At 38.0% G+C, this 67,749-nt stretch overlaps 2 protein-coding genes and 1 pseudogene across 2 annotated transcripts; all 3 read right to left on the bottom strand.

Moving 5' to 3' along the window:
- Positions 1–13,801: 13,801 nt before the first annotated feature.
- On the bottom strand, positions 13,802–21,608 carry LOC122138435 (cyclic AMP-dependent transcription factor ATF-2-like). Its single transcript, XM_042730764.1, has 4 exons — positions 21,546–21,608; positions 18,871–18,957; positions 14,896–15,075; positions 13,802–13,988 (listed from the first exon to the last, which is right to left on the bottom strand). The coding sequence occupies exons 1-4, from the start codon at positions 21,606–21,608 to the stop codon at positions 13,812–13,814; spliced, it is 507 nt and encodes a 168-aa protein (XP_042586698.1). The 3' UTR covers positions 13,802–13,811.
- A 1,084-nt stretch (positions 21,609–22,692) lies between these two features.
- On the bottom strand, positions 22,693–26,914 carry LOC109081508 (cyclic AMP-dependent transcription factor ATF-2-like). Its single transcript, XM_042730742.1, has 6 exons — positions 26,732–26,914; positions 26,071–26,140; positions 25,593–25,689; positions 25,389–25,507; positions 24,153–24,278; positions 22,693–22,875 (listed from the first exon to the last, which is right to left on the bottom strand). The coding sequence occupies exons 1-6, from the start codon at positions 26,770–26,772 to the stop codon at positions 22,693–22,695; spliced, it is 636 nt and encodes a 211-aa protein (XP_042586676.1). The 5' UTR covers positions 26,773–26,914.
- A 374-nt stretch (positions 26,915–27,288) lies between these two features.
- On the bottom strand, positions 27,289–30,482 carry LOC122138431 (annotated as a pseudogene).
- Positions 30,483–67,749: the final 37,267 nt, after the last annotated feature.

Below are 67,749 nucleotides of genomic sequence, written 5' to 3'. Positions count from 1 at the left end.
GTACAATATACAAAAGCGGTCACTGGGAAATTTATTTTTCCCAAAAGGACACTTTTGGGTAAACTTTTTTACCACCCCTAAAAGTGCATATAGTACCTAAAAAGCACCTAAATAGTAGGCCCCCTAACCGTTTTGAAATACATATTAGTATTAGTTACCTTTAGGTAGTTCCATAGTACCTTTTTTTTCCCCCCTAAAGAATGTACTTTCAAAAATTGCCTATATATCTATATTATTATAAATATATATAATATATATATATCTATAGTTTTGGATATATTTATATTTCATTAGGTTACTATATATTAGATATATAATATATATATATAGTATATATATATATATATACTATATAAATTATTATATATCTATCTAGTGATTTTTCAAGGTCGGACTAATTTTACACGTGCGCAAATGGTGTTACTGTTAAAACATTGCAAAGCAGCAACCAAAGATTTATTCCGTGCTTTTCATATTTTGCATCCTTATGGGACAAATGTTTTAAGAGAAAAGAACAGTCTTACCGAAATACATGTATCAGTATGCATTTCCCAAACAATATTTCGTATCATTGTCTTAGTTGGCACCTCCCAGCAACCCTTTTGAAATTAGCCTGCCAAAGCTTGGTACCTTGCACTGGTTTACAAGTAAAAACAAACTCTCCCCAGATATGTGTTCCCCAGATGGTGGTGTCCGCCCTGAACATGACCAGAAAGTTTTTTAGAGCAGTACACACAGTAAACAGTAACACACACAATAGCCACACCAGCGCATACTGGCCTCAAGAAGAGTTGGAGCCCCACTGGACACTGCATGGTATTGTGCAGCTCTCATTTCCTGCCGCTGAATAAAAGTACAATTCTGACTATTTTTTTGAATACGACAGGACTAAAAAGACATGCAAGATGTGTCAGAGCATCGAGCATAAAATATGTTAAGGGACCTTATGATGATATATATATTTAATTTGATTGTTCATTAAATCATCATCTAAATAACCCGAAAAGAAATGGAATAATAAGAAATCACAACTAAAGGTTGAAGAAAAATTAGTCCTCACCAACTGTCCTTCACAATGCAGTTTGTAACTAGTGTATTACTAGTTTGAATGTCCCTTAAATTATTCCATCTTAATGCGTTCTAAAGATAGCCTAAACAACTTGTGTCTCAGCTAAACGCATGGGTTGACATAATACACCCCCCCGACTGGAAAAGCTGAGTTGCCATCAGACTGAAGATGCCTCTTCACCATAAACATTGGAAGGTCAGTACATTTTACACTGTGGTTTATGTCCATCCTCAGTCTCGTAGGCTAAAGGTTCAGCGGCTGAAGAAAAAAGATGATGAGTGGAGCAGTAAGTTGTGCATTTTACTGTGCATGTACTACTGTATTTGTGGGAAAGAAACGAGAACATCAGGCGGTCCTTACGGTTTATGGAATTATCATATCTCCACAGAGATGAATATTCTTTTCCCCTTTTTCAAACTTGTACCCTGAAAATAAACGAGCGTTTGCACACAAAAACTCAACTTACCAGCAAATCAACCGCTACAACAGTTCACACCAAATTTTTTGCACAGCTGTTGAATGTTCCAGGATTCTCCCCTAGGTGGAAGATTTACAAAGCAAAATTATCAACACAAGACAATTAAAAAAAACCATCACAGTTTCCCATCCAATTGACAAGTTCTACAACTGGACCGATGCCTTGTAAATAGCTATTAAAAGATTTTATGACAACCATTTTATTAATTTATTATAATTTTAACAAACGTTCACGAGGTAAAGCTTGACACGCCAACACAATAATTACCACATCCTTTTTTTTTCCCCTTTCCCCCAAAGTGGACCTATTAATAAGAAACAAAAACCACCCAATGTAAGCTTGCCCCTTTTCTGCTGAAAAGCTAAGAGTAACAAGACATGAGTGAAACACTGCTCCGAGTCTCTTAGAGAATTCAGTCATGCCCATGTAAAGGTCAGCCCAATTCACTTTGAAACCCAGAATCCAAGTTGCACTTTAGAGCAAGAACCAATGCAGCCCCCGCCTGTAGAACTACACGAAGTATGAAGTAAGCCAGCAGATTTTCAAAGAAGAAGAGGCTGATCACAGAAAGACTTCCTCTATTTTTCTTACTGGGCGTAATTGTCACTAACTTAATAGTAGCACTTAAAAGAGAGACAGTAGGAGTTTTATATCGATCACATCCGTGCAGTTTTGTGGATTGAATGCTAAAGACAGAATTGCTGAAAGAGTTTCACAGGTTGGCCAGAGAAGCCTTTGGCTAAGAGGGTTGTTCACGGTGATTTTTCTGTCGTCCATAGTACCAGTAGAGATCACATACATCAGGATGGCATATACAATGCTTCCTTAATACACTGTAATCAGAAACCATGAACTCATTTGTTTCTAGAGTCAGAACACCACAAATTACAAAGTCAGCCCACTTGTAAGTTTGAAGACAGAAAAAGACACCTTTATAAAAAACATCAAGGGTTGCTTATCAAAAAAAGTCCCCATGAAAAGTCGCAGGAAGGTCTATTTTCACCTAAACTCAACTGTAATGAACATAAAAGAAATTTGGTGTTGTTGTAATTTCAGTTAACCTGCTACCAAATAAAATGGCACATATCGAAAGTAAGCATTTGAAAAGTCACTGCCCCAGTGAACAATCATTCATGTCTGGAATCTGCCCCGTTAACATGCCTGAAACATTCCACCCACAACCCCACTTCACTATTTCTACCAGACTTGTTTTAAGGCCTTAACTCCTGCCTTGAACTGGCTTGGTGTCACAGAACTTAAAAACAAGAGATCGCCTTAATAAAAAAACACAACAACAAAACAACACATTTCACTCGCTTCGTGTGCACAAATAAAAATGCGAATAAATTATAAAGTGGCCAATTCCTTCGGTCGTCCACCATCTGATCGTGCCTTGGGGTAAGTCTCTTTCCTCTCGCTATGAATCCGGAACACTCGTGAACCGTTCCGTCCCCGTCCTCAATGAAAACACCACCAAACATGGAAAAAAACCATGAATACAATCGGCTTACAGTTTCTGCATAAACCTCCCAAGTTGCCTACTCACAACTCTTTGTAAGAATGCGGCTGGATTGAAAAGAGATCAACATGAGAACAGCTCTCGCCATCCCCTCCCATTGGACCAACAGGCAGCCGGGAATCAAACCAGCGACCAATCAGAGGCCCGGATCAGCTTTCAGTAAGATCTGGGCGCCTGGAGAGGAAAGTGCGAGCGTTCCAGTCCTCCCTTCCTCCCACCCGTTGCTGGGGTCTTCCGGCGGCGGGCCCCAGAGCGGGGCCGTATGCGAGGGAGCTGAGGGCCGTTGGGATGTGCTGATGGAACCCCCTGTGCTGGTGTGCCTCGCTCTGAGGGCCTGCCTGGGAACAGACATCCCCCCCCCGCCAGCCCTGTCCACCTCCCTTCTCCCAGCCTCCCTTGACAACACACAACACAGACACCCATTCAAGGCCACTCTCGAACGCCTTTCCAACACGCAGTGCAGTCTGTTTTTAAGTTACTGTCTAAAGTAGTGGTGGGGGTAAAACATGTGAAACCAAAACTTTTTTTTTTTAATTGGCCAATCCGGGGACCTGGGTTGTTTGTACAGCTGATTGTTTACTCCGATCTCCCAGAGATCGCACTTGGTACAAGTATTTGGGGATTTTGGACAACCAATACCACCCCCCATGTATAAAGGGAAATTTACATCCCAGTGAAGTGGTTCTGTATCCCCACTGGGTCTTGTACTTACAAAAGGGTCAGGATCCTTGGTAATTAGATAATGGGTTAATTTGTTGACAATAAACCCCTGATATTAAAAAACACAAAAAAATGTAATTTTATTTTTATTACCCGGTTAAATACCACACCCATATCATTGTAAATAATCCATTTGCCATCTCCCTGTTGATAACTCCAAACAAAGGTACCTTGGGCCAACGCCCCTTTAATTTTTAACATGAAACTTGAGAAATTTGGAACAAATTGAGCCAAAAATTTCCTTTGTTTCTTTTTTAATTTTGTAATATTTGGCCCAGTTATTGTTCTTAGAAAATTAGTATTCAAATGTGGCACCCAAGTTTTATTTTTTATTCCCCCCCCCAAATGTGTTCTGCCTGCCCTACTGTTTAATGCTGTTTACTCCAAAAATAAACTTCCCCTTCGTCTTGCAGTATATATTGTTCCCCCTCTTTTCCTCTTCTCTAAAGATGTGTGTTTAATTTATTTTATGTATTTATGGCAAAATTTGAAGCGCTGCTCCAGTTTGATGTTAAAAAAACATAAATAAATAACACCATACCCAAAATACAAATACAAAACAAAGTAATAAAATAAGAAATATTGAAAAAGACATACTAATTTACTAAAGTGCAATAATTAGAAGGTATCCCATCCCCTTTGTTGATTATATTAAACTGTTACATTGATACTAACCCTGGTGTACTTATTTTGCCAAAAATATCATGTAGTAAAAAAACTTGATATCATACACCACTAGTTAGCAACCGATGGGTTCAAAGTTGAACTTGTTAGAACTAAAGCTGGTGATGTGACCTGTTCTGCCACATGATTCACAATGAGCACATTTTTCAAAATGAGTTATGTTTATTTTCAACACCTTAAAATGATGGTGTTTTGTTGGAATTGGATGTGAAAATGACTGCGGTTTCCAACTTGAAGTCGATTGAGGCAGCAAACTCAATTCTGAGAAAAATCAAGTTTTTGAAGGTTCCAAGCAGAATCAATGAGCAACACTGCATTTTTCCTCCACTTCCTTGCTTAATATTAATGCCTATATTAATAATCACCCATTTAGCCATTTTTATTTTATTTGTTATTAAAAAAAATAAGAACAGATGCAAAACCAACAACAACAACAACCACAACAACAACACCAGTAGAACAACATATAAGAAAGACAACAAATAGGCCTAGTGCATAACCTTCCACGCAGGTTTGAGCTGGAGCTAAACTCTGCAGAGCTGTGGCCCTCCAGGGTAATCGAGTTTGAGATCAACTGGTTTAAACTGAACTGAGCTGGACGAAGACATTACTGAATCTCCCCCCCCCCCCAGTGACGGAACTGCCTTTAACTGAAATGAGTGTTTACTATTGTTCATGCATTATTACCCAATAGTGTTCCATTTCGTTTAACGAAGACGATGATGAAAAATGTTGTGGGGAGATGTTCTCCAATGACTAAGCTAGGACGACAATTACGGTCCAATAACTATAACTTGACTACATCAACATGCAATTATGACCAAATAAGCAAAACTAAATTTATTGCAAAAAATTAAAAAACTTACCAAAATCTATTGCGTTCAAAAAAAAAAAAAAAAAAAAAAAGACCACAAAATGTCTGTTACTCTGTCTGCTACGAGAGTTTCATGAGTGAGGTGCCAGATATCAAGAGCTCTATCCCCGAATCACAAGCTTACGTGTTAAATTGATACATGTTCTGCGGTGTTTTGCTTATGTAAGCAATATGGCAAACCATGGCACACGCTCGCTCATCATTGTGGAAGTGATCTGGAAAAAAAACTGGAGTTTAGTGACTCTAAATGAAAGCGTTGTTCAGCGGGTACTGGTTCTGTAATGAGATCTCCACTGTATTGTTGGATTGTGATCGCGAATCAATGCACTCATCAATCATTGTGTTTAAAAGAGAAATGACTCTTGCAATTGGTAAGTAGTGTGAAATTACTAGGAATCAGTGTTATACTATTTTCGTTTGGTTTTCGCTGTTTTCATATGTAGGGCAGAGAGAGTGTAAAGTCGTTGGTATTAATTTATATAATAAAAAGCATAGCATAAATCAGTACACTAGATGAGGTAACCAAACCACGTGTACGCGCGCCCTTCTGTTGATTTGTGCTTTCGTCGAGGAAAGTGCAATGTCTGGAAATGCAAAAGTAAATTTCTGAAAATGACAAATCATTACGCATTAAAAATTTTTACTTGTGTTTAAGCATTGACAGAGAATGCTGAAAATGTGAACTAAGATTTCGCACTGACTAAACGCTCATTACATTTCTACATGAAAAACCCAAAAACCAGGACAAGTTTGTCTAAATACTTACAAGCTAAACTGGACATTTGGAGTAAGAATAAGACTAAATTAAAGATGGCTACCAAAACTAATACTGTTGTCGGTTAATTTAATAATTCATTGATAAAAATGTCAAATTTTGGCTAACACTAGACTAAAATGTTTGAGAACATTTAGCAACTAAAAACGTGACTTAAACTAATAGGATAAGCTTGACTAAATATGATAAACTAATAAGGAATTTTTACATGGGACTACGACTAAGACTGAAAATAGCTGACAAAATTAACACTACTACACATATTTTCTTTGTGTTTGTAAGCGCTTTGAGTCAATCTGTATGTAAAAGGGCTATATACGGTAAATAAAGGTGAACTTGACTTGAAAAGATTATGTTTGCCGTGATATACATACTTAAAGACTGTAATTTCTGTGTGTGTGTATATTTATCAGGATCGTGTGCCATTCATGTCAGCGGCAGCCTGAGAAGCGAGCACAGAAAAGGTACTCCTCTCAGAAAAGACATTTTAGATGTTTAAGCACAATTTGGAGCATTGGGATCACTAGACGAGGACTTAATTAAACTAGATTTTTGTGAAAACTTGAAAATCTACCAAAATCGTAATTTTTTCACATTTTTTTTTTTTTTTTTCCCTGTAGCTGCTGAAAACTAGAGGCCACTGCGCATAACCGACTCATCTTGCCAGCACGGGTCACATATTTATGTCCATAACAGTCGCTCAGCTGGCACATACCCCCTGAAAGTGCGACGCATCACCTGACCCTGTATCACGCCTGTGACTGATGACTCTTGAGCTGCAGTGCTGACATCTACCGTCAGGCACTAACTTGTCTATGCTAAACAGCCAAATCTGACCCCCCTGAGCGATGGTGTGAGCTGGACCCGCGAACATCTAAAGATCTATCGCAGCGGATGAGCTGCTGGCATGATTGCGAATTAAAGACTTTCCCAGTCCAATGCTTTGCTCTTTATTTAATCCCTGTGCGTGTTTGCCGTTTTAAACCTTTAATTCAAAGTTACAAATGTCATTTTTAACTCCAACATCATCAGGGTATATTAGAGGCTGGTAGCGTGCGGGCCAGGCTCGCGCACACACCTCCCTACGATCCCCTCTACGTCCTGCCAACTACTGCCGCGACAGAATAATTTACTGCACCTGATTTTAATGATACACCCACGCGAGAGCGGCAGAAGTTCGCGCGGTACCAAATGCCACCATCTGGTCTGCAGTGCACTGAATTACTTGGCTCCTGATGCGGAAGCGAATGAAACAAGGCATCTCAAGCTCTGAACTCGCACAGAAATGCGGGACTACCAATGATACTTAATCTAGCTAATGAAGCAAGCACGGCTCAAAGGGAACTTGGTAATTAATGCGGGGGATACAAATTGAATTGTGTGTGACGCGCTTTGCTGGAATTGCCTGGCTGGCCGAATTCTGGTGACGTTGCAAAACCTCTCTGCTCCATGCAGCTAACGGACGAGCTCAGAAATCAGAACTGGTATTTCTCCCTTCTTTCTTCGGCGACCAGGTTCAGGCATCTGTAATTACTCCTAATGGTATTAAGCAGGAAAAGGGAGTGATATATTATCATACATCAGCCATACGCATGCTCGTGGAGGACATCTACTCTCGCATCATCTCTGCTTGCGCGCAGATGGGGCTGTGCAATGCCAAGCCGGAGTCACGGCCTGCACTGTTTTTGCAGGGAAGTCCTGGGTAATTTCACCCCCATGATACTAGGGCACAGGAGATTTCACGGCCAGAAACATACCTTTACTTAAGTACACAATACAAACGAACATTGCTTTGACAAGCAAGCCCACGTCGGCCATATTTTCCACCTGTCCCAACCAGGTACACTTGCGATTAATATATTTAAGGCTAACCGACTGGAAATGAAGCAACAGACGGGCGCGCTCATGTGGACTTGAATGACACCTGCACTTTTTCACCGCATTAAGGGACCGTTCTTGACAGGTGATGACCATCTGCGGGCTGCTCCGGGTCCTGCGGCTGAATGTGGCAAAAACCGGCGTTGTTTACAAGTCGGAACGACGGTTAGAGTCTCATTTTGCAACAGGTGGACTAATATATGACCCTCACGGTGGTTGGGCGACCTTGGCAGCATTAAAACAGGATTGAGGAATGGTTTTCGCTCATCTCCGTACCCTCCTCTTCCTCGCCACGACCCACCAATGCAAACCGCTCCCTGCAACCCAAATCTCACCCGGACACGCATCCCGCTTTCATTTTTCTTTTTTTCTCATAATAGCCATGAGACCTTGTCAGTCAAGCTGCTGTAACAATGCCGGCGCCAAGTGAACTGCACTGGCTGCCCGCGGCGCATCGACAGCGTTCGAAACAAGCAAACTTCTTTTTTTTGTCAGGCTCTTACGCTAGCATTACACTCATTTGGGAAGCAATTCATTGTCAATACAAGGCCACAAAATGAGGCAGAACACATGCACATGCAAAAGGGCCAGCAAACGTATCAGACAATGGTTTGGCAATATCAAAAGTTTGCAACAACTAAGAAGGCTTGCTTATGCACCGGTGGTAGAGACGGTCGAGGGCGGCCGTTAATCTGTTTTAGTGTCACGGAAGTGCTGCCAGCACATGCAATTCCTCTCCCACCTACCGCTTCCCTCCTCCGTCCCTGTGGACAACGCTAATTGATATGAAGTGGCGCATATGGCAGACAAACCCTCGGTTTTCTGATGCCTCTTTATTCACTTCATCTTAAAGAGGACAGCGCCCACATACAGCGGGGATCATGGTTGGTTAGCGAACATCGATGTTTGGCAAAAATCTATGAGTCACCTCTGCGTTTGCGGTAAATAATGGGAACGAGATGAATATGTGTTATTTCACACTCAGGACCCGTTCATCTTCCACTTCACATTTTCATCAAACTTAACTCGTTCAAATAACACTCGTCTGTTTATCGTCAAAAAAGGACCCAAAATACTAATTTAGTTCGAAAAAAAGAAACATTAACTTTACAAACCCTTAAAGCACAGCTGACAGTCCAGAGAAGTTTTTGTTCACTGTTTCAAAGAAAGAAGTAAGAGAAGCAGCATTCAGTGAGATTAGATCTGGTTTTGAACTCTGAGGAACTCATTTGCCAACTGAGATTAAGGCATATTGAATGAAATATCAGCTCTTTTGACTTATGCCAGTAAGCAAGCACCTAGGACAGTCGTTCTTAACCCTGTTTTTGGAGATATAGCAACTGTAACAACATTTGTATTCCTGACCCTTACGCTAGCCATGCATGTCCGGTCTGGTTTCTATACTCTAATGAGTCGACTCACAGGGTTGGGAAAACCACTTGCCCCAGTACCTACTAGTGGTCCATTTACACATTTTCATTAGTAATATGCTGATTCAGTAACTGCTTATTTATTGAGTCAGTTCAGTGAAAACCAGTAACTCAAACCAGTAACTGCGATTTATGAATGTTTCTGAATGAATGATTTATTAATAGTCATGTATTTATGATTATAGCCTTGTGGGCAGTGTGTGGTTACACCTTGGGCAACAAATCTAAATCGTTGTCCTTTCTGGCCTCGTTCCAATCTCAGTTTCACTTGGCAAAATTGGGCAATGGCAGTGTGCCAGTTTTTCTTTCCTTATAGTGAACCACTTGGTAAAAAAAAGCAAGAAAAAAAAGGCAAAAATGTGATTTGTGAATTTAGACTGCAATCATTTGCTGAAAAATCCTGAGGTTATCTTTACATGCCTTCTGTTGTCGTGATTGATAGTTTCTTACTATATACTAAAAAAAGCAATCTTAAGGACCATTTTTATATTTAATAATATTTCAAGAAGAACAGCTAACTTTAGGTTTACTTGAATATCCATGCATCTTTTTATGCTATGCTATCATAACATATGATACAGCAGAATTCTTGAGCATTTATTTGTTTATCTCTGCGATAATCATTGTATTCCGTTATAATAAAAACTACAATCTTTGATCCTAAAAATAAGCATTAAATTATCAACTAAAATATGCTGTATTATTTGTGAGATACGGGGTGACAACGAAAATTTATATATGCATCTTTTTGCAAGTATGCTGCACTATTATATTTATGATATCTCAATCTATTTATAATGCAAGCTATCAATATGCCATCTACTTTGGTCGTGTATAAACAAACAACATCTGCACAGATTTTTGCTCAGTTTGGGGCCTCTAGAATTTACAAAATAATGTGGTGGCTTTTTTCTCCTCCTTCAGTGATGAGCTCCATATTCTTACTGCATCATTCTATGAGCAATAAGAGTCTGGTGCATCAAATATTGAAAATCAAAAATTTGGTCTAAAGGTTTTAAAAAAAACATTGTTTCTGTTTCAATAAAACTCTTAGATTTTTTTCTAGACTATATTCAAACCATGTTAAGTTCGCAGAGTCAAGACGCTTTTTCAATAAATATCACTAATTACAAAACACATTTATGGCGGTTGTGATCCATAAGGTCTCAATCTTAAATGGAGAGCTCTGGAGTCTGAGATGGACGAAGCAAACGTCACGCACGTCTCACAATGTGAAATTGCTGAGTCACTCCACGGTGGGTGATCCTGACTTCGTTCTGCAGGAGCGTCACGGGACAGTCTTTGTGAGCCAGTAAGAGCTGCTTCAGCTGGGCCAAAAGCACCTCGCTTCGCAGAAGAGTCACACCTCATTATGGACAGAGAGGAAAGAAGAAAAGCATGTTACCCGTCAAGATCAGTGAGGAGGAATCAACAGAAAAAACAGATCAGTAGCTCTTCTTCACTTCAGCTTTTTTGGGGACAACATTTTAGCTGCTTAATGGCAGCGTCCCAGGAGGAGAGCGCGCTCCCCCTCCGCCCAGCGAAACCTGTCGCCCATTCTGGCTGAGATTTACTCTGGTCTTGCCGTCCGCTGCCCCCCCCAGTGAGGACTTCCCTGGGGCGTGATGTTCTGCATGCGCTAAAGGACAGGCTGTTGTTACAGCGAAGGTGGACTTTAACAGGATTTACAGAGAGCCGAACGGGTTGCGAGGAGAGGCAAGGGCACAATGCCGCCGGCAGATTTAAAAGCTTTACAGCGTTCTCTCTTCCTCAGGAAACACACGGCCGACCACCCCTGTTTAATATAGCAGTCTACACACACCAGCCAGTGTATTTCGTTTCCATCTGTTTTTATCTTGGCAGAGCTGGTACGGTGTGCAGGAAGGAAGAAGCTTCTTGATTTTAAACACAGCTGCTAAAACACTATGGCGATGTTCCCCACAAACTGCCATCCTTCCCTCCCTCCTTCTCTTCTTTTTCTGTATTCCACATCACACCAAAGTTGCAGCCACGGACCTCCAATACGCTGGCCACCAGGACAGGCTATTATTATTAGTTCTGGAAAATAACAAAAGACATAACACAAGGCTCCGGGGCTATGTTAAAATATTTACTAACATATCCTAAAAAACAAGACGGGTGGACTGGGTGCCATGTGCCTATCTCCAGAGCTTCCAGTGTGTGGGCAGGTGGTGATAGATACATATGACGGGTAATAAATTACTGTAATACAGCCTAGCTTCCTGGAACGTGACTGATTAACTGCGGTCATTCTGTGGTCAAAAATGTAGCTTCTTTAAATTTTTGACGTTCCAGGCAATGATTTCCCCTACGTGGCTGTGTTGTTTCATGTCTGTACCTTTTTCTTTCTAATATTAATAAACAATTTCAAATCAGTATTTTTATGTAGATTTATTGATTATCTAGCAGGCGAGCAAGCATATTATAAACGAGCGATAAAAATGCAGTTGAAAGGTATTTGACACAAAATATAAACTTTTAAAGGGGAGGTCTGTTCTTAAACTCTGAAATCACCCTGATTGACTAAATCTCAAAATTTACAGTGCTTTTCAATTGAAATTTATTCCATTAATGACCAGCAATGAAACATACAAATTATAAATCTTAACGGACCTGTACTCTCAAACCCTAAAATCTAAAATTATAAAATAAAATACAATTTGACCTTTAACCATTTACATAAAATATTAAAAAATGGTTTCCAATAATAAATAAAAAAAAGCATCAAAATGGTGTTCCACAGAAAAAAAAAAAAAAAAGTATTAACCAGCACAACTGTTTTTACCATTGATAATTAAAAAAAATGTTTTTAAAAAATTAAATTGAGCGAAGCACAATCAATCATATTTATATGATGAGTTCTGAAGGATCCATGTGATCACTGAAGACTGGAGAAATGATGCGGAAAATACAGCCTTTGAAAATCACAGAAAATTAAACAATATTTTAAAATAATTTAAAATATAAAATAGATATTAAACTGTAGTAATATTTCACAATTTTGCTGTTTTTACTGCGTATAGTAACATAGTTAAGACTTTAATTGAAAAACAGTTGTTTACTCTAAAAATATTGAGAGGTGCTGAGAGGGAGAGAGAGGAAAAAAAAAAAGGCATGGCACACCTCTGGTAGCAGACGTCTCTTAATTGTCCAAAAGACAAATTCTTAAAAATGCCATTAATTAACCTGTAATAGGCCAAATATTCGTCTCTAGTCTAGATATCAGACAAACAAAGAAAAAAAAAGAAGAAGCATTTAACAAGCATGCTGGAAATTATTTAGCTACAAGGTATTTTTATAATTCAAATGCATACAGTCATGTTATTATTTCAATTGACCATGAACTATTTTAAACTGACATATGTCTTCAGGTGCAGTTCTCTCCCCCCCAAAACAATTAAATAAAAATCAAACATCAAACGAATGTAAAATCAGATGAATCTCAGCTGTCCCTGATGCTGTTTTCAGAGAGACGGCGAGGCAGTAAGATCAGGCCGGCCGTTAAAGTGTTTAATGGGTCTTCACAGAGCGGCTGCATCCATAAAAAAGACAGCACAGGTGGGGGGGGATTGTTTGGCTCGAGTGCCGCCGTGTGCGCTGGTCGGGCAAACCCCTGACACCCACGTCGTAAAAAGCCAGTTAAGGATGATGTTAACGTAATTGAGCATCATTAGAGCTCTACGCTCCGATCAGCTGGGCCAACGGGGCAGAGAGGGACAATTACACCAGCGCTGATAAATGCACTCATATTAAACACCTTCTCTCCGATGAAACATACTGTCCCGAGCTTTCTGTTCTACACCCTTCTTCGCTTCTCCATCTGTTTCATGTTAGTTTATTCCTTCATATAACCCACACATTAATCGCACTTCCCCCACCGCTTCGCGAAACCACTGCGCTTTGTTTAAACGGACAAATAAAAAAGACAGCGTGCAAATAAACAGTGGCACATCTCATTAAATTGTCTGAAATGTGCCAGCGCCGAGCCGCACTCTCCGTTATCAGCAGAGACAACGGTTACGTGAACTGTTTCGAACTTGTCAGCGGTGGATCCTAATTGCCTGCTACAAAACGGGGGTTGAGAAAGAGACGGCTTTCCCTGGGAGAGTTCCAGGGCAGCTCAAAAAACGCTCCGACAGAACAGACGACACGCTCGTGTGCCGATGACATCTGGAGGGAAACGTCTTTATTGACAGGGCCATATCGATGCAGGAGACTCCAAACAATCACGCCGTGGCTGTCATGCAAACACACTTCTTAATTTACATTAATGACTTCATCACCATCTTTGTCTGGCTCTCCAATGCACACACTCGAAGATGTGTGTGTGTGTGTGTACCTGTAGCTGTCCGTTCATTGCTGCTCAAGTCTTTCCGCTTTTTTCTCCCAGATTCTGCACCCAGACTTTCCTCTTTTGCCTGCAGCGAGACGCAGCCGCTCTGTTCCTTTCCAGAAACTTCCGCCTCTTCTCGTCCGGGTCCTCGCTGGTGGTTCTCCGCCGCCGCCCGCCTGTGCTGGAGCTGTGCTGGGCCGGAGACACCTGCACAGGCCCACAATCAAACACCAACACCTTTTAGAAGAATTAAATCAAGGGCTGCACCTGCCAAAGCATGACGAAGACAGAAACGCACTAGACTTCAATGCACCACGGAAAGCTTATAAGCTGTTTTGTTAAATTTTAATAATTCTCTTTTTAAATTTGCATGTTTTTAAGCAATTATTAATAACACTTTACCATAAGGCTGAATTCGTTAACCTGCATTAGCTATCGTGACATCAGCTAGTCTACATTAATGCTAATTTATACATCTAAACTACCACTTAAAAGGTAAGAGTTTTCAATATAAAATAAATAAATAATTATTTTAATCAGCAAGGATGCATTAAACTAATAAAAAATGACAAAAAAAATACATTGTTATAAAAAAATATATATTTCATATACTTTTTTATTAATTAAAGAATTATTTTCGCATAAATATCGAGTAGGGCAACTGTTTTCAGCATTAATAATTATAAAAAAAAATCTTATATTAGTCTGATTTCTAAAGGATCGTGTGATACTGAAGACTGGAGGAATGTTGCTGAAAATACAGCTTTGATCACAGGATTAAATTATATTTTTAAAAAAAATTAAACTATAAAACAGTTATTTTTAATTGTAATAATATTTCAAAATATATCACTGATTTTTATTGTATTTTAGATCAAATTAAATGCACACAAAAAAACTTTCATAAACTCTCTAAACCCATAAGTTTGAACGGAAGTGTACGATCCTTCATTATGGATTCTCATAATCCATTAACTACTGTTAAATTTGAAATGTTAAAATTATACAAAATACATCAAAATCAAAATACATTTTTAACCTGTTGTGCTGTGTTAGTTATATGATACCTAATAACTTTCAGGATTATTTGCAGGAGACATTTAATAACACATACAGGTGTTTCTGTTGTGGATGTGGCCGGCTGCTGTAGTGACTGTGGGCGTGGCTCCTCAGCTGGAGGCGGAGCCGGGGGCGGAGTCTCGCTGGCCGAGCTGCTCTGGATGTTACCTGCATCGCCGTTGGTTACCTGAGGGATCTGGTGACTGAGGGCCGCTGCAGGTGAGAGAAAGTCAAAAAGACACCACAACACATATCAACAACTACTAAAAAATATAAATAATATACATATTCTTAACTTGCTTTAAATGTCACATTCAAAACACTGAAATGTCACATTCAAAACACCGAGCTGCGATTGGACATGTTTCATGTCAGTCAGAGGGCCATTCCTGAATAAGTGGGAGTTTCTGGCCACAATAAGCTGCAATGCTGCAATGTGCAACAGACTTTATGCCGACGGTCAAAAATCTGTCTATTTGCATTGCGTTTAACCATAAAACCTCGCTCTCTTCAGCATGTTTGTCTATAGTTCCAGCAGCGAAATGAGGAAAACATGCTGCTATCTCTCTCTCTCTCTGGGATCAGGAGGCTAAACTAGAGGCGAGAACTGAAGATTAGAATAATTAACTTCTGCGGAAAACCAGAGGCAGGGATTAAAACAACATATTCATCACAGCTTTAAACAGATGCTTCCCTCAGAGCTCTTCCACAGGAGTAAGAGCTGTCGTAGCTAATTCCCTATTCCCCGGAGATGCCTGTGATTTTCTCTTGTCAGGGAAATCTGCCTTTCCCTGGCGTACTCTAGCGTGTGCAGCACACAGACCTCAGCGCCAAGAGCTTTTCTCTTCACTGTGAGCAACCTACGATAATAACAACAACTAGGGTTTGACTACTTAAAAATATTTTTTCAGTATTTTGATGATATTGACTCTCAATAGCCACTGCACTAACACCGATACAAAAGTTTAAAGAAGCATTAAAATCATTTATTAAATACATCTATTAATTTACTGAAAATTGTATTTAATTTAATAAAAAAACTAAATTAAAAAAAAAAATTTAAATTCATTAATAATAAAAATTATATAATTTTGTGACAATGAAGTGTTGATTACATGGAAGCTGTAAATAAGTAAAATAAAAAAAAAAATAAAAAAAAAATAATCAAAAAATTTATAAAAAAAAATTAAAATAATACAATTTTTACTATTTTTAACCAAAAAACCAAAAACATGTTTACAAAAACATTTTAACCACCACACAGGGACTTCTGTGAACATTTGAGCAATAATGTAGATAAATCAATAAATTTAAATGTCTAATCCACATAAATTTAGACACAATATTTTTGTTTTTATTATTTTGAATCAGTTTTTATATTAGTTAAATTTTCTGTTTGTTTTAATTTTAGGATTGAACATGTTTTAGGTTTCATTTTGATTTTAAGTTTAAGTGTGTTTTTGTCATTTGCCATTTTTTCCTTTTTTTATATCTATACAGATTTCATTTCATTTTTTATTTCAGTTTTAGTTATATTAGTACATCAAGTTTAACTAAATTAAGTTTATTTAGAAATGCTACCTTGGCAACCCTCTCATACATGCATATATAAAGTTACACCAAATATGTATTTTAACATTTTATCTCAGTTTATGTGAAACGTAAACACAAACAGAAATCCAGTCTTTAGAATGACAGACGCTGAGAAGTTTTATTTCTCCATAGCTGACTTTTTTTTTTTTTAAAAAGCCTTTGTAGGAAACCATGATGAAACCATGGCCGAGAGTTAACAAACGCCCCCCCCAGCAGGTGAGGTGTGTAACCATGGCCACAGGGACGGAGAACGCATTCATTTTCATGAAAAAACAAGAAAAGAGCATTACTTTAACAGCTATCCTCGGCAGACCGATCTATCTGGCAAATTAGTTTATAGAGCAACACCCTTCCAGAACTCCACGTTTCTACACGACTAAAAAGAAATGAATCACGTGGAAAGAATCACGCAAGGCCTGAGCGAACGACTGCAAGAGAAAGAGAGAAACAGAGGGACTGTGAACGATGTGTGCGGGGCATGTCAGATTCATATTTCATATCTGCCATCGGAGCCCCATCAGAGCAGTAGCCCTCCATCTCGAGGGCTTTATTCAACCATCTGCTCCTTTATTACTTATCTTTATTTTGCAACTAATTAACAGCATAATCTTCTAAATTCAGCAAGTTAATTATCATTATTGTGGTCTTTGCAGCATCATCAGTCCTTGTAAAGTGCCGTGTCTGTGTGGCAGGGGAGAGAGAGAGAGATGGGGGGGGTTTGCTTGATGAGGACTCATTAGATGTTTTCTGATGAGTTGAGGTTTTGTGCGTGAGCTTCCTGTAGATGGAGGTTATCTGGAAGGTGCATGTGTATGGATATGTTTTATGTGCATATGTGAGTATGCTGACATGGTGCATGTTTGGTCATGGGGTAGATGTTTGGATGCATGCATGCAAGTACTCATTTGATCAAATGCATATAAATAAATACCTTAAAAAATAAGTCTAATTTCTTAGTAAAAGTGTTAGTAAAATCAGGTCATGTTAAATATTATGTGGCATTTTATTAAAATTTTGGAAATGACTGAATACAGTTTAAAAACTTGACTTTTTGATGTTTTTTTTAAAGAATGGTAATAGGGTTGCAGACTTAGCCCCTAATTTAATTTAGCTCTAAACCTGACTAGTTTAACCCCTTTAGTGTCACCTTGGTGCTCTTTTTCGTTGTCTTTTTTCTCTATCACATATTTTAGTAATCATCATAAATTATAAATCATTTGAAAGCTTAAAACCTCAAAATTCATCCTGTGAAAACCATTTTGAAATCAGACACTGAGTTACCATCGAAACTGTACTTTGACATCTTTTTGAGTTTTGATGGCACCCGGTGGCTGTTTGTGATGTAACGTCCTAAATAAAATCTCACGGAAACCTCACTTTTTTTTATATCAACTTAAAATTTGGAACATAAATTATTTGGACATAAGGCTTTAATTTTATTGCAATTTTGGATTTTTTTATTTTTTTATATTTATTTTATATAAAATAAAATTATATATATATATATATATATATATATATATATATATATATATATATATATATATATATATAAATGTAAATAAATTGGTACAGTGCATTTTCTTTACAGTAAATGCAAACTTGTATAACTTTTTGATTAACTTTAATATTTTGAAATGATTTTACTTCTGCAATAACCTGTAGACTGTCTTCTTAATTAAAAAAAAAAAAAAAAAAACCTTAGGTCTTAGGTTCCAAAGCGTTCATGAATTATAACAATTTAAGCCCAAATTTTGGTCTGTAATAACTAATAAATGTATAGTTCCCAAATATTAAAGAATAAAACATTTGTTTGATAACTTTTTTTTCACAATAACTTTAGGGACAGGGTTAAATGGTTGAGCTTGAGATATGCAGATGGCAGGCAATTTAAAATATAATTTCAGCTTTGCATCACAGGAATAAATTACATTTTTTAAATATATTAGAATAGAAAACCATTATTTTAAATGTTAATAATATTTGAGAATATTACAATTTGTTTACATTTCACCTCACAGGAATACATTACATTTTTGCTTTTAAACTTTAAAAACATTCAACACTATATCTATTATTACTGCATTTTTATCAAATAAATGTGGCCTCTGTGAGAATAAAATACTTCTTTGAAAAACAAAGAAATCATAACTTGTCCAAACTTTTGGCCAGTACTGCATGTTCAAATTTCTCTACAGACGTGGAAATAGCTGATCTCTAGATTTCAAAGTTAATGTCAGCATCTACTTGAACAGTCCAGCCAGATGCCCTCTTGTGCTCTTACACAGGAACTACACAAAGCTCAATGTTGTTGTGTCAGTGTTGTGGACTGTACATCCTCAGTCCCTCTGGGCTGAAAAAAATCTGCTTACACTAAAACATGCTTGCAAATGAGGTGCATGTGGATGCATATGTAAATGAGCGGGGCAGAAATTACCATCTTGGCTTCTGATTGGACTGGCTGTGGAGAGGAGGGGCCAGGGATTCCAGGGACACTAGGCACTACGGTGACTGGTCTGACAAGCTGAAAACACACAATACACAATACATTGTCTTAAACACACTAAATAAGAAAAATAAAAGATGCAAACAGAACTAAATAAGACACAAACATGCCTCTCACTATCCCACAAACAAACACACAGTAAGGGCTCAGACCATATCTGTGGCTAAGCGGCAACAAGAAAACAAAAATGAACCATCTACAATAATGTATCAGATAATAACACTACAGTATTTTTATATTAAAAAAATAATAATAATAAAAAAGGCCTCCTGCCAAAAACAAAATCCTGTCACACATTATTTTAAGGTGTCCTTGTTACACGTTACATGTACTTAGTTACAATAACAATAAATTATGCATAATTACATGCAACTAACCCAAAGCCAAGCCCTAATCCTTACCCTAACCAAATACTAAATGTATAATTACCTGTAACAAGGATTTCTTAAAATAAAGTGTAACCTAAATCCTATAGAAACCACTGCAGTAGGTATAAGGGAATATATTTCTTTGTTTCTTTTTATCCCATCTCTCTCCTTTCCTCCTGCTGAAATCCTACGGGACATAATCATATGCTGCTCAGTGTTCCACACACACACACACACACACACACACACACACACACGCACGCACTCACACACACACACACACACACACACACACACACACACAGGGTCTGAACTGCCCCAGACACACATGTGTGTGAGTGATAATGTGTCTCTGCATACATTACTGCACACCTCACGGGGCTGACGTCATGAGAGCAGCGCAGTGTCCTTCATCACTAACACACTCTTAAACACACTCAATGCACTGGAGCCGTGTTTAAGAGTGCTTAGATCACTTCCCAGCACACCGGTTTACATCTGGTTAGGGGACAGACTGCTTTTTACACATGTAGTAACATGCGTCGCAAATGTGTATCCAGTGACCTCTTGATTTTGAGGAGAAGGTTTTTAAAGAAAGGAAAACATTGGAATCTGAGCATTCAGTGTTGTTCTTGTTGAGCCTCTGTGTTAACTGTACTTTGGATGTGTGTGTGTGTGTGTGTGTGTGTGTGTGTGTGTGTGTGGATCACACCTCTGATAAACAGCAGTCAGGACAAACCGATCTACTTCATCATAATTCTGCAGAAATGGAACACAAAGGAGATGACCTTAAAATGTCTAATTAGCCAAAAAAACGAATCTGCCCTCTACAGGCATTTTGGATATGAAACAAAAAACTCAGGAGAGGAATTGTTGAATAAAATCATTATTTTTGTTTTCTTTGTGTATAAAAAGTATTCTCATTGCTTCATAACGTTATGGTTAAACCACTGATGGCAGATGGACTATTCTGACGATGCTTTTCATACTTTCCTGGATCTTGACAGTGTTATTTACTTGGCAGTCTATGGGACAGTCTCAAGCCTCCCTGTTTTCATCTAAAATATCTTAAATTGTGTTCCGAGGACGAACGAAGCTTTTACGGGTTTGGAACGACATGGGGGTAAGTGATTAATGACAAAATTTTCATTTTGCGGTGGAGTAACCCTTTAACAGCACACATCTTGTTATCAGGGGTTGGTGGTTATGTTAATGAGCTCATGGTTGTAATGCTTATGAAACTTTTTTTAATTACCTATTTTGTTAAGTCCAAACCTTTTTGGTCCTTGTTTTAAAATAAGCACAGTTATGGACAGACATGGAAACTATGGGAGAGGAGAGGAGAGGAGAGGAGAGGAGAGGAGAGGAGAGGAGAGGAGAGGAGAGGAGAGGAGGAGGAGAGGAGAGGGGAGAGGAGAGAGGGGGAGAGGGGAGGAGAGAGGAGGAGAGGAGAGGAGAGGAGAGGAGAGGAGAGAGTGCAGTGGGACTGGGAAAGTATCTTGAGTCAGGAATTAAACTCTATTTGCCCAAAGTGTTATTGCTGCAGATGTAGAGGCCGCTCACAAGGCTATGCCTCCGACACCATGTCAGTTGCTGAATTACCCATTTTTGTTCCAGAGCTTTCACAGGCTGTGTCTACATAGCCAGTACCAGACGTTTATTTAAAAAAAGCAAGGAAAATCATATTTACCATGTAACGATCTCTTTAAAAATGAACAAGTTCACTGATTTAAAGGGTTGGCTCACCCAAAAATGAATATGCTGTCATTAAAGGGTTCATGATGTGAGAACCTTGATCTTTTGATACAGAAGAGGTCTTTGTATGCTTACTACATCCTGAAAGTTTCATAACTTAAAATAGTCCATGTGACATCAGTGGTTCAACCGTAATGCTATGAAGCTACCAGAATACTTTTTGTGTGCAAAGAAACGTCAAAGCGCCGGCTCCAGCAAAACATATTCTTAGAGCTTCATAACATTACGGTTGAACCACTGATGTCACATGAACGTGGTAGTTGTGTTGCTGTCTATGCAAGGTCAAAAAGCTCTTGGAATTCATCAAAAATAAATTAAATTGTGTTCTGAAGATGAACAAAAGTCTTACGGGTTTGGAAGGACATGAGTAATTAATGACAGAACTTTCATTTTTGGGTGAACTGTCCCTTTTATAATGTAAACTCGTAGCCCAGGAGCTTTCTCTACACACTACAGAGTGAGGAGTGTGTGTGGGACACTCACAGGGATGGCAGCGGGTATGTGTACGCTGGAGCTGGCGATGGTGGCTGGAATGGCGACTGGCATCGTCTGACCATTAGGCAGCTGCAGCAGAACCGGAAACGTTCCGGACACCGGACTGAAGAAGGACAGAGAGATGGGGGAAACAGAAAGAAAATTCAAAACAAATGTTACATTAACATTGCTGTAGCACAGAATTTACACGCAAAGGCTTGTAACATAAATAAGCTACAAAAACAAGCTATACATGCTTTAAAGTCAACATGAAACAGCAATTGCATGGTATCTTACTTCTGTAATGTGACATTTTTAATGAGGAGAAACTATATAAAAATATATTAAATGGTAAATAATAAATGTTTCTTATCAGAACTCAGTCAGAAGTGACTAAGATTCAATCACATTCACAATGCGTATTTTTAATATCTATAGTTATTTGCTACTGTAACTATATATTTAAGATTAATCTCATCCAAAATAAGTTTTTGTTTACATAATATATGAGTGTGTACTGTGTATATTTATAATGTATATATAAATACAAACACATGAATGTATATATTTTAGAAAAATAGGCTGTTTATACATTAAATATGTTTATATATAATATTAAAAAAAAAAAAAAATAATATATATATATATATATATATATATATATATATATATATATATACTACTCATAATATTATATACTACTGTAAATTACATTAAAACTATTGGCAAGATTTTAAAAATAGAGATAGAAAACTGTTTAGGGCAGGGCAATTATTACATTTTAATTACATATTACAAACTTTTTTGTGATAAATCATGCAGTGCAAACAAAAATTTGTATTAAAAGCAAACAGTGTCAATAATTTTGTGTTCATGTTGACTTTAAGTGATAAGAACATAAACAACAACAGCTAGAATTTTCTCTTCAACTGGTGTGTGAAACAAAACAAAAGGCTCAAACAAAACCTGTCTGATGGTCGAGCACTTGTCAGTTCTATGATGTAAAAGTAAAGGCACATGGATCACAAGCAACTGAAACTAAATCATGAATTCTTGAAGTAAATGAGTGACAAAAACCAAACACCGAATGAGGCGTAAAAGTAAAAAATGATGGCAAACTAAGAGAGGAGCAGAATAAGTAACATTTAGAAGTTACTTACACTATCGGTCTACTAGAGGATGGGACCTGGGTTATAACAGAGCTAGATGTTGGAGATGGGAGAGCTTGCTGAATAACAACACCAGTCTCATTGCTGGCCAGTAGTACATTGGGGACTTGGAGGGAGGCTGGACGGACTATAGTGGATGGAGGCAGAGAGGTCGGCTGCAAAGAAACCTCCTGAAAACACCACACGAGAGCCAAGCTGCATCAAGCGCTCACACAAAACTACACTGTCCATTATACTGTTTCTGACAGTGTCTGTAGCTTTTACATCACAGGGAGCACATACATTATTCATCTAAGAATTAAAAGACTGCAATTTGTAGTGATCTACAGTTGATGGATGCATCAAAAAATTACTTCACTGTAATGAGAAGTTTAGGAGCAGGTTTTGTTTGAATGCTTTGAAAGTTTAGTCTCTTATGCTTTCCATGGCTGCATTTATTTGATAAATATTATTACAGTTTAAAATAATTTTCTACTTTAATATTTTAAAATGTCATTTATTTCTGTGATTTCGAAGCTGTATTTTCAGCTTCATTACTCCAGTCTTCAGTGTCACATGATCCTTCAGAAAGCATTCTGATATGATGATCTGATGCTCAAAAAACATTTCTGATTATTATCATCAATGTTAAAACTTTTGTGGAAACTGTGATACATTTTTTCAGAATTTTTATTTGATAAACAGAAAGTTCAACAGAACATTGTTTATTTTTAATACAATTGTATCAATTTACTGATCAAAAGTTACCATTTATGTATCAATTTATTTATTTTATTTAAAAAAAAAAAAACCTAACTGACCCCAAACTTTTGAACAGTAGGGTAACTACCGTAATTAAGAAATATGTATATTTTCAGCATTTTGTGAGTTCACATTAGAGACAATGATTAATAAAATCATGCTTCTAGAGATCACAGAGCGCTCAAAGTGAATGTTTATTTATTAAAATTGTTACAGCTTCAATCTTAAAGTCAGAATCTGTGTATTTGCTGACTCAGGAAGGAAGTATCATCTTTCTCACACACTCTGGCCAACAAAGAGGTTTCTTCATTGAGCTACAGGAAGGAGGGATTTCTTTTTTGTTGTTGTATCTCTATGAAGAAATGCATTTTCATCTAAAAGCCAGTAGCTCTGGGAAAAGCTACATTAAGCAGCAAACACATTTCACTTGAGGAATGAGGGGAGAAGGCAGTCACACAAACCTGGACTGCTAAAGCATAGGCTATAGGTAGGAAAGACCCACAAACTACGAATTACCGACAAGACAGTTCTGCACAATATGAGCCTAGGATCCTCGAGGTGGACCTTCTCTAACTTTGCTCTACTACAAGCTCCTTTGCATGAAATATTCTTACTAAACACCTTCAAGTAACTACCACACATAGAGGATCTTAAAAAGTCCTACCTATTACTGCAGCTCTCTGTACAGCAGAGTCCTGAATCTCACCTTGTCGTCAGTGGTTGTTGACTCAGGGTGGGGAAGGGGGCTGTCTCGGTGGGACTCAATGGATGTGTGCTCCTCTATTTTGTTTCGAACAACAGGAGTCGCAAGGGGAGACAAGTCCAGAGGCAACTGCAATAACAACATGTCGATCAATTTTTGATTACACACACATATCAGAAAACAAAAAAGGGAGGAATGTGCTTTTATCCACTGGGATTGACAAGTATTTTAAAATGTTATGTTAAATTTTACATTTTGATGGTTATGCTGACATTTGGTGCAGAAAAAAAAATGCATTTCTAGTATATTTTACAAATAAAACAGCAAGAAGCACTTTGAATTAACTTTAGAATTAATCTGAGTTCCAAGTCGCATCAACTATCTACTGGGGTGCCTCAGGGCTCTGTTCTTGGACCATTCTATCTATTGGTTTTCTTTTTTATTTATTAGTCATTATGTAGATGCATGAACCATGCATAGTAGTATGAAACAGAAAATGAAAAAAAGCATATAACTTGATTGGATTGTCTAATTAAAAATATCACAATTTTGAAGTAGAAAGATTGACATTGTATTTTCTAGTCAAAACACACTCCAATAATCTTTGTTTGTTGAATGTACAATTTCATGCGTAATGCAAAACAGCACCAGGAACTTACTAAAAGTCTTAATATGTTTTTTTGTTATAAAAGACATTTGTGTTACAATGCCTATAACCCCCACTTTCACCTTTAATCCCCTTCAAAAGTTTTGGGCGAGTAAGATTTTTTTTTTTAAGAATTAATAATTTTATTGAGCACGCACAATAGCTTTTTGTAACATTTATAATGTTACAAATGATTTATATTTCAAATAAATGCTGTTCTTTAAAACTTTCTAATCATCAAATAATCCTGAAAAACAAATATAACATTATATCCACAAAAATATTAAGCAGCACAATTGTTTTCAACACTGATAATAATAATCATGTTTCTTGAGCAGCAAATCAGCATATTAGAATGATTTCTGGAGGATCATGTGACACTGAAGACTGGAGTAATGATGCTGAAAATACAGCTTTGATCACAGCAATAAATTACACTTTTAAACAAATTCAAATAGAAAACAGTTATTTTAAATTGTAATAATATTTCACTATATTATGCTTTGGTGAGCATAAAAAGACTCCTTTCAAAAAAAAAAAAAAAATCTTATCAACCCCAAATCTTTGAAAATTTTATAAATTGGCATCTTTACCTTCTTAATGTCATCCTCCGTGGCCTTTTTAAAGTCATGCTCAAACGGGCTGGTGAGCTCATTAAACAGCCCGACCTCCTCGCAGTTCTTCAGGAAGCGGGTCGGTGTCGGTGTCTGGTCTGCAACAGCACCCCATAAAGCCATGAACAATAATAGTTCATGTTCACTTGCTTTTATTACGAAGCGCTGACTTTTCAGACTCACCAGCGATGATGGCACTGTCATTGCGTGCTGGACCAAATCTCAGGGTCATCTCATGCTTGTGTTTATGCACCGCCAGGTGGTCTTCATTTGTGAATCGCTGTAGCAGACAGACAGTTGTTATATAGATGCATGAACCATACATAGTAGTATGAAACAGAAAACGAAAAAGAAAAAAAAAAAACCTTTTATAAAATGCATTTCTAGTATATTTTACAAATAAAACAGCAAGGAGCACTTTGAATTAACTTTTGAATTAATCTGAGTTCCAAGTCGCATCATCTAACTACTGGGGTGCCTCAGGGCTCTGTTCTTGGACCATTCTATCTATTGGTTTTCTTTTTTATTTATTAGTCATTATGTAGATGCATGAACCATGCATAGTAGTATGAAACAGAAAATGAAAAAAAGCATATAACTTGATTGGAGTGTCTGTTTAAATATATGTCAGTGCTTCAAGTGTGTAACAGTGATCACATGCCTGTCCGCAGCCAGGAGCAGTGCAGAGGAACGGTTTATCATCACTCATATTCACAGCTTCAGTCTGCCACCTGATAACACGACAAAAGTCAAACTTGCAATTTGTCATCAATAATATAATAATTTAAAGCCACACCTAAGAACAAAAATGTGTGATTTATATATCAATCAGCATTATTCAAAATCCATAATAATGTGCAATAGTAAGTATTATTCTGTGCTACTATTACTAAGAGCTTAATGATTTGTGTTGTGTCAGACAAAGCTTTCAAAGCAGGTTTGCCAGGACATAATAAATATGTATTTTATAAGATTAAAACCAGAATAACAGGGATTATGCATCACTATCTGTATAATATGAATGTAAACACTTTATATTGGCCTCTGTGTGTTCATTAAACCTCTCAGTAACTCGCATACAGTAATGAAATGTGCTGTAATGATCAGGCTGATGCTCATTGATAATAACAGCACAACCTATTGTCACTTTCTGCTTTAAATCCCTCTGAATAACACTGTATCTCTATTTTCCACAGAGCCAAACTCAAAGCGATTGCGTTTTTAACCACAAAGCCGTGTATTTCCAGCGACACCAGCACTGTATCATCACTTAACAGGTTGTTTACATCAGTATCAGCAGGCTAATCAATGCTTAGCCTCACCTCTCATTTATTTCTATGGGACCTCGGCTAGCTGTTAGCATGCGTCGCCATATTCATAACAAAGAAACACCGACAAGCTTTCAATATGTCAAAAAAAGCATTTTATGACGTTACATAGTCAGACGATTCTGCTAGTCACCCGAAAGCTTGTGTAAAGAGGCGCGTTTGTTTATAATTACTACGCGTTGACGCGCGTACTCACCCGCAGGCTGAACCCTGAAGAGCCAAAGCCCACTTATCCCACCTCTCGCGAGAGTTGGAACTCCGCTAGACTTTTCAGTGCCGAGATTCTCGCGAGAATTAGATACTCCGCTCAACCCAGAGCCAGGCCCTTTAAACTCTAGTCTCGCGATGAATAAATGCTCTACAGACCCCTTCACACTTCAAATCTCGCGAGTGATGAGCTCTGGTTTTGACAATTTAAACTCGTTTTAATGTAATGCATAATATTTGTGCATAAGCAACATATTTTTCACTGCAGCTCTCTTCACAAGTGTAGCGTATTGTATTACACCAAGTATTATTATGTGAATAAAAATAAATAGACAACACAAAAATATGGTAAACTGTGATCTAAATTTATTTAATGCAATTTACAAAAGCAATTGAGGTTTAAATTGGCTTTCAAAGACTGCTCTAAATGTACAGTCATACTATCAGCAACAGTTTAACCCCTGAACACATCTGAATGGACCCTTACAGTCTACAGACACAACATTATCCCTGTTCTGATGCACAGAAAGTGCTATCAGGATCTGTATATCCATGGTGGCTAGTAACACTGATGGAGCTGCTGCTTCTCTAATCCAGTGGCATGAACAGGATTGAGGGATTAAATGGTTGAATAATTTTTAATTGTTACATGATTTCATTTAACAGAGTGGACTTTATATTCATACATTTTCTCTCTCAGAGACCGACAGCAGACGTTTGGGTAGCAACAGCAAAGATATGAAGTCACAGCTGTACTAAATGGGTTTACGAAGCTAGCAGATCTTCACATGGCGAAGAGGATCAAGAAAGCCACCATCAAACAGAAGAGGCCCATGGCTTCAGACAGAGCAAAACCCAGGATGGCGTAAGAGAAGAGCTGCTGCTTCAGAGACGGGTTCCTGCAAAATAACACACACAACCTTCTTACTAAACCTTGCTGACATCTGCAAAACATCTGGACAATTTATAATACTTCAGTTACTTTGAAAATTATTACTACTTTGTAAAAAACAAAGCACAAAAAATTCGGATAATACTACTTTTATATGGGGGATAAATAAATAAATGCTTTTTATTATTATTATTATTATTATTTAATTGATTGATGTAACAGCAAATTATTACATACTCTTACAAATAAATGCTGTTCTTGTGAACTTTCTGTTCATAAAAGAATCCTGGAAAAACCAAAATCAGTTTCCACAGAAATATTAAGCAGCATTATATTACTAGATATTATATTAATATTTTCAGAATTGATAATGAGAAATGTTTCTTAATCAGTATATTACAAGCATTTCTGAAGGGTCATGTGACACTGTAGACCGGAGAAATTATGCTGAAAATACAGCTTTGGTCACAGCAATAAATTACAATAAATGAGGACTCTACATTTTAAAATATTTATATTTATATTTTAAAATATTCAAACAGAAAACATCTTACATTATAATACTAATAATAATCATTGTATTACTGTTTTTACTGTATTTTGATCAAATAAGTGCAGCCTTGTTGAGCAGAAGAGATTTCTTAAAAAAAAAAAAAAAAAAAAAAAAAAGTACTAACCCTAAATGTAGGGTTTAAAAATGTAACATCAAATTAAATTAAAATTAAAACATAATCTGAAATTTCAATGTCTCTTACCTGGCATATCCGATGATAAGGCTCCCGAACACTGTTCCGATTCCAGCTCCGGATCCAGCCACTCCCACGGTGGCAGCTCCCGCTCCGATGAACTTGGCAGCGGTGTCAATGTCTCGGCTCACAGCGCTGGTCTGGAAGCTCCTGAGGGCCGACTGAGGCAGGACCTACAAGAGGAAGAGAGGACCGAGTGTTCAGCTGCCGCCCACCGTCCCTCGACAGACAGAGAGCTCAAACATCATTCTACTTCAATGACAAGAAATCACTTTTCTGACCGCGGCTAAACACCAAGATCACAAGAAGCAGAGAAGTTATTACAATTAATTCAATTACCTTAAAGAGACAGTCACACAGAAATGAAAAATGTCATCATGCCGTTACATCATTGTGTTAATCTTTGAAACACATTAATAAAAACGGAGAGGTTTATTAATAGATATTAGTGCTACGCAACAATTAATTGCATCCAAAATAAAAAAAAATTGTAAATATGTGTGTACTGTCTGTGTATTTTTATTACATATATAAAAACACACACACACACACACACACACACACACACACACACACACATACATTTAAAATTTTAAGAAAAATGTGTTATGTTTATATACTTAATATATTTATATATAATATAAATTATATTAATATATAGATATATACATACACGTGTAAATATTTTCGAAATATATTCTGTATGTGTGTGCCTTTTATTTTGGATGTGATTAATCGTTGCCCAAACTTAAAAAAAGATATGAATAGCTTTTTAATCCAAGTCATATAAAGAGATACAATCGCTGAATATGATGAACAGATTTAATTTAGTCTTAAAGTATTTAGATTCCACAATATGAGGGTGGAAAAATGATGGCAGTTCTAAACTATCCACATAACATGCTTGCAGTGAGAGCTCTATTTCAAAGAATCAAGCAGATCAAGTTACTCTTTATCTTCCGTGTTATTCTGACTCTGACGCCTTGTACATCGTCTACAAAGCATGGCCTTTAAGAGAGATACTGAAAATCAAAAGGCAGGTTTGACAGTCACCTCTGGTTTGACCTCTGGTCTGGAAAGAAAAGCAGCAGAAAACCGGCCTGGACAGGGACATGGATCCCACACGCACCTAAAACACACACACACAAACACACACACACACACACAAACACACACACACACACACACACTGCATTAATGGATTGGAGAAGAATAACCTAAACAATATTGTGGAAAATTGGTGAATGCAACCAGTGGTGAACAGTAGTTAACTGTCTTCTGAAAGGCATGTATTCTGGCAGGCCTCTTTCATTCACACACACACACACACACACACACACACACACACACACACACACACACACACACACACTCTCTCTCTCTCTCTCTCTCTCTCTCTCTCTCTCTCTCTCTCTCTCTCTCTCACTCACTCACACACACACACACACACACACACACACACACACACACACACACACACACACACACACACACACACTAGCAGACGTCACTCACCAGGGCAGGTGTGGAGACGAGTCTCGCGCAGGTGAACATGTTGACAGGTGAGTGATTCTGAGCGGCCTGGGACTTCTGTGAGACAAAATATGAGGTCAGAGATTAATTAAACGAAGAGCTGGAGAAATAGGTCTGTCGTACGCACCGAATGCGTGTGCAAACCCTATCCCAAACAAACCCGAGATCACACAGACTGAAGATGAATGTAGAGTTGTGTAAACGCAATGATTTCTATCCAACTCACCGAAAGCAGAGGTCGAAAACACCGGCTGAACTGCGCCTGCGCACAAGCGACACTGCGCGGAGACCCGGATATTGTCGTGACGTCAACGCAAGGTCAATGCTTTCGAGCTTTATTGGAAAGAGCTCAGAGATAATTCACAATGCCACAGAAGTCCAAAATCGTTTTGACTTTATCATAAATACGCCAACATAAATATAAAATATATATAATGTATTATACCACATATGTGACCCTGGAGCCAAAACCAGTTAGAAGTAGCACGGATATGTTTGTAGCAATAGCCAAAAATACATTGTATGGGTCAAAAGTATCGATTTTTATCTTTTTAGTTTCAGTTTAATTTATTTATAGCCCATTTAATAACGACAAAGTGCTGCACAGAAAAATGGAATTAAAACTAAAAATAATTTTTTAAAGCATTTTTTTTTTTGTACAAAGATCAAAAGCAGCCTTAAAGTTTTTTAAATGTTCATTTGAAATAATTGTTTTATTTTTATTTTTTATTTTTTTATCTTATCATTTTTATTTGAGGATTGTTTTTGAAATTAGAAGCATCAAAAAATATTTGAGCTACATATAAATCTGGATTGCATTAAAAAAATATATAGCCTACAGAACTTGACGGCCTCATAAAACATTAATGTAAAATCCAGAGATGCTTCTTTTATCAGAGTCCATTTCTGCCACATTAGAAGAAAAAAATCATGCTTTGGTAAATCTCAATTGTTCTATATTAATAACTATAAATGTATTATATTAATTATGACTTTAAACGTTCAAATGATGTGCTTAAAATTATAATTAAGAAACCATGACAAAAAAATGCTGACCAAAAAGCTGATAATTATAGTATAAAAAGTCGAAAAAGTGATGACAAAAAGTAAATAAGATAAAAAGTCATAATTATGACCAAAAAATCAGCTTTTTTTATGTCAGATCTGATTAAATTTTTTGTCATAATTTAGACCTTTTGTGTCCTGATTTACCAAAGCATGATTTTCTTTGCTGGAAATGAGCTTCTGTGCTTTGAGTAATACTGACCTAATTATTTAATGTATAGTCCTGTATTAAAGCTTTAGAAAATGCAAACATATAAACCATTTTAAATTTATTTAGATCTGTTCAGCAAATAAAAATCAAAACATTATTTAATCCAACCATGCAAATCTAGAGTAGAGTGTACAGTAGATTTAGAGGATGTATTTCTCTGGTTTCTCAGATGTAGGCGGTGCTGTCCCAGAGCAGCTGTCACTGAGCGGACAGATTCACACGCAGTATTTGTCTGCTTGAGGGTGATGAATGGGTTGTGTGGAGGTTCAGGTAATGAGTGCACTGAAACCAGTGCAGTCAGTCCTCCTCAGCACAGGTGAGAGACTCTCAGTCACTCCCGCTAATACAGACCGCAGACAGCTGACACACGCAACACACCACTATGATTATCATAACACTGTAATATTGTTACATTTACAAATATTGCCAGACATTATGCTATTTTATTTTCAATTAAATTTGTTAAAAAGGTTTGCTAAAAATGTGATATATTAAACAGCAGCTTTGCATTTAATTTGATCGGTTAATATAAAACTCTTAGATAATTAAATATCTAATAATCAAATTTATTTCCATTTCTAAGTCCATTCATTAAGTCCTTTTCTGCCACATTAAAAAATGTTTTGGTAAATCATAATTATGACATAAAAAAAGTTTTAAAAAGTCCCAATTATGACAAAAAATAATAAAATATGACAATAAGCTCCCATTAGTTAATGTTAATAGATTAATCTTGCGTCAGACCAAGGCTGCATCTCATTGTTAGTTTTACTTGATCTTAGTGCTGCGTTCGACACCATAGATCACGACATACTTATAGATTGATTACAAAACTATAAAGGTATTCAAGGGCAGGCTTTAAGATGCTTTAGATCCTAACTGTCCAATCGCAAAACACTTTGTTTATTTAAATGGGGAGTCATCTCATTTATCACCAGTAAAATATGGAGTGCCACAAGGATCTGTCCTAGGTCCTCTGCTATTTTCAATATACATGTTGCCCATTGGTAATATTATTAGGAAATGCGGGATTTGTTTCCACTGTTATGCTGATGATACTCAATTATATGTCTAAATTTTTAATAAATGCAGTTCTTTTTAACCTTTTATTCATCAAATATATTAGACAGCAGAACTGTTTCCAACACTCATAATAAATCAGAATATTAGAATGATTTCTAAATGATCATGTGATAGACTGGATGTTACATGTGACACTGAAGACTGGAGTAATGATGCTGAAAATTCAGCTTTGCATCACAGGAATAATTATTTTTTTAAAGTATATTCAAATAGAAAACTATTATTTTAAGTTGTAATAATATTTCACAATATTACTGTTTTTTCTGTATTTTTGATCAAATAAATGCAGGCTTGATGAGCAGAAGAAACTTCTTTCAAAAACATTAAAAATAGTAATGTTTCCAAACTTTTGGTCTGTACTGTATATCTGATCAAATGCACATTATTATTTTTTAGCTTGGGTTAAACAAATTAATTTTACTTGGCTGGAACAGCAGCTACGCTAATTATGTCTCTATTTGTTGCTCTGTTTCTCTAGGATTTCCACAAGCTCCAGTCTGGATCCAGAACACCTGAGAAGAGATGATGCCAACCCCTTAGAGGACCTCAGATGATGCTAAACCAGAGACAACATACAGAGCTACCACATTTTGCTATATTGGAAGTTTTTTTTTGATTTTGCATAGATTGCTGTTAATAGTGTTAATCGTCTGTTTGATTACGTCTTTTATCTTGATTTTTCTGAACATTTCTGGCCGTATACACACATAAACTGACAGTCACCATTGATAAGCTATTACTAATATATGTAGAAACTTAAGTTCTGTAAAGTTGCTTTGGCAATGATTTGTATTGTGAAATAGTACTCATACAAATAAACTTGAATTGACGACTTGAATTTACAATAAGCTATACTTTGTTATTGGTATCTTTTATTTTTACTTTTTGTTAACAAAAGTTAATAATGATAGCAATTCATTAGATCCTGTTAGCGTCAAATCCAGAATATTTATTTTAATAGTAAATGCTTGGACATTGATATTATTAACTTACATTAATAAATGCTTTTAGAATATTTTTTCATTGTAATTCAGGTTAATTAATACAGCTAACCAGCATTAACTAATGGAACCTTATTGTAAAGTGCATTATAGGGTTTATAAACAGTGTTTTTGTATATGCTATAGGGTTAAAAGCACAAAAAAAAAAAAAAAATCTGAACATGTGTTATCTGATGTTCAAAACATGCTAGCAAATGACAGCATTCAAATAGCACTATTTCAATTTGTTCTGTAAATGGGATGCTTGTCCAGAAAATGGTTCCCATTCCAGTGTCCCCCTTACCCAGCAGAGGGGGTCAGTGCGCACTCCGCACTGGACCACCATACACTCACATTATTTCGGTAGCACACAGTCTGTGCTATATATATAAACAAAATTTTAAACAATTAAAACAATTTTAAAAATTCAAAAATGAAAATACATGCAAACATGTTAACATTAAAAAAGGGATAATTGTGAGAATAACATACCTTTATGCTTAAGTTTATGGTATACTGTTTTTCACACATAGACATTGGCTTTCATGTGTATGTGTCCTATTTTTATTGTTTCATGTATGTAACATTAGTATTTCGTAAAATTGTAGTTTTTTTTTTTCATATAAACATGTTTAGACTAGGGAATACAGCCAAAATGAGCAGAAAGTGCTTTTTCTGAGGACGACTATAAGACAGATTATTCACCAGGGGAAACATATCTATGGGGATGTTTAAATTGTCAGACTTGCAGTTAGTCCTCTCTCTTTCAATGTCAGTACGGTCAGGTTTATCCTCTGTTTACCCTCTTGATCACTTTCTCTAGTCTATATTCAAGTCTTTATGGTCCTCTCAGCACTCCTGCACCGTCATTCTCATGCATCGACTGTCTGCTTTTTTTCTTTACTACACCCATCCCTCCCCCTCAGCGGAGGTAGAACAATCTTGAGAGGGTGTATTTGCATGCGGCCCTCATCAGACAGCACCACACTCTCCAATCACCTACACGGCGGCTGAAAAAGGCATTGACCCCCATTAACCTTTAATGAATTTCAATCTTGTGCCAGCAGCACATCCTGTCAGAGGAGTGGGCACCTATGGAGCTGGAGCTGTGTGTGTGTGTGTTTGCAGTTGTTAGAGAGGAAACAGCCTCGTGCAGGCCTCTGGTCAACACCTTGACAAGCTGTGAGAGGCCGTTTAGCACGCTGACAAGCACCGGCAACAGAGAGAACACACACACACACCACCACACCCACACACACACACACACATTCATAATGTAAGTGTGTGTGCTTACATCAATACATAAAGACAGGGCCCTGCACATGCAGATAGCCCTATCATAAAGCTCCTGCTTCACACACACATTCAGGAAAAGATTCACGAGGAGGCATTTTAATACTGCAAAGCCAACACACAACTCAACTACTTGACCAACACACATGCCATATTATACCACTGTACATATCCATATATGATTTTCATTATATTTATCATCACAGGACATACCTCTTAAGTTTATACTTTTAGAATTAAATATATTTCGATGTATATAAATAAGTTTTGGGGTTGGTAAGACATTTTATTTTCTCTTTTTTGGACAGAAGTCTCACATGCTCACCATAATTTGCTCAAAACTGCAATAATAAAACAAATAAAATGTGAATTATATTATAATTTAAAATGACTGTTTTTCTATTTAAATATTGTAAAACTGTAATTTATGTGCTGTGATCAAAGCTGTATTTTTCAGCATCATTCACTCCAGTCTTCAGTGTCACCATGATCTTCAGAAGAAATCATTCTAATATGATGATTTGCTGCTCAAGAAACATTTCTGATTATTATCAATGTTTAATATTTTTGTGGAGACCATGATTTATTTATTTATTTTATTTTTTCCCAGGATTCTTTGATGAATAGAAAGTTCAATAGAACAGCATTTATTTGAAACTAAAAATATCTATTAAACAAGAATAAAAAACCATCAATCACATTTTCATCAATTTAATGCATCTTTGCTGAATAAAAGTAAAAAAAAAAAAAAAAAAAAAAAAAACAAAAACTTACTGTGGCTCCATTTGAAAAATATTAAATATGTATTATACATTATAGGTGTGTATGGATATATAATATTCTTATGTGTATAAATTATTTCAGATTATTACCTAAATCTGGCATACCCCCCCCCCCCCCCCCCCCTAGGAGAATCATATTAAAATTCATTTATTTTAAATGTGAAGAAATATATTTAAGAAAAGAATTAATTGTTTTCTTTTAGTGGAAGGATGTCGGTTAGTATGGTTAGTCTTTATAATGTAAAACAGCATAAGGCTGTGATGAAAAGTGTTGTGATGTTGTGGTCCTGGTAAACCCTACATTATGGAGACAAAATGCCCTTATTCTTGTCCTTGTGGGGACATTTTTTTGGTCCCCATGAGGAAACAAGCTTATAAATCATACAAATGTATGTAGTTTTTTGAAAATCTAAAAATGTAGAGAGGTTTGTATGAGGGGTAGGTTTAGGTATAGGGCTGGTGTAGGGCGATATAAAATATCATTTGAACACTATAAAAACATTATTTCTATGGAGAGTTCCCATAAAACACAGAAACCCAAAAGTGTGTGTGTGTGTGTGTGTTGTTTGTGTGTTGTGTGTGTGGGTGTGTGTGTTGTATGTTTGTAGTGTTGGTTGTGTTTAGTGTGTTGTGTGTGTGAGTGTCGTGAGTGTGTTGTGTGTGTTTGTGTGTTGTATTGTGTGTTTGTTTTTGTTTGTGTTTTGTATGTGTGTGTGTGTGTGTTTTTTGGTGTTTTTGTATGTGTGTTTTTTGTTTGTTTTTGTGTGTGTGTGTGTTTTGTTTGTGGTTTGTATGTGTTGTGTTTGTGTTTTTTTGTTGTTTTAGTATGTGGTGGTGTTTTTGTTTGTGTTTGTGTGGTTGTGTGTGTTTGTTTGTGTGTTTGTATGTGTGTGTGTGTGTGTGTTTTTTGTGTTTGTATGTGTGTGTGTTTTGTTTGTGTTTGTATGTGTGTTGTGTGTGTGTGTTTTTTGTGTTTGTAATGTGTGTGTTTTTGTTTTGTGTTTGTGTGTGTTTTGTTGTTTTGTTTTTGTTTTGAGTGTGTGTGTTGTGTGTGTTTGTTTGTAGTGTGTTGTGTGTGTGTGTGTGTGTGTGTTGTTTGAGTGTGTGTTTGTGTTTGTTGTGTGTGTGTGGTCTGTGTGTGTGTTTTTGTTTGTGTGTGTGTGTGGTGTGTGTGTGTTTGTTTTGATTGTGGTGTGCGTGTGTTGTGTGTGTTTGGTTGTTTCTTGTGTGTGTGTGTTTGTTTGAGTGTATGTGTGTGTGTGTGTGTGTGTGTTTTGTTTGTGTTGTGTGTGTGTTGTGTGTGTGTTTGTCTCCGGTGTGGTGTGGTGTGTGTGTGTGTGTGTGTGCGCGCGCGGACGCGCTTGTTGTGTGGTTTTGTTTGAGTGTGTGTGTGTGTTTGTCGTGTGTGTGGTGTGGTGTTTGTGTTTGGTGGTGTGCGACGTGTGTGCGTGCGTGTGTGTGTGCGTGCGTGCGTGTGTGTGCGTGCATGCCTCCGTGCGTGTGTGTGGTGCTGTGCGTGCGTGTGTGTGCGTGCGTGCGTGCGTGGCGTGCGTGCGTGCGTGTGTGTGTGTTGTGTGTGTGTGTGTGTGTGTGTGTCCAGCAGTGGCCCAGCCGCCGCTCTTCTCTCATGCCTGTGTGGTCTTAGTGGGCACATGATTGGCTCCTGTTGGAAGGGATTCAGAGATCTAAAGGTCGTTAGTATTTTCTACAGATTGATTTTCTGAGCTGATCTATAACAGCACTGATCTGTGTCTGCCACAGTCAGGAGAAACGCTGAGAGCAACACAATAATCCATTCCTCTCTTCTTCTCGCTGTCTTTCTCCTTAATGAACAGTATTACCCGATATAAAAACAATATAGTTTAAACAATACAATTTTTTTTTTTCTGCAATGAAAAACAAACAATGTGAACTGTCTGTATGTGTGAGAGGAAAATTAACTCACAGCTGTAACATGACAAAGTTGTTGATTTGACTGCTTGTATTACTTTTTACTTACTGACAAGTTGGAGGGAATTTCCTAATTATGTTAAGCATTATGACTCTGTTATTATTGTCATCTCATTGCACAAAAAAAAAGAAAAAAAGAAAAAAGAGTGTTACCATCTATCATGCAACCAAAAATTTTGAGATGATTTTCAGGAGTCTAATTTGCTGTATTCTCACTTGATTTCAAACTGACCCACAAAATAAATTGTATGCATCCCTATATCTGTCAAATTTACTAAGCAACCCAAACCCAGTAAAAAAAATGCTGCAATAAACACAACCACACAAACACACACACACACACAACAACACACACACACACACACACACACACACACACACACACACACACACAACACACACACACACACACACACACCACACACACACAGAGAGAGAGAGAGCGAGAGTGAGAGAGAGAGCGAGCGAGAGAGAGACAGGAGAGCAGCCCAATAGCTCTTTATCCACTAAATATAATGTCATATACAGTTTGCGTTATTAATAACTCTAGTGTTTTATTTACATTTAAAGTTATACAGTATTGTACTACATTGCAGCTTCATTATCACAAATGTGTAATTACAAATATTTTGAAATACAAGTTTCAATAGAAATGACACTGAAGAACATTTTAGTTTACTACAAATTCTTGTCAGTAGCAGCACTTTACCATATTTCAAAGACAAGCAGAAATAACAAAAATGACATAAAGATGCACTTAATTAAGTGGATCAAAAAGCACTCTAATGTTCAACCAATTGCATCACCACACAGCATTCATTCCTGTTTTTGTCTAATGTGATGCTATCATACATCATTGTAATCTTGCTGAAATTCCCCCCAGTGACCCCTACTCTTCATAAGATCTTCACACCTCTGAGTAACCACAGAGAGACTGCAACTAGGAGAGAGAGACCGTGTGTGTTTTTCTCTTGTAGACGTGAAAGATTCCCCCAGGAGCGATGAAATGGTGTTTTTGACTGGAAACTAGAAATACTCAGGCATACTAATACGAATATCACAGAGTGAAATCATCAAGCCAATCGATGCACTGAATTCATTAAGCTTGAGGTGAAAAGAGAAAAATGACCTGGAGAGGCAGAGAGTGTTATTCAGTGTGTGTGTGTGTTTTCTCTATGAAGTGTTATTGAAATCAAATAGGCTGCAGGGTGAGGAGAAAAAAAAATAACTATCAGAAATACATGCTGTTATCCACATTCTCTTTTTTTCTGAGATATTCTGCTCAACACAGAATAAATTGTTCACCCGAAAATGAAAATTCTGTCATTATTTACTCATCCTCATGTTACGTCCCTTGCGAAAAAGAAGTACACTTCAGTATATTTTTTAAAAAGAACACTCACATAGATAAATATACCTTTAAAGAATATACTTAAGAGCAAAATAAATGTGTTTGCAGACACTTCGTTGCATGTTAACTGCAATGAAATAAAAATGTATTATATTTTAGATTTATATTAAAAATGCAATTAGCTGAAATTAGAGTGTTTTTGAACCACTTAAGTAGGGACTTCTATATAAGTAGCTTCATGTACTTCTATTGTCTTGAAATATGGCTAAATTATATTGATGAATGTACTGACAAGCATTTATGATCAACTCAAACATACCTTAATGTCATTTCTATTGAAAGCTGTACATCATGCATTTATATATAGATTTTTTTGTTTAAAAATATTGTTTCACTGAATGACATTTTAGTGGGTTTCTTCTGTAAATTATGGTAAAAAAAATTATATTATATTATTGTTTTTTTTGTTTTTTTTTTTTTTTATTGCTCAGAAAAACAAAATTTCAACAGGATACATTCTAATGTAAAGGGAAAAAAAAGATTACAAAGTGGAACTTTTTTTAAAAGTGTTAACAGTCAAGAAAGTATCTCACTTTAAAAACTACACTTAAGTGACCTTTCATTTTATTAATATTATATTATCTGCAAGTACATTTTTTTTTAAATATACTTTTAAGATTTAAAATACACTACAAATGCACATTGAATATTAATTAAGCACACTTTCTTTTTCACAAGGTGCATGAAAAAAATTTTGGAGCTTGACAACCTCACAGCATGGACATTCTGCTTCATTTGTGTTGCATGAAAAAAAAATCTTTATGGGTTTGGTAACAACATGAAGCTGAGTAAATGAATTATGTTGAAGTGAAACTCGTCTGGGTGGGAGTGAGGCTGACAGGGGAGCCGAGCGATGATTGGTTTACAGATGTGCACTTCCCTTCTGCTCTCCAAGGTGAGCTGGATTTATGACGACGGAGTTTAATGGCAGAGTTCTGTGCTGTTTAATCTCAGCCACTGCAAGGCTGATTTAGAAAAAACCCAGATAATGGAAGACACATGGACCTCTCTCTGCTTCTCCCCGAATGGCGTACGATCGCATTAAACACTCAAACGCATGAAGATGGCTCTTTTGAAGACATCTGGAAGGGAGTCAGACACGAAAACACATATGTGTTTAAAATCCACATACATGTCGTAATTGTGATTTCCCAACACTTAAGCGGCGGCTTCTTCAAAGAAGGCGATTCATGCGGACTCGCTTTGCGCTGAACCCTGGGTAGCGAGACCAGGTGTCAAACATGTCAGTCACAGTAATAACCTGTTCGAGCTTCTCTGATTTTTTATGTGTGACTGACCTCTAATGTCAGAGAGAGAGACAGAGAGACAGCCCGAGGGTGTGTGTGTTGGGTGAAGCCCTGTGCTGCAGAATGTCAAGCAGCAGATGCCAAACTCAGCAGTTCCGGAATGCTCAATTAGTCGCTTTTATAGGCCCCATTAATAAGCATTAATTTTCTCTCCCCAGATATTTTAACACAGCCAGTCTGCTCAGGGCCGTTTGGCAGAAACACTGGGCTCTCACAGACGCACTCTAAATCCACCAATACCTCCAATAGTTCAAAGGCCACCATAATACTGCATCTCGTCTGTGGAAATGAAGAACGTCATAGAGCTGTTAAGAAAAAAACAAAAACAAAAAAAAACATTGGCTTCTTCTAAAGTTGTGCAGGGAGGTGGTCTCATGATTATGAAAATGCAAACATTGATTTGATCCCAAGTGGTGGTGAACTGTGAACAAGAGAGAAACATTTGCTGTTTTACAGACCAAGAGAAGCTTGACTTTACGAGACTTCAGAATGGAAGTAACTTTTACTGTACAAGTTTTTTACTGTACTTACCATTGCTATTTGTCCATATTGCACAATGCGACCCCAGTAATATCACGGCTAGTTTATACTTTTTTTTTCTTTTTATGTCATACCATATGATATGGACACTACGATTTCAAATGTCTGGGGTTGAAATAATTTTCTAAAGAAGCCTCATATGCTCTCCAAGGTTGCATTTAGTCATCAAAATACAGTAAAAAACCATAATATTATGGATATATAATTATAATTTTAAATATCACAACTATTTTCTATTTAAATATGTTGTAAACTGTATTTTATAAATGTATGAATAATAAAATAAAATAAAATAAAATAATAATAGGATGTTTTAAGTCATGAGTTTTGATTTTGATGAGTTGATTTTCCTGGGGAAAAAAAGCAAAAGAAGTGAAAAAAACAAAACAAAACAAAACAAAAATTTTGGTACAACACTACCAGAAATAGACTAAGTATAAACCTGTAAAACCATATCAGTTTACTTCAGTCTTGGTAGCACTTGTCACCTTTGTCTTGTCACCTTCTTCACCTTTACATGTATGCATATATATTGTGGTGTGTTTTGTGTGTGTGTGGTGTGTGTGTGTGGTGTGAGTGGTGTGTGTGTGTGTGTGTGTGTGGGTGTATGTGTGGTGTGTGTGTGGCGCGTGTTATACATTGATTGGCTCTTTCCACTGAAAGGCGGGTGCTTCTATTCCTAGAGCTGCCAGATCTGTGTTCACGACCTGCACCTGGATTAACTTTTCTTTCTTAGAAATCGGTGGGCAATCACTGTGGAAATATGTCCCGATTTGGCCCCATTGGCCTCTTACATCACATCTGATTGCGTCTAGTTTTATAGGCTCTGTCTGTTCTGGCTGTGTTTAAACCCAACTCCCCTCACATTAATGCAAAACAGGAATGGAGATACGGGTGGTCCAGAAAACATCAGTTCAGCGTCACCTCTTTTAATCTGTCAGAACCTGCAGCGGCTGTGACCTCTGTGACCTCTGAGCGTGAACACTTTGTTGTTGATGGCAGGAAGGCTCACCTGCGATCGGCCACCAGCCTCGAAATCCCTGGCTCTGTGATCCACTAGCCGGTCTGAACACATGAGGTGTGCTCATACTAATTCCAAACAAATGTGGCTGTTCTGGAGTTTGTCAAAGTCACTTTGCAGGCCTTTCATGAGCTCAGGTGAGTGCCCTGTAAAGGCTTTTATTTCAAGCTTCGGGACAGATTTATGTAACAAGCAATTAGAAGCAAAGAAGGTCAGAAACTGCTGGGAGACCTACATGTATAAACTGTGGAAAAAGGAAAGATCTTATTGGTCAAAAGCCAAAAAACGTGAAAACTGCAGAAAAGTACTTCATTAATATACTCTTGTGAAAAAAGTGCACTTAATTGTATTAAATCTGCACTTTAAATCGTGAAAGCATATTTTTAAAAATGTTACTTGCAGAAAATATAATATTATTGAAATAAAAAGTCACTTTTACAATTATGTTTTAAGCATCTTTTGTCATTCTTTAAAGAAGTACACTTATTTTGATGTATTAACTAACAGTACTAAAGCACATGTAAAGTATTGATTATAATTTTTAACTGTAGTTAACTGTTAGTAATATCAATAATATTACATTTTAAGTTAATGTTCCGAATGTATTAAATTGAAAACTTCATCATCACAAATGTGCAATTACAAATAATGTATATTTAAACACATGACATACATTAAGATATATACTTGTAGCTTACCATAAACTATTGTCCAGTTTATTCTACAGTTTTTTTGCAGAGACAACATAATCATGAAATTACACATACAGGTGTAAGTCCTATTTAAAGGGACAGTTCACCCCCAAAATTATTATTTTTAAAATATATTTTAAAAGAATATACTAAGAACAAATATACTCTCTCTCTCTCTAAAGATTATATATATGTAATTTTAATATATAGTTTTTATACAGTTTTGCTGGTAGCCACTGACTTTCTTTTTTTCTTTCTCTCCATCTTCAGCCATTGGCTAATTGTTTGGATACCAATGCATGTTTTGGAACAACTTGACAGTGGAGTAAATTATGACATTTTTTTTTTTAACTGTCCCTTTAAGTGGGTCAAAAAGACACTCTTAAGATCAACTGCATTTAATATGAATGTAAAACATAAAACATTTCCATTTAATTGTAAATCATCATATTCAAAAAATATTATATTCAGTTCAACTTAAGTATATGTCATTATAATATAAAGATAAGTAATATTCTCTTAAATATATAATTTCCATAATAAGTACTCTACTCTAAAGTATGCTGAAAGTCTACTTTTTTTCACAAGGGTATGCATAAATACACCAAGCACATTGATTTTCCACCGTCTTCTGCACCGTTTAAAATGGAAAACAGCACGGTGCAACTTTCTAAATGAGATTTTCTACGCAATAATAATGAATAAAATGAAAGCAATCTCACAGTCTGAAAGAGGTGATTTTTTACAATAATCGCCTGTATTAGGACTAATGTCTGTATTTGGCGGGAAGTGGAGTTTAATTAATCAGGTGGTAAATAAGAAGCGTCCACTCCAGCGAAAAAAATTAAACCCCAATCAAAGTCCATTTCTAGCATCATAATTCCTGATCGTCAGCAAGACCTTTCCGCACGTAGCATTTAGCCTGGTAACAAATCTCAGATTTTATTGACTGTCTCAATTTGTTGCCTTTCATATTTCATATTTACGGCTCGCCCCGACACAATCCTGTTTTTTAAATAGGTAACCGTGCCATTTCTGATGCGTAGCATAATTTATTAGACGTGGAGGTATGAGAGTGCTGGTCTGAGTCTAATTGATGGCAGGCGAGTCTGCGGCTGTGTGAAAATCACCTCCTCCTCCCTCCTCCTCCTGCCTCACCTGTATATCTTATCTGCATTAAAAGCCCACACAAACCTGGGCCGCACTGGCTCCCCTGCCCAAACTCGCATGAGGTCGAAACAGACCCCTTAATCCAGGTTTAATTTTCTGAAACAAAAAAATCAAGGATGTAATTAGCTTCCTATAAAAGTGGCGGTCAGATTGGCTCAGTATTTTTAGAGTGGGGAGCCGCACTATAGACATGCTTTATGTTGGCCGAGAGGGCTGTAAGTTATGGCGTGTCAGGATTCTATGCATTCTAATTGAATGGAGACTGCTTAATGGCTGTGGAAATTCAGCTGCCTGATGCTCTGCTCCCCGGAGAGCCGTTTCGTCCGCTAACACTCCACGCCACTATTAAACCTCAAAATGATTTCACAGAAAAACAATAATAAAAACAGGATTGTGCTATTCGGGCAACAGCAAATTCAACGCTGAGTTAACACCGATGAGAAAAGCCAGAGAAATGTCCAGACTGACAGTAATGCTAGTGCTTAGCCTAGCTTAGCAGCCTCAGTGACGCAGGAATACAATCAGCAGCACAATGAGGCTGATTCATAAGCCACGATTCACACAATTCTTAACACAATAAAGTTGTTATGAACAAAGGAATAGCTTGTTCAATGTTCTGCATATACACAAATCATATACATGTACAAAAAACTATACCTGAGTATATTATAAGGTACCATATCAATATGGAAATACTTTAGTACTTTTGTGGGCCTATATATCAAAGAATCATCATTACCTTCTGAAACCATAATTTACCACGGTTCCCACCACAGTACTTTTTGTAAGTGGGGTATGTAAAAAGAGGATTTGGGCAAGGCCTAAATGTATATGAACACTTGTTTTCAAGTTGTAAATATTGCATCACCAGACTTACCCATACTCAATATGTGCATATATTCAATTTGCATATGAAATATATTCCTATGCATGCAGTAAAAACATATGTGAAACCTATTGGAAATTGGAACAATTTCATATATTGATTTATATTGAATTTCTTATATTGACTTCTTGCCACAATTTTTTATACATACAGTATATGTCATCTATCTATCTATCTATCTATCTATCTATCTATCTATCTATAGTCCATTTTTAGGGATTAAAATGAAAAATGTAAGATTTAAATTTAGTCAAATAATCATTTAAAAAAACACGATTTTTTAACGATATGAAAAGATGAATCCGTTTTAAATAAATTCTGTGAATGTTACTGTTTGTTCTTAAAGCATAACTTATTGAGTTATGCTGTCCAGCTTCCTGATTATAGTTTTATATTTTGATTCTACAGTTTCTTGACTTAAACCCTTCCACTGCTTCAGTGACTTCACGCTGCAGAGATGGTTTTTACCATAACCTAATTTTCAGTTTAAATGTCATGCCGGCACTGCTGTCCTTTAAAAGGATATACTTTGTCAAGCATAAATACATTCTCATTTTCAAATGGAATTTATTCCTTAAATTTGCATTCACCCTTATTAAACTTGTACACGTGTCTGTGTATTTTGTGCATGTGCACCAGAGTGAGTCAGTGTGTGTGTGTGTGTGTGTGTGTGGAGGCACCACGCTGAGAATGAAGCAGATGGCAGCATACAGCTCTCATGTGACTACAAAACTGTTTTCCATTGATACCTCTAAGGGGGGAATCGAGGGGTTTCTTCTCTCGTTCACTGTAAATCTCTTCTGTACAGCCAGCGGTTTCACACTGTTTGGTTTTATTTCAGACGGACAGCTGTAGTGAAAAGAGAGAGAGAGAGAGCATTTATGACACAGTTTTCTCTTCTCCGCCATCTTCTGTCAGGCGTCAGCGGCTGTGATGAGCAAAGCCAACATGCTCTAATTCCTGTAGATAGAATGACATTTTTTCAATTTGGACTCAGACACTGCCTCCATGATGAACGGCTGAGCGCCTCATTTCCTTAAACCATTTCTTCTTAACCTCTCCTGACAGTTTGGATATTGCCTACCTGGTAATTTGCTCGACAATAATTGTTCGGGAGAGATTTCCCTCTACCTTTAACTGGCATCCTCACCTCCCTCTGTAGGTGACAAAATGCAATTACAGAACTGCGGATCCCCGGCGTGACCGGCCAAGCAGTGGCGCCGAAGAGTCCCGCTGCCATTAATGGAAGGCCCGCATCTCGCAGACACGATTCCCCACAAATAAAACTTTAATTAAAAGATCTGACGGCATTTTATTGATTAATGGTGATTAAAGCGTACAGCTGGAGTTTTTCGTAGATGGAGGTTTCGCCCCCCCTCGGATTCGCCTAATTGTCAGCGGTCTGTTTATTGATAAGACTCATGGATGAATACAGATGCGAGCACATGCTGATGGAGAGATCATTTTGTGCACAGCACCGGGCTAGAGCGGGACCAGCTGTTGCCGCTCGCCCCCGCTGGGACCGCGCGTTTCACAGCCACCCCGGGCGCGCACACTGTGGCGCGCACCACGCTTAATGCACACGACAACATTTCCCACAACCTCCCTTAACAACAGTATGAGTTTTACAACCCGTGGTGGAGCGCACGGGCTCTTAGTCTCACACTTAAAACGTTAATCATCAGTCTAATTGCCGCAACTCTACTAATTTGGGTTGTAATCCTTCAGCGATTATATGTTATGCTCAATATCAGGTTTGTTCATTAATTAACAGGATTATTAACCTTTGCGTAGTGCCCGTTTGGGATTTGGCCCTGTAATGTTGCTGCAGGAGTGCTAAAACCCAGCGAAAATGAGAAGAAAACGAATAATTTACTCATAATCAGTGGCGCGGCGGTGGTGAGCCGCTACATGGCCTCTCCGCAGGCTGATGATCCTGTGGAATGGTACAAATAACTGACATAGACTGGCCCGAGCTAAATTAGAATTCATAGTGTGCTGACATCTCGTTACGACGGCCTCTGCAGGCAATTGGCGGACGGGGGGAGGGCAAAATGATGCCTGTACAAGGCTACCAAACATGAGGGATGCGGGAGAGGGAGAGAGGAAGGGAAAGGAGAGAGAGGTGGTATGTCAATGACAAAAGCAGTAATTAGAACACGGCCCAATCAAATCTTTAAAAACAAGGACATGTGACCTCTGACCCCAGGCAGCATCAGGGTCAAAGGCTGCTGGAGGTAAAGGCCTGATGAGTAATCTCACGGGATGTTTGGGAGTGTTAAGGAGGAGGTGTCTGTGTTTCCGGGAGGGTGTATTGATTATGCTGTGTGGTGCTATAGCATTTTTAAGTTTGGAGGAGAGGAGGCTTTAGTTACTTGCCTGTTCACACTCATCCTCTCATCTTGCTGTTGTGATTTAATGCAACAGGATGCAAAATGCAAATAATAAAATGCAACTAACTGTATAATCACTGCATTGCATCCTTAAGCTATTTTCTGTAAATGTGCAAGGTTTCCGATTCATTTGCAGCTATAGGTAAGCAACTAGAAGAAGAAGAATGTGCAGTAAATGGTAACACTCTTTGCACTGCAAACTAGTGTGTTTATAATTACGACAATACATTAAAATAATATGATAAGAAATACCAGTTTGCAATATAAAGCAGAATAACAAGCTATTTTGTACCACTAAAAAGAAATTTTAGAATTTTAACTGGATGTTAACGTTGCACATTTAAGTTACAAATGTATGCACCCACTCTTAAGTAAAAAATAAGGTGGATAGCAACATTAAAAGGCTTAGCAACTTTGAAAATCGAGGCAAAACACTTCTCATTTCCAATGTGTGTCCAATGAAAATATATGGTGCTTTAGTGCAATTTCTGTCACTTAAGCAGCCAAAACAGACAGATGCCAACACTGATATATTGCACAACATCCTACATGAACAAAACTACTATGATAAAAGATAGTTTATATTAAATACATGATTTTTGCAATGAGGATAAAATATGATTTATATTGAATTATTGGCAGCTAAAATCCAACATAACCTTTAGAAACTGAAATGGTCCTGTTTTTAAGAACTTTTTGTTTGTTTGTTTGTTTGTTTGTATGATGTTCTACTTTAAAGAACGTTTTTTTAAAACTCTACACTCTAACTCTACTTAAAAAAAAAAAAAAGTTCCAAAAGGGAGTTTTTTCAGTTTTACCTTAAAAGAACCATTTTGCATTCTTCAACTAACTTTTCAGTAAACAGTTCCTTTAAAGAACCATTTTTTTCTTAGTGTGTAGAGTATTTTTATAATTTAAACAACCCTTTCCACTACAAAATAACCTTTTGTGTAATGGGAAGGTCCTATGGATGTTAAAGGTGTCTTTGTTAAAATCATCAATGCCAATAAAGAACCTTTACTTATAAGACTGTAGGCATCTTAGGATTTATAGCTGGTCATAGTACAGAGTCTGCTGTATTGAATTTCTCAAATTATATTTTATTTGTTGCCGATTCTGGTAGTCCCGTTGTTCTTTTACTGTTAGATCCCAGTGCTGCTTTTGACACGGTCGATCATGACATTCTCATTGATCGCCTTAAAGACCAGGTTGGTGTTCAGGGTCTAGCCTTTGATTGGTTTTCCTCATATCTTAAGGTTAGAACCATTTCACTGTTCAGCTTCTGTTATGCTACTAACATGTGGGGTTCCTCAGGGCTCCATTTTGGGATCTGTTTTGTTCCCCCTTTATTTGCTTCCATGATTTCAGAGGATGTTAAAACATTTATTTTCTTTAGCTTTTAATAATAGGCTGAAAATTGTATGTATTGTTAGTGTATTTTTGGCTACATTTATTTGTTTACTTTTGTTTCTCTCATGCACAGCATGAGCACAGCTAATAAATAAAAATTAGCTGAGTTGACTGGAATTGTATCACACATGCCGACTCTGAAAATGGTTACAAGGAAAAACTGGTCACCACAATCTAAACGACAGAGGATCATACACTACCAGACTTTATAATTGTTATGATCACATCAGCTCACGCAGAAATATGCACCTTGATGCTTGGAAACACAAACAACAAATGGAAAACAATATGTGCATGGAATCTGAAGCCTTTGTCCACCATCATTTTTCCGATATAACTTCCCAAAATCTGCAGAATTGATCTGACTTTTGGCCACTAGCGTCGACTCCTCCACCTGACTCCTACTGCTAACTGGGGCAAAATGTGAAGTTTATTATTCTTCTAATATGGTTTCTATAGGACATCCAGGGTGATTGCTAGTAGATTACTTACTACCCTAAGTTAAACGTTCATCTCCAAATCTCTGTGATCTTCACTACCCACTATCCCAATCTGAAATCCCAACTTTCCAAAATGTATTTATTTTACACACACAGATGGTCCAATCAGCTGTATAGCAACAACATCAATTAATTGTGTGTGTATTGGTGGGTAGGGTGTGATGTGTTTGGGATAGACAGATGTTATGATGGCGGCACTGCAGGGCTGCAGCAGTCTGTTTTCATTTCACAAAATAAAGATCCCTCAAAATCACTTTGACTCACTTCCAGCTTCAATTATAGGCTGTTAATTCCTCACCAAATGCAAAGTTGGAGCCTGGTCTCAGATCTGTGAGTCATCCTCTCACCGCAAAACCCAACACTACATTTACAAGAACTTTTGGCACTTTCCACAGTATCAAACAGTTTCATGCTCAATTACTTTACAGTGCCAGAGGCACAAATTCCATATTTAGTTTGAGCCCTTGTGAAAAAAGTAGGCTACACTTAACTTTTAATAAGAGTACTGATTATGGAAACATACTTTTAAAAAAATAAACTTGCGACTGTGTGTGAACTGAATGTAATGTTTTTTTAGTAACTTATTTGCATGGTATTTGCAATAACAAGAAAATGTATTATATAAATTTATATTAAGTGCAATTAGTTTAACTTAAAGAGTTATTTTTGACCCACTTAAGTAGGACTTACGTACATTTTCATATGTAATTCATTAATTCTATTGTCTTTGAAATATGGTTAATATGATACTGCTGAACCTATCTTAGGCTTACACTGCCTTTAGACATGTCTAGAATGTTATAGTGTCCGGGAATTGAGCAAAGCTCATTAAGATGAACAGAAAATAAAACATTTAGTTTGACCTCCTAAAGTTGACGAGTAATAACCTGACCATTTGTTCAGTCATTTTTGAGTTGCGTTTCAGACCCAATTTTTGTTTGTGTCTTCTGTAGGACACTGAGGACACCTGCTGCAATTTCACAACACGCAAAGCGGAAGACAGCAGCAAAGTGAGGAAAAGTGAAATCAGAAAGAATTACAAAAAAAGAGAAAGGAAGAGATAAGGTTAAAAATAGTTAGCGTCTGGCACAGTATGATTGAGCTTCCAGGGCTCTGAAAATTCACTCTAATTATTCAACGGTATCCCTCTGTCATCCTGGCCTCTGCATTCCTGCTCTGGCAAATCCGAGTCACTCCCAACTATTATACATAATTTCGGCTGCTTAATTGGCACGGATCGAGCAGAAAGTGGGCTGTGGAAAATCCTCTGAGACTCGCAGGGCCACATCTGAGTGGCTCCATCAGCGCGCCAGTCCCTGAGGTGAGAGAAGTCAGCAAATATTTCATCTGCCGGACTTTCAAAGTGCTTCACCTCTGGAGCCTGATTCACTCTTCTACTGCGCGCAAGCGCGGATGCGGGCCTACGTGGTGACAGTATTATTTATAGCTGGAGAAGGAAGATGACGGATGTTAATGCCAGTGAGATTATGCAGTTGCTGCCATAACGATATGTTGGACTTGAGCAGAGAGGTTAACTAAACTAGTCATTTAAGTTATAAGTGGGCCACTGGCATGTAGTAAAGCAGCCTTCAGCCATTTCTCGCAGAGGCCAAAGAAATGCGAGACAAACTGTTTGTGTAACACATTAAAATAGATTCTAATGGCAGTCCCCAAAGACGCATATGTCTTTTCTCAGATCTAGGGCTGTGAAAAGGTGCCAGGGAGCGAGTTTATTGCTAACCTTGGGCTTGTGAAGAGAGTCATTAAACAAAGGAAAAGTGTAACCTTGACCAGAGACTGAGGCTGCTATATATCTACACCCTCGCACTCTTAGAAGGGCTTTACCTAGAAAAAAAAAAAAAAAAAAAGAAAAAACAGGATGCGTTACCAATGAGATCTTTTTAGAGAAGACGAGTTCCCGTGCAGCTTCACAATGTCATGATTACATTCCTTTCTGTGGGAGAGGTCAGTCAGTATCATGGCAACCGCTGAAGAGGTTCATGCCGTGCCAATACAGATTGCTGCCACGATGAGAATCAATTTTTGACACTTCACCCCTGCGAAAGGGTTCACCAGCGTCCCAAGACATTAAATTACCGTGGTGTCACGGGCCACTGGTGGAATGGGCATGGAGTTAAAGTTTTGCGGGAGAACTGAGAGAAGCTGTAATTAGTGCATAAAACATCTGCCCACTAGCATAAGTGTTTTACATATTGCAGTTTTTTGTTCAGCATATGGAATTATGTGCCATACCTTTCTGTCAGATTCTGAGCGAACACCTTACATGGCCTGCTAGTAGTTAATTATTATTTATGGTTACACTTCTACCGGTTTTATTGAAATACAGTAGAATTGTGTAGAATAATGTCAATCAAACTCAAATGCTAATAAGATTCTAGAACTGTGAATCTAACTATATATATATATTATATATATAGCCCACATGACTTTTTGTGGCATATTCCTGAAGTCATATGGCTTTGTGTGAGAATAGCCATTTAAATTTAGATTAACTGAAAATGTCCCTTTCACCATAGTTCTAGAATCTTATTAGCATTTGAGTTTGATTGACATTATTCTTATATGTATGCATATATATTTTATATATATTATATTATATATATATATACATATATATAATATATATATATGTGTGTGTCATTTTTTCGAGCATTACAGTCCATGTCAATGTGTGTTTTTCTGTTTTCTTCTTGTTCTTCTTCTTCTGTAAAATAGCAGTGCAAATATTTGTGTTCTATGGAAGAAATACAGCATACATGTTGGATGGGTGAATTAAAGGGCATTCACACAATGGATGATAACTGCTGATCATGTGGCCAACTCATCATATATCAACTTAAAATAATGTGGGTTTATGTGTGTGTAAATGTAATTGTGATCAAAGCTGAATTTTTGAAAATCTGAAATATACTCCAGTCTTCAGTGTCACATAATCCTTCAGAAATCATGCTGATTTGCTGCTCAAGAAACATTTCTGATTATTATCAATGTTGAAAACAGTTGTGCTGCTTAATAATTTCGTGGAAAGTATTATTGTATACATGTAAGAACCAAAAATCATCTGAAAATATGTAATAACACAAATGTAGTGCTTTCAAGTACACAAATTTCAGTTTTTTAAAGCATCTTCAAAGTCACCACCCTTTGTCTAGATGTTTGCCAGCATGATTTGAGATGCTCCAGAGTCTTCTGCTTCGTTATCATCTGTACAAAGGAGGTAAAACATCATAATTTAAAAAAATATATATATATTTTAAAAAATTGCACTTAAATGTTGTCACAGATTTTTTGTGTATTGCGTCTACATAACACAAACATACAAATGTAAAATACATGCCAACTGTCTAACAATACACTTAAATGATTAGAGAATTTATTTATCAATTATATTATTAACTAATTATTCATAGTGTTTTATGCATTTAGTATGCGTCCAAAAATACAATTATCTATTTTAATATATTCTCAGTGCTCTCTCTCTCTCTCTCTCTCTCTCTCTCTCTCTCTCCCACACACACACACACACACACTCACAAATGAACACATATGTAACACTTCCAATAAGACCTCTAATTCCCAACCCACAGGAACCCAGTCTACTGGATTCTACAGAAGAACAAACCAAATACTAATCACCACAGACAGACAAATAAATATGAAAGTGGAAAAGGAAAGAGAAAGATAACATTGTGGATACTCAAATAAAGACAGTTTTAAAGCTAAAAAGAGGATGTGGATGAGAACATGAGGAAAGAGACAAATAAAAGTAAATGAATAGGACAGTAGGAGTCAGGGGGTCTTTATGAATGGGAGCATTTGTTTCCTTGTGACGTGATTCAAATCTGTAAAAATACAAAAATCTGTCCGTTTCCGTCCCTTGTCTGGGCTAATTCACGTCAGTGCAGGAAATGCCATTGCAAGACAATATGCCAAATTACCGGGTTTATACCCCTCTTCCTGTTGTTGAATGCAACTTCTCTGTGTATGTGTGTGTGTGTGAGAATTTTTTGGGAGAAACAGGATCTAGAAGCATTAGTAACACTGCACAAAACTGAGTTTCCTGTGTTAATGCTCTGCCCTAAAAGTCTGAACTTAGACAAAAACTTTCTCACACACGCCCAGACAAGAACATCCCAGCCATTATGACTGCACAGGACCTCATGTGCAGACTTCACTTGACTTAAAATAGATTTAGAGGTGCACACGTTTTCACACTTAAAAATTTTTTTTTTTCACAAAATAATAATTGTAAACAGATATTTCTGAAATCTGAAAATCAAAAAAAAAAAAAATGTTTGCAAGGTTAGTGCATCAGAGTTTTGTGTGAAGCACTTAGTAGCAAAAAACAAACAACAACAACAAAAAAATATTTACAAGCAGAAATTAATTTATTGGAGAATAATCAGTACTTAATACTTCTAGACAAACATAAATTATCACAGTGTATATTCAAATTTTCAGTTTTCTGTATAACTGTTCAGTTGTACGATATTCTATTGATCTATTGATTATTAATCTAAAAGCCTCTAAATAGCATATACAAATAAAACAAGCTAACTTCACATGTAAGACAGACAGTCTCTTCCAAAGTAGTTTGTTCATGTTCAGAATGTGTTTTACTCTACATATGGTAGTTCTCATTATGGAGGCTGCCATATTGAGATCACTTGACCAGTACAATATTACTCACTTTGTTTGGTAATCTCTCATTTTTAAACTTTGGTTACATAACAAATTTTGCACCCAATAATGCACCTGCAAACTAGGAAAACTGCTTTTGTTTGATGTTGCAAGACCGCCACTGTGAACAGTGATGCATATGGGGCCTGTCCCGATATCCACACTTGAGATCTTGGCAACTTGAGAGTATGTGCATGAGACTGAAAGTGTGTAAGACTGTCCCAGCTCTGATTAATGCCAAAGCTGAGTGCCCTTAATGCACACCAAATCCACACTAATGATGCTTCAGTGTAGTATATGAGGCTAAGTGTATATCATTGTTCATCATGTTCAGGAACTCAAACTTTCCACTGCAAGTTAAATGAATGATATTTAAGATAGAATATTTTTTGGTGCAAAAATGAGTATGTGTGTTTTGTACATTGTTACAATGCTTTTATAAATAATTAGAAGCACCAAAATGATCAAATCATTTGCATGTTAGATAGGAACTACTGAAAAACGTTTATAAGTTTATTTTAAAGTACAAAGTACTAAAAATGTGTAAATAAAGTATTAATTAATTAGAAAGAAAGAAAGAAAGAAAGAGACACTCTGCTAACTTTACACTTACAAAAAAACAGCAGACAACACTGCCATTTCAGATAAGTGTGGTTTTAAATACAAAAACACACATCTGTGCACAACAAACTATGGCCGTTACCTATCAGCTAGTCCTAGCCAGACCTTTTCCTGATGACATAAGCACTGTGTCCGAAATCACATGAGTAGCTACTAAATTTGAATTTGACCTTACTTCGTGACCATCAAAAAATTACATTCTATATAGTATTAAAAAATGGGTAGCATGAATAAAATTTGGATACACTAAATCCATCATGTTGTTACTGTCACGTGACCAACCAGCATCAGTTGCATTGCTTCACTGGCATTTGTAAATCCTCTCCTGGGATGGTAAAACGTCCATCAAATGCACACTTCAGAAGTAGTAGGTCATCCAGTTTTGCCTATGTTTTTTTGAATATTATGAATTCAGACATATCATTTTTTGGTGTACTGTTTTTTTGCATACTATATAGAGCAGTATTTACTTTCAGATGCAGTAAATGTCTGGCTCTATAGGCCCTGTGGTTAGCCAAAGACAACCCACTTAGTCAGGAAGAGGTCATCTGACTGATAGGTAAAGTGACCAATCACAGTTTTGTTTTGTTCAATATCATGTTGCTAAATGTCACTACAATGGACCCTTTTGGCATTTCCAGGGCAGAAGTCATCATAGTTGGGTACAGAGAAACTTGCACTTGCAGAAGTCAGCCTATCAGATTTAGACTCTGTTCAAATACATTTCCAGTTTTGTTTGCCATATTCGTCAAGTCAAATTTAAGTCACCATTATTTATATAGTGCTTTTTACAATGCAGATTGTGTCAAATCAGCTTTACAGTATTAAACAGGGAAATAGTGTGTCAAAATAGTGAGCCGTTCTCCTCTGGCCAGACCAAACCAGCAGTTTAATAAAATAAAAATAAAAAACAGATGATTACACATGGATGTTGTTCCTGTCGGACATACCTTTACTTTTGAATGTATTATGATCAAAGAAAATGTATGACTTGAAATCAAGAATTTACATAATATTCTCTTTAGTTTATAAATATGCCACTCCTGTATTGTGTCCTCTTGGTTCCTTCCTGCTTTATAAACTCCAACATACCTTAATACCTTCATATGAAGCTGATTGGTTGAAAGAAGACCATTGGTCCAACATTGGTTTACAGACTAAAAACAAAAACAGACACTCTATACTAGGCCTGTGGTGATTATTGATTAATCGCCTGATCATGGTTATTCAATCTAATCACCATGATTTGAGATAACTGCAATAATTGTGCAGTTTAAATTTCAATACTATTTTGTCATCTAAATATGGGAAATTTAAGCCATTAAAATAGGTTTCCTTTTCCGGTATGGTATAGGGAGAAGCAGGGGATTCAGAATCTAGAAAAGAATAAAGTCGAAAAACAACAACAAAAAAAAAAAACAGTTATAAAAGTCGTCCTTCCTACAAAATGAAGGTTTGTGATCAATAGTTAGACTGCTATTCAGTCAGATGAACTGGGATCTTGCTTCGAGAGACCAATCTACTTTGAGTGTAAACTAAACAAGCCAATGCACATTGGCATGCGATAATTGCATCCAGCTGCTGCTCGTCAAGTAGACAGCAGGTGCAATGCATATTCAGCTTTTCGCTTCAGAGCCGAGCAGTTTTATTGTTCTGCTCTGCCTTTGTCTAAAGAGGAGTATTCTGACGAGTCAACGAGCGCTCTGGGGAGGAAGCTTCTTCAACGATGGTGTTGGTGTGATGGCGCTGCAGCAGTGGCTTCTTTGTGCTCTTCATCACTTCTGAAAGAGCTAATGTCTCTAAAAGAGCAAGACACGGGTGTGACATTGCGTCTTTTTATAGATGCCATTCCACCCGTGCGTTTCTGGATGCGGTCGTTACCTGGCGCCGGATGACAGTCACAATCGCTGCATCACATGTTTGGGCCTTGAACACGCTGAGGCAGCCTTTGTGGATGAGTCATGCCATCATTGTGGCACAGTATGGACCATAACGGTGTTGCGGCTGAGACTCCAATACATCAAAAGAGGTGGAGTCCCCTTACCTATGCCCCAATCTAGTTGCTCTTGTGTTCCAAAGAGGAGGGCTACTTCTGTGAATAGTCAGAGTAGCCTGAGGGTTACAGTGGGTGTCAACCCACCGATTGAATCTCCGTGGGCCCCCCACTCCTCTAGCATGCCACAAGTTGTGGAGCTGCCGGGTGAACATGTTGGTTCCTCGTATGGGGTTTCCGGCCATTTCAATTAGTGCTCCTCTGGATGACCAGATGTCGATTGTGGCATCAGAGGGTGAGCTGGAGTCTGGGGATGAGGATTCGGCTGTGCTGCCCCCTTTGGGGAGAGTAGCGTTGCCCAAGCCTAACCCAGAAATGACAGCTATGCTTTCCCGGGCTACCGAGGTGGTCAGGCTCGAGTGGAAACAGCCACTTTGTCCTGAACTGTTGAGGTTAGATGATGGGTATCTCGGGGCGGCCAGGGCTAGGTCATGGAAGGTACCTTTTTCTGCCCAAAACCAATCTGGTGCCTCCTCCTCACTCACTACCCTTGATGGTGGGGCGGCCAGGGGATACACGGTGGTCCACGGAGTGCTTTCACCTGGAGAGGTAACCCCTGTCTCCCATCCAGGGCCTGTAAGTTCTCGTCCATGCTTACGACCAAGGCTTACGGTGCTGCTGGACAGGCTGCCTCCGCTCTGCACACCATGGCACTCCTGCAAGTATACCAGGCCAAGGCATTAAAGGAGTTGCAAGAGGGTAGTTCTGACCCAGGGTTGATTCAGTAGCTGTGCACGGTGACGGACCTTGTAACTGCGTGCTCCCTGGTTCAGACGATGGCCACGTTGGTGGTCCAGGAATGCCATCTCTGTCTGAACCTGGAGAATATAAGGGAGACAGACAAGTATCGTTTTCTCGACTATCCCTATCTCCTATCTTCAGCGATGCAGTCAAGAGCTTTGCCCAACAGTTCTTGGCTGCCCAGAAGCAGACGGAGGCTATCAAGCACATCCTGCCCCGGCGGCCCGCTGCTGCTTTCACCTCACTGAGAGTGCCCCCCGCGGATTCCTCTGCCCAGGGAGCAGGAGCAGGGGTGCTGCACCGTCCATCCAGGCCCCCACCAAACCAGGCAGCAAGCAGAAGTGCAAGCGGCCCTGAGACCCCACTTCGGGAAACTATGCCTTCCGAGTCGGGTCCCTGTCTTCCACCACGCTGCCCCACCATGGGTACATCTGTGGTTTCTCTGGTCCCACTTGTATGATTTCTGGGAGCCTGGCTAGTGCTTCCCTGCCTGTATTGCTGGCTCATTCGGACCGTCAGACTCAGCAATGCGATTCAGTTCACCCAGCATCCCCCCAAGTTCAGGGGCATTTAGTTCACCTCTGTGCTGACCAGTGATGCTCCTGTCTTACGGGAAGAAATTACAGTCCTGTTACATGCAATAGAGCTGGTCCCACCAGCTGACGTGAGGTCGGGATTTTACAGCCCTTACTTCACTGTACCCAAGAAAGGTGGTGGGTTATGACCAATCTTGGACCTGCGAGTTTTGAACTGGGTCCTTCACAAGCTACCGTTAAAAATGTTGATGCAGAAATGCATTTTCGTATGCATCCGTCCTCAAGATTGGTTTGCAGTGATTGACATGAAGGACTCATTCATTTCATGTCTCAATTCTTCCTCAGCACAGGCCGCTTCTCTGCTTTGCGTTCAAGGGATGGTCATATCAGTACAAGGTCCTTCCCTTCAGGCTGTTGCTGTTGCCCCGCATCTTTACGAAGGTTGCCGTGGTGGCCCTTTTTCCCATGAGAGAACAGGGTGTTGGCATTATCAAATATCCTGATGACTGGCTCATTCTGGCTCAGTCCTGGGAGCAGTTGTGCAAGCACAGGGACTTGATGCTCAGTCACCTCAGCCAGTTGGGACTTCGGGTCAACTGGTAAAAGAGCAAACTCTCTCCAGTGCTGCAGAGGATCTCTTTTCTTGGTATGGAGTTGGTGACTCTGTCAATCTGACGGCAATGCCTCAAAGAGGAACGTGCATTGGCGCATCAATTGCCTCGTTGCTTACAGTACCATCTTTCACTGGACCACTTCAAAACACGCTACAAGGCAAGCATGTACTGGTCTGTACGAACAACACTGCGAACATGGCATACATACGCTCCTGTCGTATGTCACAACTCGCCCACATCATCTCCTCCTATGGAGTCAGAAGCATATGAGGTCACTTTGTTTGCCATTTACATTCCATGGCCTACTCAGTTCGTGCAGCCGACGAGCCGTTTCACGGGCAGCATGAGCTTCGGGGAGAATGGAGACTCCATCCCCGGGCTATCAAGCTGATATGGAGACACTTTGGAGCCGCACAGGTAGACCTGTGTGCCTATCCAGACACGTCCCATTGCCAGCTGTTCTATTTCCTGACTGGGGGAGACCCTCGGCATGGATGCACTGGTGGACAGCTGGCCCCAGGGCCTACGCAAGTATGCGTATCCCCCAGTGAGCCTACTTGTACAGCCACTGCGCAAAGTCAGGGAGGACGAGGAGTAGGGTTGGGTACCGTTCACATTTTAACCAGTACAGGACCAGTATCGTATCTAAATTTTGGTGCCAGTACCCAACGGTACCTTTTTCTGGTACTTTACTCTCTGTGTAATTACAAAAAAAATAGAAAAACTAGTCCAAAATTCTCAATTTCAACATTTTGAACAATAGGGCCATACAAACTTTTTCTTTCTTTCTTTCCCCCAGAAATTCTTGTTTTATTTTTTTCTGAAAATCAAATGAAGCCATTAAACATTTATTTTAAATCAAATGGAAATGAAACCCTTTTATTTTTGCCATCAAACTGTGGTTTACTGTTGAAATTAATACATGGAAGAAAAATTGTGTGAAAATGTCTTTAAAACATTCTTTAAAACATTTTTGGAAGTCCTAGGTGATCAACCCCGGGCGGTGGTAGACACTGTCACTTCGGCAAAAGCACCCTCTACGGGGCGTGCCTATACCTTGAAGTGGAACCCTGTCGTCGTTCGAAGATGGTGCTCTTCTCAACGGGGAAGACCCCTGGAGATGCCGATCAGAGATGTGCTTTCCTTCCTCCAGGAAGAAGGAATGGAGTGAAGGCTGTCTCCCTCCACCCTAAAAGTGTATGTTGCTGCAATTGCTGCACATCACGATTCTGTAGACGGTGAGTCTTTGGGGAAGCATGACCTGATTATCAGGTTCCTGAGGGGTGCAAGGAGACTAAATCCTTCTTTCCCTAACCCAGTACCCTCTTGGGATCTCCTTCTGGTGGTTATGAGATTGCAGAGGGCTCCCTTTGAGTCGTTGCAGTCTGCAGAGCTGTGAACTCTGTTGATAAAGACAGTGCTCTTAATTGCGCTGGCTCCCATCAAGAAGGTAGGGGACCTGCATGCATTTTCGGTCAACAAACTAAGTTCACTGGCTCGGCTCCTCAGTGAAAACCTGAATATGCGTTGCACCTGCTGCCTACTTATGCTCATGCCATGACGAGCAGCAGCTGGACGCAATTATCGCATGCCAATGTGCATTGGCTCGTTTAGTTTATACTCGAAGTAGATTGATCTCTCGAAACAAGATCCTAATTGGTTGGCCACCGAAGTGATGTCTCCGTCCCTCCTTCAGGGAATGGAGGGTTACTATACGTAACCAAAGACGTTTTCCCCTCTTCAGCTCTTGTTTCCTCTCCTCTTTCATGAGCTCTCTTTCTCCTACCTTTCAGCATTCAGAAATAATTGCATAGTTATCCTCAAATTAATGCCTAAACTGTTTTACAACACACTGAGAGAAAAGGCCAAGCCATTACTATGCTGCATTCACCTTACAGAAGAGGATATTATGCTAATGACCCTCCCTACATGAACATAAAAAAAGCTTTTATTTCCGCCGGCAGACGCTCTCTCTCTCTCTCTCTCTCTCTCTCTCTCTGAGTTAAATGCATTAAATCATTGAATGTTTTTTTTTTTCTCCAATCAGGGAAGGCTATCCAGACAGGCATAGATGTTCCACACATTATCTTGTGGTGGCCTGACAGTAAAATATCCCAGAGAATAGGGTTTCAAGTGTTGAACTTTAACTCAAGCAACGGTTGTATGTGTGTGTCATACACATGTTCATTTTTGTAACCATGTGTGTGTGTGTGCTGTGCACTAAGATTGCCATATAGGCACCGCAGGACTTTGTTGACACAAGGCTGCCACACTTTCACACTTTTATACACATGAGGACGCACATCTCTTCACTGTCCCTCTGCAAGCACAAAGTGTTTATATGAAACTGAGACCAGGATGAACCATAAGAGCTTTCAGCCACTGCCTGAATTTTATAAAAAAACATTAAATTAATAATAACATTGCAGAGTCACTAGATATTTACAGACGGAACGTAAATATAATCACAATCCAATTAAATAAATACATGACATTTTAATAGTATTTTAACAAGATCAGATTTTTTTTAATGAAACAAATATATGGATGAATTGTTTAAAATAAAATTTGTAACCAATGCATTTACAAAAATACATTTCATTTCATGGCAATTTTAAAGAAAAACGTTTAACCAAAAGTGAAAATTTGCTGACGGTTTACTCACCCTCAGGTTTTAATATCATGTGCTAACCAATGGATCCTTTGCAGTGAATGGGTGCCGTCAGAATAAGAGTCCAATCAGTTGAAAAAACATCACAATAATCCACACCACTCTAGTCCATCAATTAACATCATGTGGAGTGTTTGTAAGGAATAACCCATCAAGACGTTTTTAACTTCAAAGACCATTGTTTCGAATGAAATATAAGCAAGTTTATTGATATATAGTCGTTTATCATCCATTGATAAAAGTCAATCTACTATCGTCGTCTCACATCAAAGTTCCCACATATTTATTTATAAACCGTTTTGGACGGTTTTCACATGTAAATGGTTTTGCATATTCTCTCTCAGATTCAGAAAAGATGAACATTTTCACTGGAGGGAAAGCAATATTATGGATCAGAGGACGTGCCTTTCAGCCTTTTTTTGGGTGAAATATTCCTTTAAAGTACAGTAAATGTCATGTGTGTTTTTTGTGTGCCAGTACACACAATACATGTATGCACATAATGCATTTGTGAAGGATTGGTGTAATTACAATATCACCATCTTCTAACATGTTTTGTAAGCCAACTGAGATTCCCCTCACCAGGTTCATGGTTATCAATCCAGACATTACTTATTCAGATATTTAACATGGCTTCTGATGCACCTCAGCCTGACATTACTAGTACCCAGGCTTGCATGTTAAGTCTGGCATGAGGCAGATTCATTTATCAGAGCGCAGGAGCGCCAGACAGGCTGTACCGTGTGCTGTAAATGAAAGTACCAGCAGCTGATGAAACCAGATATCAACTCCAAAAACAACAGAGGAACCGAGCAGCACTCATACATCTGATGTAATCTGCCAACAATTCACCCGCCAGTAACGTTCTGAGTCAATGACACGAAGACGGATGCCAAACCAACAGCAAATCACAGACAATAACCAGAGGTTTAGCTCACAGACATTTACTCTTGGATGTGAAGCGGGAATATATAAAATGGAATTCAGTCTTTTTCGCGTTTCTCGATCTTATGAACTTTCCGTTTTCAAGAAAGAAAAAAATAACTGCCTAAGGAAACCTAAAACAATGACATATTTCATGCGAGTAAACCATGTTGCTCATATCTGGAGGCGCATATGCAGCATGTATATGAGAAGTCTACTATGATTCAGTATTTAGAGCGGTTCCTCACTCATATGGGACCATTTTAACTGAACTTTTCTGTTCATAATTAATACAGCGTACAAAGACGTTCGCTGGTGTAAACGTATCCCTACATCTTCGGTGGCTCGGTAAGAAATAGAATGACTGCAGAAGAAGCACACCCATTGTTTGCCATACTGGTTCAAATATACTTAAAAATTTACAAATCAGCCAATCACCACAGTGTGCAAGCAACCCCACCCACCCCCCAAAAAACACCCAGAGTTCGAGGGTGCCATAAGCATCATGAGGAGAGCGATACATGGGGAGGGTTGGATGGCTTTAGTTGACTGCAACAAATAGATTTTAGTGCAATGAGATATGGGTGAATGAGTGCCCCTGCAGGTGATTGCATTTCACTGTGCGTGGTTTGAGGCTAAAAAATTATAGCTGGTTTTAGTAATCTATGTTGTTCATCCCTAGACTCACTCTTTGTTGACTGTCGGAGAGATGTATGTAGGACTCTGTTTTCATCTTTGCTGAGGCAACAAAGAGTAGAAGAGTTGAAACCTGCTCTGTCATTGAAAAGTTATATGGATTGTAAGTAGCATACAAAATAAAGAAGAAAAAAGCATTAAAGTTAGAGGTTCTTTGAGGGTCTTCAATCCTGTATGAAGAGTGTTTTTATAAGGGAACTGGAGGGCATGTACGATCAATAAATCTGTCAGGTCATATGTTCCTAACATGTGGGGCCAGGGGCGCAATTGATGTTTATTATTTTATATAAACTGTTGAGGTGACGCAAACTTTAAAACTTTCTTACAGCTGAGAGTATTTACGTCCTGTTGGATGTCTTATCTGTTGTTTTATTGTGATAAACAGATATTTATGCCTATAAAAAATGTGTGGAACGCGTGAGCTGATGTTATTATTGGTAGCCTAATTGCTATGTATTGAAAAGGAATGAAAAAGGGCTGCATTATTTTCATTCAAATATAGCAAAAATGGTACATTGTGAAATAACTGTTTGACTTATATTAAAATAGGATTTTAACATTCAATGTATTGCTGTTGATCAAAAGTGATTTTTCAGCATCCTTACTGCCGTCGTCAGTGTCACATGATCTGCAGAAATCATCTTAATATTTATTTCTAATAGTTCTTTTATTAATAGAAAGTTCAACGAAACAGCACTGGGAATTTTTTGAAAATAATATTTTAAAGGACTGTTACTATCACGTTTGATCAATTTAAATGCATCCTTGCTAAATGAAAAGCATTTCATCGCTCTTCCAAAAAAATACAAAAAAAAAAATAAAAGATAGATTACCCTAAAATTGAACTGCAGTGCTTGCCAAACTGGGACATTAATGTTTACCACACAACGTAAATGTTTGAAACTTGCAAAATTTCCATCTCTGTCAGAGTTTGGGCAGGTTATCCTCGTCCACAGTCTCCGAGCTGGTCCAGTGGGGTGCGCCAAAATTAACAGTCGGAGAGCTGCATTCCAGGGTAATGGAACCCTATGACTTATATCGTCTTCCTCATCCTCTTCTCTTTTTCTGGTTCAGATGCAGAAATGACCAGGACCTCAGACTGCGGGGGCTTTCCCTGCCCTGTGCACATGCTGGACCTGATGGAGGATGAGAAATGTAGGGAGTCAGAAAATCTAGAACCAGATCATTTTAGTTTTGTCATGTCTGCACGTGGGAACGGGGTGAGAGGATGGGCCGCCGAAGAGATTAGAAGACTTTAATTAAATCAACACATTTCTCTGTGGTTAGTTGCAACTGTTGTGAAAGCACGGTTAGCAATGCCAAAGGTCACGGCAATTAGTATTGGAAATTTTAGTTTGAAACAACTGTACGTCCAGGAAACACACTTTACCAAAAAACACAATTCACAAATGGTGAACTTGTGAAGGTTGCAATGAGTATGGGCCTAACCTAGAGAGGATTTTTGAGCCAGTCACCTGAGCAGTGGGAAAGGCCACGTGACTCTTAACGCAGCGAACGCGATGTTGTTTAATTTCTGAGGCTGTCGTGCGCAGAAAGAACGCGCCCAGATTCCACGTAGTTATATCTTGTGCTCACATTGGGCATTAATTAAACATTATGCGACATCGAATAAAATATTTAGGATATTTTTTATTCATTTATTATTTGGTTATATTAGTTATTTTGGTCCCGCGTTTCAGTAGGCCTAATTTTATTGTTATGATGAGTTACCTTTTAATGTATGACTTCAGCAATGATCCCATATTTCGGGTAGTTACAGGCATTCACCAGCAGGGGTGGGACTGGACCATCATCATGTCGCTTTTCAGAGACGAACGAAATCGAGCTTGCGTTTAGTAGAAAGAAGACGTTTGCGGTCACGTTTTTGGCATATAATGTGTTGGGCATTTGGATTAAAACGTGCGAAAAGCATGCCAAACAAAAAAAAAAAAATACCTTGTGTGAGGGAATTACCATTCAAACACAAATTACATCTGTAATTCCAGGAGGAACGACACTCCTCATTTATTACGGTGCTACTGCCTTCTATTGTCAAGTTCCATGAGCTTTTAATGTATTAAAATGCAATATAATTTTAACAATAAGTATGCAAAATGTTTTAATTGTAAGATTTTATGGCACTGGATCTGTGCGTTGCCACATTCCCTAGGACGAACTGTGTTCTGCCTGATTTTCCCCTCTGAAGAAGACTGTGGGCGCACTAATGTGATTAATAATGATGATACAAGAGTGAAATTAATAGCTACTTAAGTAATTAGGCTGAGGAGAGTACTCATCATATTATTCATCTGCATGCTAACACTTCTCATTACGCACCTGAATGTCAATAATGCTTTCAGATGTGCTTTGACTATTCTTTAATATATTTAACATAATGAGTTGTGAAACTGTGCAAATCATCGTGACCAGTTTTGCGTGTCTGTCCCAGTATTCTCGTTACTTCTACTTTGTACACGTCTTGTATGCATTTGGATATTTTTACAGATGTTATATAAAAATATTATTATTAATTAGATGTCTATTATTCTGCATGGATATTAACGTTTTGACAAAACCATTTATTTCTGAAACAAAAGTGTGTAGCATACGTTACTAAATGCCCACTATTGTAAAATGGGGAAAAGATTAACGGTCTATTTTTATTGCCAAGGAAGCAATTAGTATCTACACATTAAAAAAAGTAGGCAGGCCTATCTTTGGGTTCAGTCATTTATTCTAATGGTTATTAACTTACACCATATTTTATCATTATAGTTGGAATTTATAGTATTGACGTTGAGTTCACATCAGGACTACGTCTGTGTCGCATATGGCATAGCTATAAAAACCATAGGTAGAAATAATTCCTATCATCTTACCGCTAATTAGATTTTTATGCGTTGGTCTCTAAATCATCCCCGCTAATCTGCAGCATACCAAGAGTGATATTCTGAATTTTCATGAAAGAAATGCGCAGCTCAAGCACGCAGCGCCGCTTTATCGACTGGCAAGTAGTACCCTCTTGATATACAGGGGGCTTACCACAAAAACAAAATCCAGATGAAAAACAAAACACAACACTCCTGAAACTGAAACACTTTCACTGCTTCTGTCAATGGCGGCTTTAAGAAGCACGAAAACAACCCAGATAAACTAACACAACCCACAGTGTCTGATGGATGAGCGCATGTTTAAAATCACCTGTAAACCAGATATGAAGTATTCGCAAGCTAGCCGAGTGAATATTTGTGGATTCGTCGGTGCGTGCATCTTACCGTGAGGAGGACCATTATATTGTGTAGCTTGTGTGGCGCATGTGTAAAGATTGTGTGGATGCGTGCGTGCGAGCGCATGAAGAGTAGGCCAGCGTAGGCATCTGATTTAATGATGTTGAAAGATGATATTGTGGTCCTTTCAGCCTGATAGATACTGACCACAAGCTCCTCCATAAATCAGCCTATAAAGCCCATCGTTAATATCACATAGGCAAACTGCAAGCTCAGCGCCGACGCACTCTGAGAGTCTCACACATATGGTACAGACTAAACGTTCGCCGTAACGCCGTCGAACTATAGGGTAAGATCAGGGCGTCTTTAATTTGCACCGTTAATAGAGACTTTCTAATCCGGTAATGAAATGCTTTTAGCATGGCTTCTTTGTTACTGGGAACATTGGTGATCAGCTCGCGAAACAGCCACGGCAATTACGCGTGTGTCTTTGTCCTGGAGTGAGTGAAGCCAGTTTAGCCGCTCGATAAATGTTAATCCAGTGAGGAGAGGTCCAGCGCTCGTGCCGGATTTCTCTCCCCAGACGCGGCTTTGATCTCTCTGCCCCGCGTTGGTCTTCCAGCAGAGCACAGACAGCGTCCAACTACACACACAAAAACAATCGCATTAGCTACTTTATGACAGAGCTCGTTTGAAACAAACGCAATGGAGGCGACCTGTTGCGAATGTGATTACACTTGAGTGTGTAGCTAAAATACCTCAGTAGTTCTCAGAGGGGGGCGAGTTAGACATGTAACGTTGTTACGTAATGTAATGACAAAATTATAGGCTATATATATTTTTTTCTCACACACATCCACAATGATTTTAATAGACTTCCTAATTGCATTGTGCATGCGGGGTCTTATGTATGTGTTTAGAGTGTTGTTTGCGATGGGCACAGATGTTCAGGAGTTTAAATAGCTCAACTGTTTTAACTCTATTTCCTATTTGGGTTTTGCATTATTTTTTAAAGAACCTGTTTTTTCTCAAGGCATGTTTAAGATGCCAGTGTTTTCTGTCCTAGCAAATGCAAAAGATGTGTTTTCAAAAACAGTATCATAGCTATAAAACTATATGATTTTAAATCTGTGCTTAACCTCAGGACCATCTCAAAGTAAAGAGATGCTAAAGTCTGATTTTGTGGTGGCTGTGCTTTAAAGTAAATTATAATCTTAATTCAAGGATTTTGAAAGTCGGGAAGTACCAGTGTTGGGTAAGCATACTGTAGGTTAACATGCCGCGAAATGCCTCAAATGATTAACAACTGCAAACATTAGCAATTTAGAAAGTAACACATTTAATCCGTACATTAATTTAATAACCTACTTAAAACAGTTCTCTACTATATCATTTTAAAAAAAGGGGACTTGTAATCTGTAACATAATTACATTCCCAAAGTCACTTTCCCACATGGGTCATATTTCTGATACAACAGAAAATCGGAAATCTGTGGAAAAAAAAACATTCCTTTTTTGGGTCAAGCAAAATGGACGGATTTTAAAATTCAAATCACTTCACCTTTTTTTCCCCAGGACCCAAAAAAACCGGAAACCAAAAAGGGGGGGAAAGGGAAAAAAAGGGGGCTGTTTTTTCAGTGATCCCTCCAACCAGCAACCCCTTACAAAAACAGCATGTAAAAAAACCCTGACGGGTCCAAACTGCACACAACATCCCGGAGCCCATTTCTTTCCCAGCCTGTGAGCCGTAAAAGCTTATTTAAAGTCAAAAGGAAATGTGGTTAAACTGACAAGGGGTCTGTGCTTCAAAAACCCGCCCCTAAAAATCCCACACACACCAGTACAAAAAACATGCCCTGGCCCGGATCAAAACCGAACTTGTGCCAAGACTGTGTGTGCAAACTGCCTCTCCAGAAAATACAGGTGGGTTTTAGTCTTTAAAAACTATAATGAAATAAACTACCAAAAACTATTTCAGACACAGGGTTTTCAGTGGTTTTAAAGAACTGGGGTTTAGTAGCCTTTCATTTTTTTGGGGTCTCAGGGCCCTGGAAAAAGCAAAAGGGGAGGAAGGAGAGAGGAGAAAATTTCTCTTAAATTAGTATTTCTTTTCATATACGAGTGTGCTTAAAAAAAACAAGTTAGCACCCCTGCTG

The sequence above is a fragment of the Cyprinus carpio genome, chromosome B9 (genome assembly GCF_018340385.1).
Source record: "Cyprinus carpio isolate SPL01 chromosome B9, ASM1834038v1, whole genome shotgun sequence".
In the NCBI taxonomy this organism is placed as follows: domain Eukaryota; kingdom Metazoa; phylum Chordata; class Actinopteri; order Cypriniformes; family Cyprinidae; genus Cyprinus; species Cyprinus carpio.
The sequence above is the reverse complement of the archived record's forward strand: the minus strand, read 5'-3'. Positions and strand labels throughout refer to the sequence as shown.

What these genes read in the sequence shown, in the direction of transcription:
- LOC122138435 (XM_042730764.1), bottom strand. Translation starts at nt 21,608, where the DNA reads ATGCCAGTCGCCATTCCAGCCACCATCGCCAGCTCCAGCGTACACATA. An exon ending in ACATACCCGCTGCCATCCCT is followed by an intron (nt 18,958 to 21,545) that starts GTGAGTGTCCCA and finishes GTGTGTTTTCAG; the next exon opens with CTTGTCAGACCAGTCACCGT. An exon ending in TCCAATCAGAAGCCAAGATG is followed by an intron (nt 15,076 to 18,870) that starts GTAATTTCTGCC and finishes TTGTGGTGTCTT; the next exon opens with TTTGACTTTCTCTCACCTGC.
- LOC109081508 (XM_042730742.1), bottom strand. Translation starts at nt 26,772, where the DNA reads ATGCTAACAGCTAGCCGAGGTCCCATAGAAATAAATGAGAG. An exon ending in TGACAGTGCCATCATCGCTG is followed by an intron (nt 25,508 to 25,592) that starts GTGAGTCTGAAA and finishes GTGCTGTTGCAG; the next exon opens with ACCAGACACCGACACCGACC. An exon ending in CAACAACCACTGACGACAAG is followed by an intron (nt 22,876 to 24,152) that starts GTGAGATTCAGG and finishes TGGTGTTTTCAG; the next exon opens with GAGGTTTCTTTGCAGCCGAC.